Here is a 72,089-nt window from a genome sequence, read left to right as displayed (position 1 = left end):
AAAAAAAATCTTCTTGTTCTCTCTGCACCTGTCCCTGTCCATGACAATTTTAAAGGCAATGGTACAATGGTCACTGTCCCCCAAATGTTCACCCACCAATAGATCCTTCACCTGTCCCGGTTCATTTCCTAAAACTAGATCTAGCATGGCATTCCCTCTAGTCGGCCTGTCGACATAATGCGTCAGGAATCCCTCCTGGACGCATTTAACAAATTCCGTCCCATCTAAACCTTTGGCACTAAGCAGGTAGGATCAGCCTAGGATAAAGTCTCGGACTAGTTGGATTATCTCTGCCTGTCGTAACTTGAGACATTTCTATCAGATCGCCCTTTAGCCTCCAACAGTCCAGAGAAAACAATCCAACTTTGTTCACTGTCTGCTTGTCGATGGTACTCCCCAATTCAGGGAACATCTTGGCGACCGTCTTCCGGACCGTCTCTAAACCTGCAACGTCGTTGCTATAGTGTGACTACCAGAACTGCACTGTGCACTCCAAATGCGACACAACTGATGTCTTAAACAGTTGGAACATGACGTTCCAAAATTTCTACTCACCGCACCGACCGATGAAGGCAAGCATGATGTCGGCCTTCTTTGGCGCACTATCTGTATGCTTGGCCACGTACAGGAAACTATGCCCTTGAACCGCAATATTCCTCTCAACCTCCGTGCTGGTAAGGTTCTGGCCATTAACTGTGTACTTTTTCCTTGACCTTGACCTCCCAAAGTTCCAACACATCACACTTGTCCGGATCAAACTTGATTTGAAATTTCTCCGCCTATGTCTGTAACTGATTGGAAAACCACTGTACTTTTTGACAGCCGGCTACACTGCCCACAAAGCCACCAATTGTTGTGTCATCTGCAAGTTTCTTACCCACCCACCTACATTTTGATCCAAGTTCTTTAGATGCATGAAAAAAAAAGAGAGGACCGCTGACTGATCCCTGAGCAACACCACTTAACGTGCAGCGTCGGGTAAGGGAGATGGAAAGAAGTAGGTGGAAAGAGAGAAAGAGGGAGAGAGAGATTGAGGGAGGAGCGGGCTTGAGATGAACGGAATGCGGGATTCATGGAGTCACAGAACAATACAGCACAGAAACAGGTCCTTCGACCCTAATGTTCCATACCGATCACAGCACCCTGCCTGTTAGTACCAGTTGTCCACATTCGCTCTGTAACCCTGCAAGATCTTCCCGTGTCCAAATCGCTCTTAAATGTTGCAATTGTACCGGCCTCCACAACTTCTCGGGTAGCTCAATCCAGGTCACTACCCTCTGTGGAAAGAGGTGAACTCTCAGGTCTATTTTAAATCTCTCCCCTTTTATCTTGTTTCAGTGCCTTGTAGTTTTGGACTCCACAACTCCTCATGATTTCCTAAACTTCCATCAGTTCACTCCATATTTCCCTGCGCTCCAGTGAAGAAAGAGCCAGCGTGGCCAACCTCTCCCTGTGACTCAGGCCCCCTTGTCTTGGCAGCGTCCTCGTAAATCTCTTCCGCATCATCTCCAGCTTGACAGCGTCTTTCTTTTTATAGACTGAGGAAAACTGTAGACAATACTCCAAGTGCGACCTCACCAACGACTTATATAACAGGAACGTAATGTCCCTATTTCTGAACTTGATGCTCTGACTGAGGAAGACCAGCATGCTAAACATTTTCTTCATCACCCTGTCTACTTGTCCAGCCGCTTTCAGGGAACTGTGCACTTGTATTCCTAGGTCTCCATGTTTCACAATATTCGTCTGGGCCCTGCTGTACACTGTTTAAGTCATACCCTGGTTTGACTGCCCAAAATAATCACCTTACACTTACCTAAATTGAAATCCATTTGCCACCCCTCAGCCCATCTCCCTCTTATAAAGATCCCTTTGCAAATCATTGCAACGTGCGTCATTGTCAACAAGACGCCCGAATTAAGTATAATCAGCAAAGTGGCTAATCGTGCCATGTGCATTCACATCCAGATCATTTACATATATAAACATTGACAGAGTTCACAACAAAGAATCTTGGAGCACCCCACCGGTCACAGGCCTCCATTCGGAGAATCGAACTTTATCGATCACCCTCTGTTTCCGATGATAGAGCTAATTCTGGATCCACTTCTCCAGCTCTAACTTACTGCCATCCGACCTAACATTCCAGATCAAACTGCCGTGAAGAACATTCTCAACAGCCTTCCTGAAGTCCATATAGGCACCATCCACTGCCTTACCTTTCACTTTCCCCTCAGTTACCTCTTCGAAAAAGATTTGTGAGACGTCACCTCCCACGCACAATACCATGCTGACTGTTCCTGTTCAGGCATTCACTATCCAATTGATGGCAGATCTTGTCCCTCAGAATTTCCTCCAGTAAATTTCCTGCAGCTGAAATAAGGATCGCCGGCCTGTAGGTTGCTTGCCTGATCTTTCTACCCATCCTGAACAATGGAACAGCATTGACCACCGTCCAGTCTTCCTGAACTTCGCCAGTGACTAACGACTAAGCACGTATAGAATACATTGCATTACTTCACTGGACAGACACTTCGGCCTACGATGTTGAGTTGACATTTTATCCTGCTGTAACATCTGCCTAACACTTCCCCGCCACATAGCCCTCCATTTCTTTATTATTCGTGTGTTTACCTCAGAGCCTCTTAATTAGGGACATATGTATCTGCCCCAATAACTCTGCCGACAGTGCGTTCCACACACGCACCACTCTCTGTGTAAACAAATTATCTCTGACATCCCCTTATATCTTCCTCCAATCTTCCTAAAACTATTCCTACTCGTGACTGCCATTTGCGCCCTGCTAAAATGTCTCTGCCTGTCCAATCTATCTATGCCTTTTATCATTTTTTACACCTAGATCACGTCACCTCACATCCTCCTATCCAAAGAGAAAAGCCCTAGCCCACTCAAACTGTCCTCATAATACATGTTCTCCAATGCAGGCAGCAACCTGGTTAATCTCCACTGCACCCTCTATAAAGCTTTCACATCCTTTATATAATGTGGCGACCAGAACTGAACACAAAACCCCATGTTTGGTCAAACCAGAGTTCTATGGAGCTTCAACATTACGTCACGGCTCTTGAACTCAATACGCTGACTAATGAAGGCCAACGCACCATACGCCTTCTCAACAAACTCATCTACATGCGCGCCAACCTTGAGAGATCTATGGACGTGGACCCTAATATCTCTCTGTTCCTCCACACTAAAAAGAGTCCTGCCATTAAACTTGTGTTCTGATTTCAAATATGATCTCCCGAAGTGTATCACTTCAGACTTTTCCGGTGGAAATTCATCTGCAACTCTCTGCCCAGGTCTGCATTCTGTAAATATTCTGTTGTAAGCTGCAGCAACCTTATACACTGTCCACAACACCACCAACCTTTCGATCATCAGGAATCTTACTAACCCACTCTTCCACATTCTCATCCAAGTCATTTATAGAAATCACAAAGATCTGGGGTCCCAGAACAGATCCCCGCGGAAGTTCACCGGTCAACGAACTCAAGGAAGAATGCTCTCCATCTACCACCACTCTCTGTCTTCCATCAGCGAGACAATTCTGAATCCACACAGCCAATATTACCCTGGATCACATGCCTCATGACTTTCTGAATGAGCCTTCCACGAAGAGCCTCATGAAACACCTTACTAAAATCAATATACACCATATCCACTGCTCTCGCTTCATCAATGTGCTATGTCACATCCTCAGAGAATTCATTATGGGTTCTGCGGCACGACCCGCCCCTCACAAAGCCATGCTGACTGTCCCTCATCAGCCTATGCATCGCTAAATGCCCATGAATCTTGTCTCTAAGAATCTTCTCCAGTAATTTGCCCACCACTCAATTAAGACTCACTGGTCTGTAATTCGCAGCGTTATCCCTACTCTATTTCTTAAACAAAGGAACAATATTTGCCACCATCCAATCATCTGGCACTACTCCTCTGGGCAGTGAGGTCGCAAATATCGTCGCCAAAGCCTCAGCAATCTCTTCCCTAGCTTCCCGTTTCCACATTGGATATATCCCGTCCGGCCCCGGTGACTTACCTATCCTAATGTTTTTCAATAGTCCCAACACATCCTGTTTCCTGACGTCGACATGCCCTGCATATCAGTCTGTCGTACGTCATCCTCACAGACGTCAAGGTCTCTCTCACTGGTGAATACTGAAGTAAAGGACGTCCCCTACCTCTTCCGACTCCACGCACATGTTTTTTCTTTTATCTCTGATCGGTCCTACCCTCACTCTTGTCATCCTCTTATTCTTCACATATGTGTAGAGCCCTTGGGCTTTCCTTAATCCTACTCGCGAAGGACCTCTCATGCCACTTATAGCTCTGCAAAGGACATTCCTAAGCTCCCTCCTGGCAACCTTGTAACTCTCCAGACCTGTCTGATTCATCCTTTCTGAACCGCAGGTCAGCTTCTTTCTTCAACATGACAAGATATTCTACATCTTGTGTCAACCACGGTTTCTTCACTCTACCATCCTTGACCTACCTCAATGGGATAAACCTACCCAGAACCCCATGAAAGTATTCCTTAAACAACCTACACATTCCCGCTGTGAACTTCCCCAAGAACATCTGTTCCCAATGTACGCTTCCATGTTCCTGCCTAATAGCACCATAATTCCCCCTACCCTAACTAAATACTTTCCCATATCATCTGCTCCTATCCATCTCCAAGACTGTATAAAGGTCAAGTAGTTATGGTCAATGTCTCCAAAATGCTGTCCCACCGAGAGATCTGAAACCTACTTGGGATCATTGCCAAGTACCAAGTCCAGATTGGCCTCTGCTCAAGTTGGCCTGTCCACGTACTGTGTCAGGAATCTTTCCTGTACACAGCTAACAAACTCCGTCCCATCTATTCCCTTTACGGTAAGGAGGTGCCAATCAATATTAGGGAAGTTGAAATCACCCATGACAACTGTGTTATTTTTGCACGTCTCCAAAATCTGCCTCCCGATCTGCTCCTCAGCGTCTCTGCTGCTATTGAGGGGGTCTGTGGAATACTCCCAATAGAGTGATCGCTCCCTTCCTGTTTCTGACTTCCACCCACAGTGACTCAGTTGACGATTCCTCCAGGGTGTCCTTCCTTTCTACAGCTGTGACACTGTCCCTGATCAACAACGCCACTCCTCCTTCTCTTTTACCTCTATTCCTGTACCTTTTGAAACATCTAATCCTCGGAATATCCAGCAGCCATTCCTGCCCTTGCGACAGCCAAGTGTCTGTAATGACGTCACGTCATAGTTCCACGTATTTACCCATGATCTGAGTTCATTCACCTTATTTCTGATACTTCTCGCATTAAAGTAGACACACTTCAGCCACAACTGACAGCAATGTAGCCCTTTCAACGGCCTATCCTTCCTCACAGTCTTTCTACACTCTGCATCTACACGCTCACTAAATTAACTAAGCTCTGACCTGTCACTCTGGATCCCATCCTCCATGTAAACGAGTTTAAACCATCTCCTACAGTTCTAACAAACCTGATCGCAAGAGTATTGGTTCCCCTCCAGTTTTGGTGTAACCCATCCCTTTTGTACAGGTCGTATCTTCCCATAAGAGATCCCAAATATCAACAAATCTGAAACTCTGCTCCTGCACCATTTTATCAACCACACATTCGTCTTCCAAATCATTCTATTCTTCCCCTCACTGGCACGCAGCACAGGCAGCAATCCAGAGAATACCACTCTTGAGATCTTGCTTTTCAGCTTTTTACCTTACTCCCTATCTTCCCTGTCCAGGACCTCATCTCTTTTCCTACCTATGTCATTGGTACCAATACGTACCACGACCTCTAGCTGTTAACCCCCTCCTTCAGAATGCTCTGGACCCGACCAGAGACGTCTCTGATCCTGGCACCAGGGTGGCACATACCATCCGGGAGACTCTTTCACGTCCACAAAATCTCCTGACTGCAGACCCCCCCCCCCCCCGACGATGGACTCCCCTATCATTACCGCTCTCCTCTTCTCCCCCCTTCCCTTCTGCACCACACGACCAGGCTCAATGCCATAGATCTGGACACTGCGGCTTTCCCCTGGTAGGTAATTCCCCACCACCAACAGTATCCAAAGCGGTATATCTGTTATTGAGGGGAAAGTCCACGGGTTACTCTGCCCTATCTGCCAATTCTCCGTCCTTCTCCTGACTGTCACACAGTTACCTGCCTCCTTTAGCTTCGGAGTGACTGCCTCCCTGTAGCTCTTGTCTATGTATTCCTTGTTATTCCGTAGGAGCCATAGATCATCCATTTGCATCTCCAATTCCCTAACATGGTCTGTTAGGAGCTGCATCTGGATTCACCTCGTGCAGATGTAGTTAACAGGGTGAACACATGTCTCCCTGAACTGCCACACTAAACAAGCTGAACACACCACTGACCCTGGACCCATTCTCACTACTCTGCACTGAAGGGAACAGCAAATCGAAGAAAGACAGAAACTTACCAGAGACTTACCTTCGATGAAGCAAGTATCTCCGCAAGAGCCTCCGCCGTTTCTTCCCTGGCCTCCCAGAAGTTCCGTCTGTGCACTTGGTCGGGCCCCAGGTAATTTCGCACCCTCATGTGCTTCAATTCTGCAAATTCCTGATCATATGCATATGATCCAAGACGTCACTACTGATTACCCTCCTTCCTCTGGCATCCATGTTCTTCTCAGTTGTAAACACCGAGGAGAAACAGATATTGAAAATCTCGCCCACCTTCCGTGGCTTCACACATTGAAGGTCTTTCAGAGGACCTGGTCTCTCACTCGACACCCTTGTACTGTTCATATAACAGAAGATCATCTTGGGAATATCTTTCACCATGCCTGCCAAATGCATCTCATTCCCACTTTTTGCTCTCCTGATTTCGCTCATCAGCCTGGTCTTACAAGACAAATTTGTTCCAGACGTGGATTTTTGACCCTATATATCTCCCCATTGACGCTGCCCGACTGGTTCGTCTGCAACACAGCTCAACACATCACGGAGACCAACCTTCCCTCCACGGCCTCTGTCTGCACTTCCCGCTGCCTCAGTAAAGCAACCAACATATTCAAAGACCCCACCCACCACGGACATTCTCTCTTCTCCTCCCTGCCGTCCGACAGACGATACAAATCCTGGGAACACGCACAACCAGGCTCAAGGGCAGCTTCCATCCTGCTCTGATAAAACTCCTGAACCAACCTCTCATTCGTTAAAGATGAACTATTGATCTCACAATCTACCTCGTCCTGGCCCTACAACGTTGTTTTCTGCCCGCACTTCACCTTCCTTGGAAAAGTAACACTTTATTCCGCATTCTGTTATTTTTTTTTTGCCGTTGCGCATTCTCTAAATGTACTTATGTATGGAATGATCGGTCTGGATGGCACGCAAAACAAAAGCTGTTGATGGTATCCCGTAATATAGGACAATAACAATTACCAATAGTAAACTAATTACAAATTAGGAAAGTGGTTAAATACCAGGACAACACGGGGTGATGTCTGGATTACTTCCAGTACCATGCACATGTGAGGGCAGAAACATAAAGATGGGCCAGGTCAATGTGAGGCTGACGAGCTGGTGCTGTGGACAGGGATTCAGGTTCCTGGATCATTGGGATCTCTTCATGGGGCAGCGGTGACATGTATAAAAGTCAACGTCGAGTTTATTGTATTATGAACAAGTACATGAATGCACAGGTGCCATGAAAAGCTGGCTTGCAGCAGCATCACAGGCACAGAGAGCCACAGAGCAATACTGCATGTACACGGGCCCTTTGGCCCAACGAGTGCATGCCGACCACGTTGACATCCCACCTATTCCCAATACCTTGCATCATTTAAGCAACATTCACAAGACAATCATAACTTAAACACAAATTATGCACAACTATACACAAGTGTGACCAGTTGCACCTGAACTGCAGGAGGACAATTATCATGGGAGGGAGATTTGTTGGTGCTATTCGGGAATGTTTAATCTATATGGGGTGGGAAGTTAAGAAGGAAACAGGCTGGTGAGAGGTTGCCGGTAAATCCTGCAGTCAACGAGAGGAAGTTGAGCATCCAGGACAGGAGCAGAGCAGAGGGTGAGGAGAAACCGCTATGTTAAACCGATTGTGCTCAAGGCAAGAGGCCGAACGGGCCTGGCAGACGAAATAAGCATGTGTGTTGGCTCTGGAGACTGGGATATTATCGCCGTAACGGAAACACGGCTGAAGAAGGGCCGTTCCAGGATACAGGTGTTATAGGCGGGACAGGGGTACAGGTGGGACAGGAAGGGACGCGGGTGATACTGCAGATGCCGGTAGCTGGGGAGACACACACAAAGTGCTGGAGGAGCTCAGCAGATCAGGCGGAATCTCTGGAGGGAAATAAACACAGGCAGAATAAGAAGGTCGTGGGAGGGGGAATCACAGGCTGGAAGGTGATAGGTGAGTCCATGTGAGAGGCGGAAGGTAGGTAGTTGTGTGTGTGGGAGACACAGTGATAGCGAGTGATATAAGCAGCTATGGGTGATTAGTGGAAGAGGCAAAGAGCTCAAGAAGAAGTATGGGAATGGGATGTGGCATTGAAGTGGTTGGCCAATGCGAGTTCCCGTCTTCAACGGCGGACGGAGAGAAGTTGCTCGACGAGGCTGTCACCCTATCTGCGTAGGGTCTCACGGATGTAGAGGATACCGCACGGCGAGCACCAGATTCAACAAGTGAAACCCCCGGATTCACATGCGAGGCGCTTCCTCAGCTGGAAGGACTCTCTCGGGCACTGAATGGTGCTGAGGGAAGAGTTGCAGGGACAGGTTTTGACTCAGTGCGGTTAATGGGATAAATGACAGGAGGATCATCTGCAGGGAGGGACGAGTGCACAAGGGGGTCGCAGAGAGGGTGATCCCTGCGGAACGAGAATGTACCGGGAGGGAAGATTACCCGGCAGTGGGATCCCATTGGAAGTGGTGGAAGGTGCAGAGAACGATGTGTTGGATGCGGAGTTTCGTAGTGTAGTGGGTGAGGACAGTGGGAGCCCTGTCCTTTTTATGTCCGGGCTGGAGTGGACTGGGTGAGGGCTGATGTGCGGGAAATGTGGGAGATACGGGTGACGGCAACATTGATAGTGGTGGAAGGAATACCCCGTTTTCTGAACAAAAAGGACATCTCTGATATCCTGGAATGCAAAGCCTCTTCATGAGAACAGATGCGGAGGAACTGGGGGGAGAGATCAGAATCCTTGCAAGTAACTGGCTGGAAAGAGGTGTCGTCAAGGTACCTGTGGGAATCATGGGTTTGTAAAATATGTCTTTGTTAATCTGTCTCCGGAGATGGAGATAGGGAGATACAGAAAGAGGTGAGAGGTGTCGAAGATGGACTCTTGTGTCCGACCTCGGCCCCGGCCGCCTCCAGGCCGAGAACTCTCACATCGCCGGTGTGCGTCGGGCTAGACCCACTGTCCTCTGCTTCCAGGGGATACCGAGGAAGTTGGCGGGAACGGGAAGAGACGGACAGGGCATGCGACCAATAGGTGCGCATTTTACTCCTTTGGTTATTTGACAGACAGCTCGAGAGCCAATGAGGTATTGAGTAAGTTTCTATTTTGGTACCAACGGCATGGAAATAAAGGCAACTGGAGAATTGTGCAGAGGTCCCGTTAGAAAATAAGAAAATAAGAAAAATCGCACTGAAGGGGATGCAGTAAGGATTGGGGTGAGCAGTCACTGGAAAAGGTGTAGAGAGGATTAGGGGTGTGATTGGACTGGAGAGGGTGCAGATATTATTCATGGTTCCATGGCATTGGGGAGGGTGAAGAGAGCATTGGGGGGGGGGGGGTGATTGCAACAGGGAGGATACAGAGGAGATGGAATACAGCGTCAAGAATTGTATTCTGGGCTGAGGAGTTGGTGCAGGGGGCAGAGTTTCATGTTCTTGGACCACTGAGATTTCTTCTTGGGCAGAGGAGACCTGTACAAGGGGACAGTTTGCATAGAACCAGAAAGTAACCAATATCCTTGCAGGGAAATTCGCCAGTGCTACACGAAAGGTTGAAACCAGATTCACAGCGGGTGGATTCCGGGCAGGAACAAGTCTTGCGATAAAGCCAGCGAGAGCAAATGTGGATGTCAGGAATACTTAGTTAAACTGCATTTGTTTCAGTGCCGGAGGTTAAATAGGTGAGGCGGGAGAACTCAGAACATGGATTGGCTCTGAGGACCGGGATGCTCTTGATATAAAAGAAACACAGCTGAGAGAAGGGCAGGACTGGCAGTTCAATATTCCAGGATGCAGATTCAGAGGAACCGTGAAGGGGCGGAGACTTTATGAAAAGGGACGACGAAACAACGATGCTCAGGAATGACGTTCTGCGGGAATCGTCCAAGAAGACCACATGGGTAGAACATCGAAGCAAAAAAAGGAGGTTCACTCCAATGGGACTTATCAGGTTTGCCCTTCACCATAACAGGAACACGCTGCTCCCGGACACCTGTTATCACACACTTAAAAGCCGCCCACTTGCAATTCGTTCCTTTTGCTTCAAACATGCTCACCCAATAGAAGTCTTCCAGATCCTATCTTACTCCCTCCAAATTAGACCTTTTCCAGTTTAGGACTGGGGATCTCTGGGGAAATTAAAATCTCCCGTTAATACAACCCTATTGTTCTCACAACAATGAAGTCCCATGTAATCCCGTGAAAGTTGCTTATGTGTTTTGTTTGGCAATCACAAAGAAGGCACAACAAGCGTCTCAACTTCCATTGGACTTTGAGCAGATTTGGTATGTTATCGAAGGGTCTTGTAAATTTCTGCAGATGAACAGTGGAGAGTATTCCAACTATTTGCTGGTATTGAGTCTCTGATGCACAGGATCGAAAGATGATGCAAAGGGTTGCGGTGTCGTCCCGCTCCATCACTGGTAAAACACCTCCCCCCCCCCCCCCACCATAGAGAACATCTTCAAGAGGCGATGCCTCCGGAATGAGGTATCCAGGGAGTATGAAGACACTCACTCAACGATCCAGGAACGGCTTCTTCTCATAACCCTAACACGAATTCAACAATAAATTAAAGACATTCCGGAGGAGATCAGAAGGTGTCGGTACATCAATCAGGAACAATTTGAATACCTGACAGAGACACAAGCCCGGGCAAGAAAGTTCAACATTCTCTCCAAAATACCCAAGCACCCAGAAACTTGGACCATACCCGTAGAAGGACCTATGGGAACGCCCACCGCATCAGATTGCGGCAGTGAGTCCCACATGATAGCAGAATACATTGACTCCTTCCTCAATCCACTGTCACAGAAACACCCCGTTACATCAAAGACACGTACCACTTCGTCCAAATAGACAATTCCTTCCCAGTACATCCTGCCACCATATGTTTCACCATGGACATTGAAAGCCTGTACACAAATATAGAGACAGACAGGGGCAGACAGGAAGTCAGAGAGATCCTGCAGAAATACCCAGACACGGAGAGGGCAGACGAGGCCTTATTCAAACTCCTCTACCTGAGCTTGACAAAAAATGGCTTTGAATTCAATGATGAATTCAACCTCCAGGTCAAAGGCTCGGCAATTGGAATGATATTTGCCCCAGCCTATGCAGACATATACATAGAAAAGTGGGAAGAGACAGTCTTCCCGAAATGTCCCAAAAACCCGATGTGCCTCTCCAGATATCTAGATGACATCCGGGGTGGTTGGACGCATTCTGAGAGAGAGATAGAAGAACTCATCCAAATCCTGAACACACGTCACCGCTCCATAAAAGTGAAGGCCATAACAAGTAGAGAGAAAGTTGATCACCTGGACACCACCGTTTTCAAACTAGCAGCAGAAACTTCAAGACAACAAACACTCTACCCTCCTGCACACATCAAGCCATCAACTAAAACACACCTTCAGGGCCATCGTCAAATCACAACTGACCCTCTTCCACCGTCTTTGCATCGGGGAGGAGGATATCAACCAGATTACTGCTCTGCTCGTAACTTAGATGGAGAAGTTACAGTAAACGCAGACTCAGACACATCATATCAGATTTCTTGAGAGGCCTCACAAACCCCAGGCCACAGAACAGGGTAACATCCAAGCTACCGCTGATAACGGGGTACAGTAAGATGGCCATCAGTATCCAAACACTAATTAAGACCCACTTCCAACAACTGAAGGGGACAGTGAGCTCACTGAGCGAATAGTGTGAGCTTTTAAAAGGGCTCAGAATCTAAGAGACCTATGAGTTAGTACCAAGCTAAACACAACACCAAACTCTGGTGGGAGATGCTTCAGAACATGTAAACATTTAAAAATAACTGAAAGCAGAAACAACAGAGCGACAGGAAGACGGGCAGAGACAGAGCAGAGGAGAACCTGTGGCCAGCAGAATCTGGTCTGAGCAATTCAGTGCAAAGAATGCCACATCTTATACATAGGAGAAACAGGTAACAACCTTAGGGTTAGACTCACAGGACACCTCAGTACGAGCAAAGGGAAAAATCAGAGTAGACCTGTCAGCAGGCATTTCCAGCAGCACGGGATCCAGCCTTTTGAGATCCTGGGCCTGGAAACTAACCTGAACTGGTCAACATCCCAGGGAAACAGAGCAGAGAAGAAATGAATTGAGCTTTTACAAACCCACTCCTCAAACGTTCGAAACCAAGTCTAAACCAAGTCTAAAAAAACTAAAAAATCACAATCGGGCCAAGTAACTTCGGCTTAGAAAAATTAGGGTCACGCGTTCCATAGAACCATAGAACAGTACAGAACAATACAGGCCCTTCGGCCCACCATGTTGTTCCGACCTTCAAACCACTCCTAATACCGTCTAACGCCTTCCTCCCACATCTCCCTCTGTCTTAAATTCCTCCATATGCTTCTCTAAATAAGCATATGCTTAATTAATATTTTAACTCGGACTTGGGACCCAATCCCAAAGAGATTCTCCCTCATCCAAAATCCAGTCCCATACACTCCCACACACTCACACCATGACCCAGAGAGAACCCACCCCCCCTATACAAACTAACATGTATCAGAGCCCAATCCCACGGTCATCCCTGTATATTTATGCTGGGGTACCAGACACATTTTCTCCCCAACAAAGACCAGGCAAAACACATCCCATATGACCCCACATACACTCCCGTACAAACCCCCCAAACACTTACCCACGGGTCTCAGCTGCTCGCCCGACACAGCATAGTACACGTTCCAGCCTCCGCCATCCTACATACAACTCTATACATATATACTGGTGTCTCTGTCAGCTTCCTCACACAGGCCAGCCTACAGGCACACCTTCTGATCCCACATACACTTCGCTGCGTTCCCGTGTACACCTGCATCAAAGTCCCAGAGAGCTCCTCTCACACAGTTGGTTCCACCTACACACACTCCCCACCATCATACATACATCCCTTTACACTTAGACTGGGGTCCTGGACAGCTTCCCCCAACACAGGCGAAGCAACAGGCAACCCCCAATACCTGATATACTGCCATACAGGGCCACCGACACACTCAGCCAGGTCCCACTCAACTTGCCCAATGCAGATCGGTACACCACCAAACCCTTTCCCCACTTTCTTGCATATATCCTAATGCACACAAAGTGGTTATTCTGTACTCCTTCTGATCCCACATACACTCCCGTGTATTCGCCCTGTATACCTACACCCAGGTCCCAGGGTATAACATGTCCCAAAACCCACCACCCATTCATACATACATGTCCATATACCTAAACGGGTGCCTTGCTACACTCTCCCCTCACACAGTCCAGATTACCACCAAACCCAGGCGGCACCTTCACCAGCCAAAAGTACCTCCTCCACCTTCACACTACAAACACACCCACATGTCCAAAATTCATCACCAACACCACGAGAAAGCCTAGCCAACACTCTGAAAATCCCGAGCCGACTAGTTCTGGTCGCCTCAATACAGGAAGGATGTGGAAACCATAGAGAGGGTGTAGAGGAGATATCCAAGGATGTTGCCTGGATTGGGGAGCATGCCTTCTGTAAACATTTTGAATAAACTCGGCATTTTCTCCTTGGAGCGACGGAGCATGAGGGGTAAACTGATACATGCGTATAAGGTGATGAGAGGCATTGATCGTGTGGATCTTCAGATGCTTTTTTACAGGGCTGAAATCGTTGCCACAAGAGGACACAGGTTTAAGTTACTGGGGAGTAGGGACAGAGGAGATGGCACAGCTAAGTTTTTTACTCATAGAGTGGTGAGTGCGTGGAATGGGCTGCCGGCAACGGTGGTGGAAATGGATACGATAGGGTCTTTTAAGAGATTTTTGGATAGGTACACAGAGCATATAAAATAGAGGGCTTTGGGTAAGCCTAGTAATTTCTAGGGTAGGGCCATGTTCGGCACAACTGTGGGCCGAAAGGCCTGAATTGCGCTGTGAGTTTTCTATTTTTCTATGTTTATAACACCCAACAAGCCAAAATCCTCTACAAACCCAATAAATCCTCCCCACCTCACATACACGATACAATACCTGGGAGCCCCATCCCACCTTATTAAGAAATGGAATAAATAATAATAAGGCATAGATACCAATGGAGGCGAGTGGAGCGGGACACGGATAATGAAGGCGTGGGCAGGAACAAAGTGACAGGGTCCAGTGAGACTGAACCTACAGTAAAGAGATCAATGAACACAAGAGAGATTATTTTCCCACTGCTCCCTAACCAACAAACAAACGTAGATGGACATGTGGATGGGTGGGTTGCTGATATGGGCGAAGGTGGAATATAACCTGGCGAAATGATGGGTGTTGCCCTTTGGGAGATCAAACATAAAGTGACTGTACACTGTTAATGGCAAGCCCCTTCACGGTGTTGATGGACAGATGGATCTTGTGGTACAAATCCTCAGTCTCTGAAAATGGCTGCGCAGGCTGACAGGTCGGTGAAGAAGGCGTATGTCATGTTTGCCTCTCTGAGTCAAGGCACGGAGTTCAAGAGTCGGGAAGTTATGTCTCTGCTGTATCAAACTCTGGTTACGCCGCACCTGGAGTGTTGCCTTCAATTCTGGTTGCAACGTTATAGGAAGGATGTGGAGTATTTGAAGAGGGTGCCAAAGTACCAGGATGCTGCTTGGATTAGAGGGCATGTGCTTTTAGGAGTAGCTGGACAATCTTGGGTTGTTTTACCTGGAGCGTCGGAGGTTCAGGGGATAACTGATAGCAATTTATAAGATTACGAGAGGCACAAATACAGTTGACAGCCGGTATCTTTTTCCCAGGAACGAAGCGTCCAATACCAGACCACAAGCATTAAGCTGAGAGGCTCTAAGTTCAAAGGAGATGCGTGCGGCAGGTTTTTGACACAGTGTGGAATGCTTGGAATGTCAGGTGTGGCGGTGGAGGTTAACAGGACTGGGGGACATGGATGCACAGGCAATGCAGAGTTATGAATATTCTGTAGGCAAAAAAGATTAATTTAGTTAAGGATTGAAAAAGCTTGATTAATTAGTACGGCGAATCATCGTGGGCCGAAGGGCCTGTTCCTGCACTGTAATTTGCTTTCCTACCCGGGTCTCTGGATCTGTGACGTAAATCCTCAACCAGCGTGACGTAATTCTGCCGAGAAGAACCGACTTCAGATAATTCAAAGTCAAAGTCAAAGTCGAGTTTCTTGTCAGAAGCACAAGTACACGTACGCACTGGTGCAATGAAAAACGAACTTGCAGCGGTATCACAGGCACATCCCGGATATAAGCTACATTCTCAAGTAAAACAAAGCAAACATAAATTAAACACAACTTATGCAAGGAATAAAACTCATTTAGAACAAAGCAAAGTCGCAGAGCTGAGACGACATCCCTTCCAGTTCACAATTCCCGGCCCGATTCTGCCTGTTCCACCCCAGTGTGTTTGGAGCGGGAGAGCGGAGTTGATTCATGCGGAGGAGCGGCGCGGATTTCTCAGCTTCTCTCCGCGCTGAACTCATCTCACAATGAGAGTGAGGGGAGACTTCAGCACCTCCTTGAGCTGCTTCCTGACAGTCTGGGTCACCGCGTAAAGAGCCGTGTTTGTGCAGCGCCTCAGGAGCTGCAGCATGGGACCCAGTTCAGTTATATAATCAGGTGGTGACACAGCCTTAGAAGTAAAATACAATCGGAGCCACACATAATTCACTGTAAATAGCGCCCACAACAGGATGAAATTCCCCGACACAACCAAACGGGTCTCTGGGACTCTCCCCACTGCTGGGACCCCGAAGTCTTCTGCGGGCTGGTCTCGCCACCAAAACGTGTCTGATGGTCAAAACATTGAGCAGGAGAATGAGGACAAATGGGATCGCAGGCGTGAGGAGGTGATGGAGGAACTCGACTGCGCTCCTGACCACTGAGGACATAACACCTCGTCTTTCCCAGCAAAACCAAGGCATATTAATAAATTGGTAGTTTCCTAAGAGCATGAAATACCAGAAACTGTTCTTTAAACAGCTCAGCACAGTCAACGTCCCCAGAACCACAACCGCCGTTCTCTCGGTGCAATATTTCACTTTCAGCTTCTGACATCGCATGACCACAAACCGATCAAAGGTGAAAGCGACGGTGAACCAGACAGAACTGTCGGTAGCTGCGTGAAGCAGGACGGCGTGGATATTACATACGGGGATATGCTCCAGGAAATCAAACGCTTCCCAATAAAGGATCGGAATCTGCCTGAGTTTCAGGTTGAGGACAACGACCAGTAGATCCGCCGTTGCCATTGCCACCAGGTAGTGAGGGACGCCTTTGGAGAGACCGCACTTTCCCCGCGACAGGACCACAATCGTCAGCACGTTCACTGTGAGGAGGGAAATAAACACAAATATGACAGCGGGGTTTGGAGCAACGTCAGCAGATTCACAGAGAGGGAAATCAAATGTAGAAACCTGTCCTTGGATTCAGAGTTGGAGGTGCTTGTACCCGACACCGGCGTTGTCTGCTGGAAACGGGGATTATAGATCAGTGAAATCAACCAGAAACTGGAAAATAAGGGCATCACCTCGAGCAACAGACAGGTGACAAGTGGTGGTTCCGTGGTCCGGTGAAGATACCTGACGAGTGAACAATTCATTCCGTGTTCCAGTTCATAAGATCGAAGTTCTCACTATCTGAGCTTTGGTTGAGGGAGAGGTGATATATTGACCTGGTCAGTGTGCGGAATCAGCCGAGGCTCCTGATCCTGATCATTTCCCAGTTCTCTGTGACAGCGTCGCTGATCATTTTGGGTTTACCGGGGGTAAGTGTGGGTCGGAGACACCGTCACTCTTCCTGCTCTTTATGCAGAGACTATGTTAGTTGTGGGTGAATCAGCTCAGAGTTGTCCCTCTATTTATTACCCCCTGAGCCAGCGTCAGTGTATTGTGGCCGCCAACTACTACTGATTGGGAACACGACACAGCCACACTGGAGATTGTGGTGATATTTGCCCAGCTCCCCGGCGGAGCAGGCTGATTCAGCCGCATGTAGTGCCCGGCAGGGGGAGGAGGCGGTGGGAAACGACCAGAGGCTTCCGTTTGAAATTGGACCATGATTTATTCAACAGTATCAGTCTACTGTTTGCCGCAGATAGTTCCGACAGCTGGGATCACCAGACATAGTAACAGTGAGGAGAGCGTGAATTGCAGGAACGGCAGTGCGGAGCGCAGTGATCGAATAAATAAATGCAGTTGGGGACGTGTCAGCAATATGAGAAGATAGCATCGAGAATCGAAGGATAAATAACACGGAGATAAACGAGTTCAAGGCATTGATCCCCGCACACGGACCAGGTGTATGTCTGGAAGCTCTGTCAACAGGAGCTCAGTTGGCGAGGACGCTTGATGAACCGGCACACGTCATGAACAGTTCACCCACCAGACCTCTTTGCCGGACCCCGTGACCACTGCTTCTCACTTGTTTGTTGTTCGAGTCGTTGGACAGGAACTTACCTGGAACGGCAACAAGAGCGATGGTGGGATAATAGACGGGCTGAATAGTCAAGAGTAAATAATTGAGTAAATAAATCTACTGTTATCCAAGGGAAATCGAAAAAAATATTGTCAGCATATGGGAATACACCCCGCCCCATCGCTGTAACATCCAACTCTCCTGTTTCCAGATCCCGACCCATTCCTGTAACACCTCATCTCCGCTGTTCCACATTCCAAATGGTGCCCAGAACATCACATACTGCTATTTACAGATTCCATTCGGTCTTGTAACATCCCACATTATTATTCGCAGCTCCCCAATTATTTTATTCCTCTGTGGAGACGCTGCTTTCTGTCAGTGACTGAGGGGCTACTCCCACTGACAGTGTGAGACTCCATCGCAAGGAACATAGTTTAAAAACAGTGAAGAAAGCCACGGTGACACAATCGGGCTCCGTGCAGACGGATGTTAATTACACTCACTGAACAAACATCTGCGGTTAACCCCTTTGTATCCCAACGACTGGAGCAACACGAAAAACGACCGATACAAAAGTGTGTTCATGTCCAGGATTTATACCCACCCACCCGGGATATGCACTCTTCTCCTCCTCCCATCCGGCATAAATACAAATTCCTGAAAGCACGTCCCATCGGGCTCAAGGAAAGCTTTGTTCCCGCTGTTATAAAACTATTGAACAGTTTCTACGACGTTTGCATGTACTCTCTATCTCGGAATCGACCTCGTAATGACCTTCCACCACTTTGTCTGCCTGAACTGCAGTTTCTCTGCAATTGTAACACTTTGTTCTGCATAAAGTTATTGTTTTTCCCGATACTACATCAAAGTACCTGTGGTAATGAATTGATCTGAATGAACTGTGTGGAAGACAAGTCTTTTCACTGTACCTTGGCACATGTGACAATAATAATCCAAATTAGTACTGCTCAGTGAGATGGACCAATAGGGTCTGGGATCTCTCTGAAGTGCCAATGGAATGGCGGACGTTTGATGCGGAATTCTGTGGACTTTGAACAGTTCCCTCAAAGTCAAAGATCCAGATGAATCCTTTCTCAGGATGAGAGGATGGAGATAGAAACCCGGGACCTTTGATTTATTGAATCTGACGTTAGTGCGAGGGCGATGGCTGGAATGGATGATTCAGTCTCTGGTGACAGACATTTTGGGAATGAGGCTTGGTCAAATTGTTTTATTTATGGCATGGATTTGGGACGAATTCTATGTAAAGTTCCGTCCCTGACAGAACCCGTTTAACAACCCTTCCAATCACCATAAACGAATGACATATTGATTTATAACACGCCTGCACTGGAACAAAGATTTTCGACATCTATCTTCTCTGTACCTCTCACAATCTGTTAGATTTATTTCAGATCACCTCGGACGGAAACCAAGCCCAGCCCATCCAATATCTCCACAGGACCTCCAATCCAGAGAAAATCCTAGCAGTCTTCCTTTGCTCTCTTCCCAGAAGAATCTATCCCTCCTGCACTGTGGTGACCAGAATTACACAGGTTGTTCTGATTGCGGGTTGCACTTTCACGTTCCATCTTCTATTCCGCGTCCAGACCCAGGAAGGCTGGCATGCCGCATGCCTTCCTCACCACCCTATCAACTTCTGCAGCTACATCAAGGAGGGCTGAACTTGCATCTCAAGATCATCTGTCCTTCAACACTGTTAAAGGTCTTGCCATTCACAAAGTTTTGTCTCTTTGCATTTGATCTCCCGAAGTACAGCACTTCACATTTGGCAGCATTAAACTCCATCAGCCATTTTCCCGCCCATATCTGCAACTGATCGGATCCCGCTGTACCCTTTGCCAATCTTCGACACTATCCACAGCACCACCAATCTTTGTATCGTCTGCGAACTTCTGAACTCGTCGATCCGCATTTTCATCGCGGAAATTTTGATATATCACAAACAGAATCGGTCCCTCTACTTTTCCCTGTGGAACACCATTTGGCAAGGACCTCAAGGCAGAATGAGTCCCATCGACTACTACCCTCTATCTTCGATGGGCAAGCCAATTTTTAGTCCAAATAGCCAGGTCACCGTGAATGGCACGCATCGTAATCTTCTGGATGAGCCTACCAGGAGTGACCGTGGAAAACTTCTTCATAAAATCTATGACGGCAACATCCATATCCCTACCTTTATCAACGAAATTTATCACCTCCTTCAAGAACTCAATAAACTTTGTAGACACGTCTTGCTCCGCATAAAGCTACGCTGTCTGTCCCTAATTCAGCCACGGTTTTACAAATGCTCATCAATCCCATCCCAAAGAACCCTCTCCAATGACTTCCCTACCTCTGACGTGAGATATACGGGACAAAAGTGTCCAGGAATATCTCTATATCACTTCTTGACTGACGGAACAACATTAGCTCCTCGCTATTCCTCGTGCACCTCGTCAATGGCTGGTGTGGACCCGAAGCTCTTGAACAAAGTCTCTTAAATATCACCTCTTGCCTCCCTCAATGACATGGGGTTTATCTCATCAGGCTCTGGGACTTTATATTTTCAACCTTGGGTAAAGACTCTAACTGTCTGGATTATCTGTCCTCTCATAACTTGAGACATTTCTATCAGATCGCCCTTCAGCCTCCAAACCTCTAGAGAAAACAATCCAGGTCTGTTCACCCTCTTCCTGTCGGTATTTCTCTCTAATCCACGCAACATCGTGGTGAACAACTTCTGCACCATCTCGAAAGCTTCCACATGGATCCGATAGTGTGACCACCAGAACTGCACAAGATACTCGAAGTGAGACACAACTGAGGTCTTAAATAGCTGCGATATGACTTTCCAATATTTTCACTCACTGACCCGCCGGATGAAGATAAACATTTCGTCTGCCTTCTTTAGCTCTCTATCTGCTCGTATGTCTACTTTCAGGCAACTATGCACTTGAACCCCAATATCCTTCTGTACGCCAGTGATGTTAAGGTACTTGCCGTGAACTGTGTACTTTCCCCTTGCATTTGATGTTCCCAAAGTGCAACACTTCACACTTATACGGATTAAACTTAATATGCAAGTTGTCCGCCGATAATTCTAACTGATCTGTGTCTCGCTGTATTCTTTGACAGCCGTATCCACTGCCCACAATGCCGCCAACCTTTGCGTCATATCCAAACTTACTATGCCACCTACCTAAATTTTCATCAAAGTTCTTTAGATGTATGAAAAAAGAACAGAGGACAATCCACTGGTCACTGAGTAACACCACTGATCGCAGAGCATCGGAGGAGGAAAGGAGGGAAGGTGGAAACAGAGAGGGGGAGGGTGAGAGACTGAGGGAGGAGAGGGGGTGAGATGAACGGAATGCAGGAGTGAGAGAGTCACAAAATAAAACAGCACGGAAACAGGTCTTACAAACCAAATGTTCAACACCGATAACTGTACTAGGCCTGCTGGTACCAGTTGTCCGCGTTCGCCCCATAACCCAGCAAGCCCTTCCCGTGTCCAAATCGCTGTTAAATTATGCAATTGTACCCACCTACGCTACTTCCTCTGGCAGCTCATTCCAAGTACTCACTGCCCTCTGTGTCAATAACTTAACTCTCAGGTCTCTTTCAAATCTTTCCCAATATATCTTGTTTCTGTGCCCTCCAGTTTTGGATTCCCCAACCATGGAGGAAAAGACTACGACCGCCCACCTTATCCATTCCTCTCATGATTTTATCAACTTCCATGAGGTCACACCTCATTCTCCTGCGCTCCAGTGAAGAAAGAGCCAGCGCGGCCAACCTCTCCCTGTGACTCAAGCCCTCTGTTCCAGGCAGTGTCCTCGGAAATCTCTTCTGCACCATGTCCAGCTTGACAGTGTCTTTCCTGTAACAGGGTGATGACAACTGTACACAATACTCCAAGTGTGGACTCACCAGCGACTTACACAACTGGAACAAAACGTCCCTATTCCTAAACTCGATTCGCTGAACGAGGAAGGCCAGCATGCTAAACGGCTTCTTCATCACTCTGTCTACTTGCGCAGCCGCTTTCAGCGAACTGTACACTTGTATTCCCCAAACCCTCTGTTGTACCACATCCGTCTGGGCCTTGCCATTCACTGTTTAAGTCCCACTCTGGTTTGACTGTCGAAAAATAATCAGCTTACACTTATCTACGTTGAAATCAATTTCCCACTCCTCAGCCCATCTCGCAAACTGATCAATATCCCTTTGGAAATCATTGCAACCTGCTTCACTATCAATAATACGCCCAAAGTTAGTTTCATCACCAAAGTTGCTGATCCTCCCATGTATATTCACATCCAAATAATTTGCATATATAATGACTGAGGGACGTCCCAACACAGACGCATGGGGCACCCCACTGGTCACAGACCTCCATTCGGAGAATCGAACTTCATCCATCGCTCTCTTCTCCCTATCGCCGATCTAATTCTGAATCCACCTCGCAAACTCCCCCTGAATCCCATACGATCCTGTCGGGCCCTCTCTCTCCCCTCTCTCTCTCCCCGTCTCTCTACCCCTCTCTATCCCCGCCTCTCTCTCCCTCTCTCTCCCCCTCTTCACTCCCCCGATCACCATGTTGAACTGTGAACCCCCTCCTCTCACCCCATCCAGGGCCACTGGGCTGACGTGCTCGTGGTCTGAGCAGTCGCAGTGAGGATCCCGTCAGTGGACCCAGCGGAGACTGCAGGGGCGAGGGGACCATCCACGGATCGGGCCGAGAACTTGGGGGGTGGGTGGAGTTAAGGGGTGGGGACGGTCTGGGGGAATGGCGGTGGACAGAAGGGGTGGCTGGCTGGGGAGGTGGGGGAGATGGGCACGGTGAGGGAGGTTACGGCACCTGCCGACTCCAGTGGCCATGGGGGCATGTGAAGGAGTGTCCGGCGGAGGGATTCAGGGTCCCACAGCGGGGGGGGGGGTTCCAGCGGCGGGGGGGGGGGGTGTGTCCCGCGACGAGGGGGGGGCGTCTCCTTGTGGGAGTTCGGTGAGGGCTCTCACGTTGGGAGAAGTGTCTCCGGTTACATAGAACATAGAACATAAAACAATTACAGCACAATTCAGGCCTTCGGCCCACAAAGCGGTGCAGAACATGTCTCTACCCTAGAAATTACTAAGCTTACCCATATCCCTCTATTTACTCAGCTCCATGTCCCTATCTAACAGTCCCTTGAGAGACCCAATCGTATCAGCACCACAGTTTCCGGAAGCCAATTCCACGCACTCACCACTCTCTGAGTTAAAAGCTTACCCCTGACATCTCCTCTATATCTGCTCCCCAGCACCTTAAACCTATGTCATCTTGTGGCCACCAATCCAGTCCTGGGGTAAAGCCTCTGACTATCTACACTATCAATACCTCTCATCATCTTATACACCTCAATCAGGTCCCCCCTTCATCCTCCGTCTCTCCAAGGAGAAAAGGCTGAGTTCCCTCAACCTGCTTTCATAAGGCATGCTCCGCATTCCAGGAAGCATCCTTGTCAATCTCCTCTACACCTTCGCGATGGCTTCCACATCTTTCCTGTAGTGAGGCGACCAGAACTGAGCACAATACAAGTGGGGTCTGACCAGGTACATAAATAGCTGCAACAATACCTCATAGCTCCTAAATTCAAATACCGTTGGGTGAAGGGTCTCCCGTTGGGTTAGGAGTCTTCCACTGGGTGAGCGGTGGGGCCTCGCAGGACAGACACTCGTGGAGTGAGTGTTGAGGGAGCGGGCGCCTTCATTCCTCCACGCCGGAGGTACTGAAATAAACAAGAGTGTGTCAGGAACGCCGGATTCGCGACCTTCTCTGTTGTAGGTTGGGATCGGGGGGAGTCCTCGGGGGCGAGATCCCTACGTCGGTCCCGGTGCCCATCCCCATGGCGTCCCTGTTCCAAACTCAACGGGACCTCACACCTTGTCGCCGGGACGACCTCCCTCCCCTACATCCACCCCGTCTCCGGGTCACCTTCCCTCCCCTACACCTCTCCCCGTCCCCGCTACCTCTCCATACCCTACATCGTTCTCGACTCCGTCACCCCCTCCCTCCCTTGCATTGCTCCCCGTTTCCGTCACGATCTCCATCCCCGACACTCCTCCCCGTCCCTGGGATCCCCTCCATCCCCAACATCTCTCCCTGTCCCCGGGACCCCCTCCCTGTCTCCGGGATCCCCTCCGTCCACCAGACTGCTCGCCGTCGCTAGAAGCAGCTCTCATTTGTGGGCAACACTCCCACCCGGTGTTGTTCTCCCACAATCGCTGGCACTCCTGATTTTTGGACAATACTGACACCCAGTGGTGTTCCACCGCATTGACAGTGAGCGCAAGAAATGCGCAGAGAAAACTCACAAAAAGACATCACAGGAACAGGCCCTTCATCCCACAGTGTATGTGCTGACTCGGTGCTGAATTGCACTAAACACAGTCTGCCTACATAATGGCCATCTCCCTCCATTGTCGGCACATCTACGTTTTTGTCTAAGAGCATCGTAAACCCCTCCATCGTACCTGCCTCGAGCCGCACCCCTGGCAGCACATCCAGGCACCCACAGCTCTCTGTGTAAAATATCTTGCCCAACACATCTACTTTGAACTCCCCTCACCTGGACCTTAAATGCCCGCCCTCTGGTATTAGGCATTTCCACCTTGGGGTGGAGAAAGCTACCAGCTGTCTCTGAAATCTGTGGCTCTCGTGAACTTATAAACCTCTCCCCTCAGTCTCTACCGCTCCTGAGAAAACGACCCAAGTTTGTCCGAACTGTTCTTGTAGCTCCTGCAGGATCCAGGCAGGGTCCCGGTGAACCTCTACTGCCCCGTCTCCAAACGACCCGCACCCTCCCTAACCAGAACTGTACACGTGCGGCCCGTGAGAGTTTTATACAGCTGCAATGTGACTTCGAGACACTCGTACTCGACGCCCCGACCGATGAAGGCAAGCGCGCCATGCGCCTTCTTTACCGCCCTGTCGACCTGTGCGGCCACATTCAGGGGAGCTGTGGACTCGGATCCCAGGGTCCCCTCTGTACACCGACAACGTTCAGTGTCCTTCCATTAACTGTGTCCTGTACCCTCACATCTGACCTCCTGACGTGCAAGCCGTCACACTCGCAAGGATTAAACTGCATCTGCTGCTTCTCCCCCCAACAGATCGATATCCAGCTGTGCCCTTTTGCGACCTTCTACACCGTCTATAGCTCCACCGATCGTTGTTTGTCTGCGAACTTAGTGACGCACCCATCCAGGACATTTCTATACATCACAGATATCGGGGTCCCAGTATGGATCCCTGTTGGACATCAGCAGTCACCGACCTCCTGACAGAGTAAAAAAGACTTCATATCAGAGATCACGGGGCCGCCCCGAATGGGGCCCCCCAGGGTGAGTTTTAGACCCCGGAGAGACTGGGCTGAGCTGTGTGAACCGGGGAGGGCTGCGGTCTCGGTGGGTGGGGTTGTTTGGATGAGAGGAGGGGAGTCGTATGGGAGGGGGAGGTGGGAGCGGATAGGATGGAGAGGAAGCGATTGGGAAGGGAGAGCGTGTAGAGGAGGGGAGTGGGAGGAGAGTGGAGTGGGAAGGGAGAGCATAGGAGAGGGGACTGGGAAGGGAGGGGGAGGTGGAAGGGGGAGCGGAGGATGATATGGAGGGCAGGGAATTGGGGTGTTTTGGGGAGGAGAAGTGGTAGGGATAGGGGTTTCGTGAATGGGGAAGTGTGAGGGGGAGTGGTTGGGGGTTGAGGGGAGTGATAGGGCTGTAAATTAATAGTAGGGATGTGTTCAACAGATTGGAAAAGTATGGATAAAATGAAGGGGAAGGAGAGTGCAGGAGAGGTTACTGAGTCTCCAGAGTAATGAATAAGATAGAAAGTTTAGAAATGGATAGAATTTAACTTCAGGCAACATGGAGACAAATTTGAGAAGAAGGATGGTGAATACAGCACTGAAGGTGTTATATCTGAATGCACGCAATATACGAAATGAGCTTGTAGCGCAGTTAGAAATTGGCATGTAAACGTTGTGAGCATCACAAAGCCGTGGTTGACAGAAGATCACAGCTGGGAGCGAAACATCCAAGGATTCACATCCTATCAAAGCACAGGCAGATGGGCAGAGGCTGTGAGGTGGCTCTGTTGGTAAAAAGTGAAATGAAATCTCAGAAAGAAATGGCAAAGGATCAGAATATGTAGAATCCTTGTGGGCAGAGTTAAGAAACTGCAAGGGTAAAAAGACCTTGATGAGAAGTATATACAGGCCTCTGAATAGCAGCCAGGATGTGGGGTACAAATTACAACAGAAGGTAAAATAGGCCAGCAGAAAGAGCAATGTTACCGTGGTCATGGGGCATTTATGAATGCAGATAGTTTGGGAAAATCCGGTTGGCACTGGATCCCAATAGAAGGAATTTGTAGAATGCCTACCAGATGGCATTTTGGAACAGCTGGTGGTCGAATTCACGAGGAAAATGTCATTTCTCGATTTGATGTTGTGCAGTGGACCGGATGTGACGAGGGAGCTTAATCTAGAGGAACCCTGAGGAGGCAGTGATCATAATATGATGGAATTCACCCTGCAGTTTGAGAGGGAGAAGCTAAAATCAGATATATTAGTATTACAGTTGAGTAAAGATAACTACAGATGCATGAGAGAGGAGCCGGCTGGACCTATTACTTTATATTTCTAATCGGGAGGAATCTATCCCCGCAGTACTATCACTACTAAATCAGTTTAGTGTTTTTTTTTTCTGGCTATAGATTAAATCTTAATAATAGCGAACTTTTTCCATGAAACCCCAATTTATAGCCAATTACCTTTTAGATTGGCAACTGACTATTTTATGTATTTAGGTGTTAAAATTACGAAGAACCAAAGGACTTATTTAAAGCTAATCTATTGCCTTTAATTGACCATGTTAACGATAGAACCATAGAACCATATAGCACAAAACAAGCCCTTCGGCCCACCGTGTCGTGCCGTCCATCAGACCACCCTCACACTACCTAACCCCTTCCTCCCGCATATCCCTCTATCTCACGTTCCTCCATATGCCGATCCAACAAGCTGTGGAACCTGTTCAATGTATCTGCCTCCACCACCAAACCAGGCAGTGCATTCCATGCACCAACCACTCTCTGGGTGCAAAACCTCCCTCTGACATCTCCCCTGAACCTCCCACCCATAACCTTAAAGCCATGACCTCTCGTCGTGAGCACTGGTGCCCTGGGAAGGAGGCGCTGACTGTTTACTCTATCTACTCCTCTCAATATTTTATATACCTCTATCATATCTCCTCTCATCCTCCTCCTTTCCAGTGAATAAAGCCCTAGCACCTTAAGCCTCTCCTCACATTCAATACCCTCCAATACAGGCAGCATCCTGGGAAATCTCCTCTGCATCCTCTCCAATGCCTCCACATCCTTCCTATAATGAGGCGACTAGAACTGAACACAGTTCTCTAAATGTGGCCTAACTAGAGTTTTGTAAAGCTGCATCATAACCTCGCGGCTCTTAAACTCAATCCCGCGACTTATGAAAGCCAACATCCCATTGGCCTTCTTAACTGCTCTTTCCACCTGTGAGGCAACTTTCAACGAACTGTGAATATGAAACCCCAGATCCCTCTGCTCCTCCACACTGCCAAGTACCTTGCCATTTACCCAGTACTCTGCCCTGGAGTTTGTTCTTCCAAAGTGTACCACCTTACACTTCTCCGGATTGAATTCCATCTGCCAATTGTCAGCCCAGCTCTGCATCCTATCAATATCCCTCTGTAAGCTTCGACAGCCCTCCACACTATCCACAACACCGCCTATCTTAGTGTCGTCCGCCCTCCACCCCCTCATCTAAGTCATCTATAAATATCACAAAAAGTAGAGGTCCCAGAACCGATCCCTGCGGGACACCACTAGTCTCTGCCTTCCAATCCGAGGGCACTCCTTCCACCACAACACTCTGCTTTCTACATGCAAGCCAATTCCTAATCCACACAGCCAAGCTTCCTTGGGTCCCTCGGCCTCTGACCTTCTGAAGAAGCCTACCATGAGGAACCTTATCAAAAGCCTTACAAAAATCCATGTAAACCACATCCACCACACTGCCCTCATCAATCTTCCTGGTCACCTCCTCAAAGAACACTATCAGGCTTGTGAGGCAAGATCTTTCCTTCACAAAGCCATGCTGGCTGTCCCTAATCAGTCCATGATTATCTAGGTGTTCATAAATCCTATCCCTTAGAATCCTTTCTAACGGCTTACCCACCACAGACGTGAGACTCACCGGTCTATAATTACCTGGCCTATCCCTATTACCTTTTTTGAATTCTAGTTAAACAATTATTTACTAAGTGGTCCCCACTCTCTTTATCATTGGCGGGACGAATGAATGCGATTAAGATGAATATTTTAGCAAAAATTTTATATTTATTTCAAACGATTCCAACTTTTTTCCCGAAATCTTTTTTTGACACTATTGATTCTAAAATTCTTTGATATATTTGGCAGAATAAAAACCCAAGGTTAAGTAAGAAATATTTACCAAAACTAAAAATGGATGGTGGTATGGCCTTGCCTAACATTAGATTATATTATTGGGCAATTAATATCAGATATTTATTTTTTTGGATACAAGATTCAATGTCCCAAATGGGTATACCTTGAGCACCAATCAGTACTTGAATTTTCTTTAGTTTCAATTTTAGGAGCTTCACTCCCTTTTGCACTTACCAAATTAAGTAAACATAGAACTCGCCCAATTGTTAAACATACAATACGAATATGGTTTAAATTTCGTAATATTCTGCATTGAATAGATTTAATTTGTCAAGTCCCATTCAATCTATTTTTCTTTCATCCATCCAGCGTTGATTCAGCTTCTTCCATATGGGAAAGGAAGGGAATATTATTTCTTCGTGATTTATTCATTGAGAACTGTTTTTCATCTTTTGAACAATTGTCTAACAAATACAATTTGCCTAGATCATATTTTTTTGATATTTGCAGATAAGTAATTTTTTAAAAACTACTATACCCTCTTTTCCGACAACTTACAAAACTGAAACTGCGGAATAAAATTTTAGGTCTTCATCCTTATCAGAAGGGCTTGACAGCCATCATCTATGATTTAATTATGAACATACGTCCAGAATCATTGGACAAAATTAAGAATGAATGGGAAAGAGAACTCCAGACATCTTTACCTACAGAGACATGGAAGAAATTTCTTCATTTAGTTAATGAAAATTCAATGTGTGCCAGACACTCGATGATGCAGTTTAAGGTCGTTCACTGGACCCATATGTCCAAAGATAAGCTACCTCGTTTTTATAACCATATAGATCCTATAGATGATAGACGTAAATCGAATGTGGCTTCTTTGACACATATGTTTTGGTCCTGCTCTCCTTTGGAAAAAAATATTGGAAAGACATATTAAACATTATTTGAAATGTATTGAAAATTTATTTGCAACCTCACCCTATCACTGCAATTTTTGGATTAACAAGGAGAGAGTCTGGCCATTTATCTGCTTCCGCTCACCGTATGATTGCCCTTGTCACAACAATGGCCAAATGATCCAATTTGCTTAAATGGAGGATCCAATACCTTTTACTACTTTTCAATGGTTCTCTCAAATTATATCATGTTTAAACTTGGAAAAAATAGGAGTGGTGCTGTCGATCCTTCGCTTAACTTTGAAGATATTTGGAGTTCATTTATTCAATATTTTCACATGATGTAGATCCCCTTTCAATAACTTTCCAACTTAGAGGAACGGAGTTGACAACAAAATATTGCTTTGCTTCTACTGAGAAAGTTTAGCCCAGTCTTTTTTTTATTGCTTGTTTTTTGTTGAATTTTTTTCTGTTTAGTTTAGTTTATATTGTTTATAATTTTTCTTATTTATTTGGGTTTTTTTTCTTCCTTTTTTAATTTATATAATAAATCTATTTCTTCCTTTTTTTCATTACTAAGAGATCGCTGGATCTACAGTTTTTTATATATATTTTATTGTTCTTTATGATTATCTCTGCCATGATTGTTATCCTGATCTCTTTGCATTACATGTATAAACATTGATGTTATATATCAATCTGTATTAATTTGAACACTAATAAAAAGATTGAAGAACAAAGAAAGAAAGAGAGAGGATCTGGCCAAAGCTGATTGTAAGCAGACCCCGGCAGGGATGGCGGGAGATCAGCAGTGGCAGGAGGTTCTGGTACTGATTTGGAATTGCAGGATCACTTCATCCCAAAGAAGAAGAATCATTCTAAAGGGAGGATGAGGCAACCGTGGCTGACAAGGGAAGTCAAAGACAGCATAAAAGCAAAAGAGAGGTCATACAATATTGAAAATATTAGCGGGAAGCTGGAGGATTGGGAACCTTTAAAACCAACAGGAGGCAACTGAAAAAGCAATAAGGGGAGAAAAGATGAAATGTGAACGTAAGCTAGCCAATGATATAACAGAGGACCCCAGAAGTTTATTCAGATACATGGAGGAAAAGAGAGGAAAGAGTAGCCATGGGAACACTGGAAAAGGATGCTGGAGAGGTGGTAATGAGGAAAAAAGAAATGGTGGACGAACTGTATAAGTATCTTGCATCAGTCGTCTCTGTGGAAACCACCAGCAACGTGCCAGAAAGTCGAGAGAGTCGGGGGTAGAAGTGAGTGTAGGCGCTATTACTCAGGAGAAGGTGCTTGGCAAGCTGAAATGTCTGAAGTTGGATCAGTCACCTGGACCGGATGGACCACACCCCAGGGTTCTCAAACAGGTAGCTGAAGACACTGTGGAGGCATTAGTAGTGATCTTTCAAAAATCTATAGAGTCACGAATGGTTCTGGAGGGCTGTAAAATCGCAAATGTCACTGCACTCTTTAAGAAGGGAAGGAGGGAAGAGACAGGAAATTATAGGATGGTTAGCCTGACTTCAGTGGTTGGTAAGACGTTAGAGACCTTTATTAAGGATGAGATTTCGGGGTACTTGGAAGCACTTGGAAGCACATGATAAAATAGGCCGAAGTCAGCAAGGTTTCCTCAAGGTGAGATCTTGCCTGACAAATCTGCTGGAATTCTTTGAGGAAGTAACAAGGAGGATCGACAAAGGAGAGTCAGTGGATGTTGCTTCCCTGACTTTTCAGAAGGTCTTTGACAAGGTGCCCCGCACATGCGGCTGCTAAACAAGATAGGAGCCCATGGTATTACACGAAAGGTATCAGCATGGATAGAAGATTGGCTGACTGGCAGAAGGCAACGAATGTGAATAAAGGGGTCTTTTTCTGGTTGGCTGCCGGTGACCAATGGTGTTCCGAAGGGGTCTGTGTTGGGTCCTGTGCTTTTCAAGTAAGATGTTAATGATCTGGATGATGAATTGACAGCTTTGTGGCCACGTTTGCAGGTGATACAGAGATAGGTGGAGGGGCAAAGACTGTTGAGGAGGCAGGAAGTCCGCATAAGGATTTGGACAGATTGGGAGAATTGGCAAAGAGGTGGCAGATGTAATACAGCGCAGGGAAGTGCACGGACATGCACGTTGGTAGAAGGAATAAAGGCGTCGACTATTTTCTAAACCGGGAGCGAATTCAGAAATCGGAGGTGCAAATGGACTTGGGAGTCCCATTGAAGGATTCCCTGAAGGTTAACGCGCAGGTTGAGTCGGTGGTGAGGAAAGCAAATGTAATGTCAGCATTCATTTCGAGAGGACTAGTATAATAAAGCAAGGATGTATTGCGGAGGCTTTATAAGGCGTTGTACTGACCACATTTGGAGTATTGTGAGCAGTTCTGGGCTCAATATCAAAGGAAGGATGTGCTGGAGTTAGAGAGAGTCCAGATGACGTTCACGAGAACCATTCCCAGGGTGAAAGCGTTAACGTACGTGTCTCTGGGCCTGTTCACGCTGGACCTTAGAAGGATGAAGCTGCATATTATTGAAACATACCGAATATTGAAAGACCTGGATAGAGTAGACGTGGGGAGGTTGTTTCCATCAGTGGGAGAGTCTGTGACCAAAGGGAACAGCCAGAGGGCGATGAATCTGTGGCATGTGGAGGCCAAGTAATTGGGTGTGTTGAAAGCGGAGGCGTATAGGTTCTTGATCAGCAAGGGCGTCAAAGGTTACGGGGAGAAGGCAGGAAAAACGAGTTTGAGAGGGAGAAAGGAATCAGCCACGATCGAATGGGGAAGCAGATTGGATGGGTTGAATGGACTAATTCTGCACCTATATCTCATGGTCTTCTGCACCATTCACAAATCCAGCGAATCGTGTATCATCTGCGAACTTACTGACACTCCCATCCAGGACATGTCTATACATCACCGACAGCAGGGATCCTAGTACGGATCCCTGCGGTTACCACCGGTGAGCAACCTCCAGCAGATTAAGTCCCATCGACCAACACCCTCTGTCTCGGATGGACAAGCCCATTCTGAAACCAAACGGCCAAGTTACCGTGTATCCCACACACCTCAACCTTGTGGATCAGGCTCCCTTGAGGAACATTGTCAAGCACCTCACTGACGTCAATGTAGACAACATCCACAGCTCTCCCTTCATCCATCACCCTCGTCACCAGATGCTCATCAGTCCCATCCCCGACAATCCTCTCCAGTAACCTGCCCGCCACTAACATGATTCTCACCGGTCTCCAGGTACGACGATTATCCCTGTTTCCCTTCTTGAATAACGGAACAACATGAGCTACTGCCCAGTCCTCCGAGACCCTGCCTGTCGCCAGAGAGGACACGAAGATCTGGATCAAAGCTCCAGCAATTTCATCTCCTGCCTCTCTCAACAACCTGGGGTATATCTCATCTGGTCCTGAATACTTATCCATCCCAATGCTCTTTAAGAGACCCAACGCCATGCTCATTTATCCCGAAATGCCCCAGCATATTAATATGCTCCGCACCGATATCTCCATCCTCCACATCCTTCACCTTGGGAAATAGTGAGGCAAAGTATTCATTAAGGACCTCACTCTCCTCCTCCGTCTCCAAGCACATGGTCCCTCCTTTATGACTCTCTGATCACTCAAAGATGGAGTCACAGAACACTAAAGCACAGAAGCAGGACCCTCGGCCCATCTAGTCCATACCGACCTGGTTATCAGCCTAGTCCTATCTACCTGCACCCGGACCATATGCCTCCAAACCCCTACCATCCATGTACCTATCCAAACTTCTCGAAATGTTACAATTGAACTGATATCAACACTTCCGCTGGCAGCTCGTTCCACACACGCGCCACCCTCTGAGTGAAGTAGTTACCCCTCAGATTCCCCTTAAATATTTCACCGTTCACCCTAAACCTATGACCTCTATTTCTGGGATCACCCAAGCAGTCGGGGAAAAGCCTGCGTATATTCATCCCATCTATACCCCTCAATTATGTATCCCACCATCAGGTCTCCTGCGCTCCAGGGAATAAAGTCTTAACCTATTCAATCTTCCCCTGTTGCTCAGGTCCTCAAGTCCCGACAACATCCTTGTAAATTTTCTCTGCACTCTTTCAAGCTTATTGATAACTTCCCTGTAGATAGATGACCATATATGCAGGAAATGATCTAAATTGCTCCTCATCATTGTCCTTGTGGCGCATCGCTACTCACAGGCCTCCAGTCAGAGAAACAACCACCTGCTACCACTCTCTGGTTTCTCCCATAAGCCAACGTTGAATACAATTGACTACTTCATCCTGAATGCAAAGCGACGTAACCTTCTGGGGCAATCTCCCATGTGGGACTTTGTCGTAGACCTTGCTGAAGTCCATGTAGACAACGTCCACCGCCATTCGTTTATCGATCTTCCCGGTAACCTCCTGGAACAGCTCTACAAGATTGGTTGGATATCACGTACCACGCACAAAACCATGTTGACTCTCCAGCAACTCCCCTTCCATAATCGGGATACAATCCATGACATCACTACTTTTTTGTCTATAGTCTCTGAGTCTGTGTTCAGAGTAAATACAGATGCAGAAAATTCATTTAAGGTCTCCCTCATCTCTTTTGGCTCCATGCGTAGATAACCATGCTGATCTTCAAGGGGACAGATTTTGTCCCTTGGTATCCGTCCAGCCCCGTGACTCTGCTCCCCTCCCGCCCTATAACTCTGACACATACACCCCGTGTTGGTAACAGTCGTCCACTCCTCGCCCAGATTCTCTCACTCGCTCTCGCACGCACACCGAACACTTCCCATATCGACAGGGAATGAGACTGAATGAGAAATGTTTCCAGGATATACATCAACAGTACTTTATTAAATATATTACTAACATTCCCTGAATAACCTGGACCCGGCAGTAAAGGGAATAAAAATGCAATAATTATCAGATTCCTGAAGTGCTTCCTGCAATATCCGAGTTGTACCCTGTTGCATCGGACTCGAGGTTTGTATCAGTTTGTTTCTCGATCTATCTCTTTGTGTTCAGACTTGGGAGCAATGACCTGGGAGATTTGGGAGTGAAGCAGGTGTCTGCAGCTCTGAGGAAGACGGAGTGTAAAACACAGACACTGGGTTATGTTTCAGACTGTGAGAGATTGTGTTTGCAGTCACTGGGTGTCTGACATTGAACATTAATACGATAAGTGGTTCTGTTACTGATAAAAACTGGGGTTCTGCGCCATCTCCTGTGTCCTTCACCCTCATTCTCTCATCTCCGGACTGTACAGGACCGGTATCACAGATTATTGCGCCGAGGATCTCACCTCCCCTCTCTGTGCAAATCGTTCACTGAAGGTGATGGACCTGGGATCCAACTTTCACAGATCGATCTATCCTCGCTCTCCACAGCCTTATACTGACCGTTCGGAGTTTGCAGTGAATCGAGTGCGGTTTTGTGTTGATGTTTAATGTAAGAAAGTATCAGTGGACCTGTGGCATTTTCTGGTGATATGTGTCCACAAGTGTTTTGAAGCATTAACCCCAGTCCCCTGTTAGTGACACTATTTGTTTCCTCTTTATTCTTCAATATGCTTCAGGCTGGGGGACAATGAGTTCAGTCGGAGCGGGAAGAAGGAATTGAGGTCTCTGTGGGAACCCAAGACCAGAATGAGAGTCATTGTGAAAACATCTGAATGTACGGACACTCGGGATGGAAACACTTTTTGGCCGCTTTCCCGTCTCCTCTTTAACGGACACTCTGCATGTTTAAATCTAAACACTTCAAAAGGATCACAGCTCCATCTGAGTGCTTTGTGACGTCAGAGACGGACCTGCAGCCAGGTTACTCAGCCGCCTGTCCACCGGCGCTGCTTCTTCCGGATGTCCGGGGCCGGGTGCCCCCAGTGCGACTCTACGGAATTATACAGACAGGATGAACCCGGGGTGGGTCTCACTCTGGGTCACCAATGATGGTATTCTGTGTCGCCGGGGTGGGATTATCTGGGGAGAGAATCCTCTAGGTCTTTCTGCTGAGGACAGTGCAGTTGGAAGTTTTACTCCAGTTCATTCTGCAGCCTGGAGATATAATGCTGATAAATTGACAAATACATCACTATTTGACTCTGCGGGTCCTCATGATGGGTCTCGACCCGGAGCGTCGACTGTTTATTTCCCTCCATAGATGCTTCTAGACCTGTTGAGTTTCTCAAGCACGTTGTGTGTGTGTTGCTCCAGATACCAGCATCTGCAGAAACTCTTGTGTCTCCATTTTTACAGATGGTTATTTTGCTCAAATGAGACTGATGAACGAGCAAGACGGACAAATGTTGAGCAATCTGTTCTGCATTTTATTGGGCAATGGTGGCTGAACTTTTTTGGAAATTCTTGGGAATGTAACGATATCATTGCAGGGTCCGCTAATATCCCGAATGCTGCTGCCGGGCACGTCCTCCCACGCCCTTTATTACACCGGGGTTAATTTCCCCGACGCACAGTAATGGCAGAATGAGTGTTTATACAGGCATGAGTTTACAGATTACGGCGGTCTAAACTTACACTGCCATTTATGGACTAGATGGGTGCCCAGTTTTGATCTGTGCATTGTGTTTTGACTCCATCCCATGCAGCCCGACTGTGTTTCCACATAACGTGATCAAGAGTGTCCTCGGTGTGACGAGGCCTTATCGCGGCAACGACTCTGCGGTGCCCCCTTCTACCAATGCTGTCGTGGGCCATGGGCAGTTTGGTGAGGATGAGGTCAAGCAAGTTCATCATGTTGACTCTGTCACTGCGTGCTATACTTTCAATCTGGTCGCCTGATCCTTCAGGATTCGGCTAGTCCTTGTTATGGCCGGCCACTGTTGGTGATTCACAGTGAAATGTCCCACCCAGGGCGATATCCTGTGTACTTGCTTCTTTCAATATTTCTTCCATCTCTTTCACTGTAGAGAAGCATTGATTCCTCAGCGGATTTATAACCGACTGCAGATGGTAATCTGGTGAAGGTTTCCGTGCCAATAATTGACCTGGATCACGTGACTTCATCGTGATCTGGAGTCAATGTTGAGGACACCAAGGCATTTCGTTCACACCTTTTATGCCGCTGCCTCTGGGGTTCTGATAGAAGTGTCTAGCCCAGAGTCTGTGAGTTTGATTCTGAGTACTACTATCAAACGGTTGTTTTTATGGTCTGTGGGACAGATGTCCCAATTTACACAGCAGCCCCCTCATGCCAGTGTGAAGGACTTTGGAACAGCGACTAGGGCAGCGCACTGCAAGTAATAGAGATCCAGTATTGCAGAGCCAGCAATCTGTGTCCTACCTCTTGACACTTCTCTCTCCTTCCTCGATCTTTCGGTGTCCATTTCAGTAAATTCCTTGTACAGTAACATTTTCCACAAACGCACTGACGCCCATAGCTGCGTACCTCGCTTACAGCTCCTCCCACCGTCTCTTGCAAGGATGCGATCCTTTTTTCTCGATTTCTCCACCTCCGCCGCTTCTGCTCCCATGATATGGCTTTCCACTCCAGGACATCCGAGATGTCCAATTTCTTTTCTAACCGGGATTTCCCTCTGACTGGGGTCGTTCAGAGAGCTCGCACCCGTATCTCTGCTATTTCCCGCACCTCCGCTCGCACCCGCACCCCTCCCAGACCCAACAGGGATAGGGTTCCCCTTTTCCTCACATTTCATCTCAGCAGCCTATGTATCGAACACATCGTTCTCCCCTACTTCCTCCATCTCCAACGGAACCCCACCATCAAGCTTATCTTCCGACCCCTTTCTGCCTTTCGCCGGGACCGCTCTCCCCAGTTCACTTCTCGTCCCCCCCACCCGTCACCGTTTCCGCTCCCACCCAGGGAACTTCCCACTGCCCCCGCCATAGGTACAACACCTGTCCCTACACCACCTCCATCACCTCCATCCAAGGACCCAAACAGTCCTATCAGGTGATACAGAGATTCACCTGCACCTCCTACTGCATTCGGTGCTCCAAGTGTGGACTCCGCTGCATTAGTGAGACCAAACACAGACTAGGTGACTGTTTCGCAAAACACCTGCACTCTGTCCGTAACCACGATCTGCATCTCCCCATTGTCGGTCACTTCAACTTCCCCTCCCACACTATCACTGATATGTCAGTCCTCGGCCTCCTCCCAGGAGAATTCCAAGCGCAAACTGATGGAACAACTCCTCATTTTCCGTCTTGGAACCTTGCAGCCGAACGGCATGGACATTGAATTCTCCCACTTTAAGTTATTCCTACCCCCTTCCCCATAACAACCTCACCATGCTTCTTCTTCCCTTTCCAAACCTAGCTCTCTTTTTTCTACATCTTTTTCATCTTTCTCTCCTTACCTTTGATCCATCCCGACGTAGATCGACTCTCGCCTTCTCCCGCGCACCTGCCTATCACTACCTCTTACTTGCATTAACATATCGCCACCTGGTTCCCACCTCGCCTCCCCTCTTTTGTCAACCTATCACTGCTCTGCTTTTCCCTCCGAAATATTGGGCTTCTCCTTTTTTCCTATCTTCAGCCCTGAAGAAGAGTCCTGTTTCGTAACTTTGACGGCCTGCTTTTCTCCACGAATGCTGCCAGGCCTGCTGTTCCTTCAGCATCACAGTGTTTTTCATCTATATTTTTATACTCCTTGCGTTTGTTATGAACACCGCTATTCCATATGTATTACTAGCGGCAGATTCAATGTTAGCGAGCACTGTAATGCTCACATCAAGACAGATCCCTTTGTCCTTTAGTGGAGGCCAACTCTCTTCAATCTACCAGTTCGATTCAACTTCGCCGGCGTTTCCTAAAAACTGAGACCCGACATTGTTCTCACTTCTGAGAAAAGCAGATTATTTCTTCTCCCTGTTATCTTTATAAATCCATATTTGACACATTTTGGAAAGCGGATGCCAGGAACAAATTGCACCATACCGATTCTGTTTTACATTGTCCCAGAACTGAACCTGTATGCATCAGGCGGGGGATATAAGTCTGGGCCAATCTTCTAACGCTCATTCTTTTTATTTCCGCTCTCTGCTGCTTTGGTTGCGAATAACCCGAGTGAGGGTGCGGCCATATAGTAACAGCACCACCGTCGCTTGTCGGTCAAAGGCAGCAATGATGTTATAATGGAATATAGACGAACCACGTGAATGTTGTGGCGTTGCCGTGGGTGTTACAGCTTGGTTATTAGAACGGTTAACTGGCAGAGGTACCGGAGTGGGGACTCCACCCGCATTGGTAGAATGGAACCACGACTCAGCATATGAACACAAAACAACAATACAGCACCATTAATGTCATGACTTCAAGAAAGATTCGAGCCACAATATCATTATGAGAGTTAATCTGGAATGTTGACCGAGAGAACATTGTTTCTCTATTGGGAGTCAATGTGCAGTGAAGGAGAAAAGTTCGGCTTGTTTATTAATTAACGACATTTAACACACGTTATTGTGCAGTTTGTTTTCAACATCATGTATCCAATGGTTCTGTAAAGCAGGAACATCTCAGGTCTGAACTACATTTCAGGCTTAACCTTTAATACGTCAGAACTCTCAACAACGTTTCAATAAAGGAAACGGTGGATTGTGCAACTGTTGAGTTCGGTGGAACTCATAAAAGATTTTTCACTCTGATTGATTGCATTTATTTCCTGGTGAAACTCGTTTGAATGAGAATTATTTGCAATAATTTGCAGATTTCTATGATGGCTGCCAATTGCATCCTTGGATAGTAATGAAGCCTCCAAGAGAAGAATATAATGATAAATTTCAGGAAAGTATTCTACCGGTTATTGCAGTCGTTGGAGTCCCGGACAGCATTTTCTGCAACTGGTTAATGTTGGGAGTTTGCGGTGTCAGACTGTTACTGGTGATCAGAATTCCATTACTTTCACTCTTAACTTGTTTTTAAAATTCAGTCCATTCACGGCAGCCTCTGCGTTCGCTGGGAGTTCCGCTGCCTATTTCAGCGATTTATGGCATACAGAATTACTTCACAATGCACTAGGTCCCATTTCTAAATGACGAACAGGAGCAGCTGCTGACATCTAATCTGAACTTTGCGTCAAGAAGTTTCATGCTGAGAACAACGGCAGTTATTGGAGGATTCCACCTGAATCTGGACCAGTTCCAATGTTATCGCATGTTTCAATGGTGACATTTCATCCTAATGATTCGAAACCTCTCGCAACTGTTGAGAATCTTCGAAATGCAACGAGTCAGCTCCAAAAGTCCATGTCCGTTGCAGTGTTCGCCGTTATCGGGACGGATAAACGGTTTTTGTCAAGATTAAGCATTTTTAGGTTCACAAGATCACAAGATCACAAGATAAGGGAGCAGAAGCAGGCCATTCGGCCCATCGAGTCTGCTCCAAGGAAAAGGGAAAAAGAAATGGGGTGGGAAAAAAAGAGAGAGAAAAAAAAAACTATTCTAATCCCATTTGCCAGCCTTATCCCCATATCCCTTGATACCCTGACTATTTAGATATCTGTCTATCTCCTCCTTGAATACCCCCACTGATCTGGCCTCCACTGCTGTGCGTGGCAAGGAGTTCCACAATTTCACCACCCTCTGGGTAAAGAAACTTCTCCTCATCTCTCTCTTGAAACTGTACCCTCTAATTCTAAGATTGTGCCCTCTGGTCCTGGACACGCCCACCAAGGGAAACAGCCTATCCACATCTACTCTATCCTTACCTGTCAACATTTTAAATGTCGCTACGAGGTCCCCTCTCATCCTTCTGTACTCCAGCGAGTACAGTCCAAGAGCCGACAAACGCTCATCATGCTTAAGCCCTTTCATTCCTGGAATCATTCTCGTAAATCTCCTCTGAACCCTCTCCAACGTCAGCACATCCTTCCTAAGATGCGGGGCCCAAAACCGCGCACAGTATTCCAAATGAGGCCTCACTAGCGCCCCGTAGAGCCTCATCAACACTTCCTTACTTTTATACACTATACCTCTCGAGATGAATGCCAACATAGCATTCGCTTTCTTAACCACCGATCCAACCTGGTGGTTAACTTTTAAGGTATCTTGTATGAGTACCCCCAAGTCCCTTTGTACTACCGCACTATCAATCTTCTCTCCTTCTAGATAATAATCTACCCGCTTATTTCTACTTCCAAAGTGTACAACTGCACATTTCTCAACATTGAATCTCATTTGCCATTTCCTTGCCCATTCTCCTAAACTGTCTAGGTCCCTCTGCATTCTTTCTATTTCCTCTATGCTCCCTACTCCTCCACTTATCTTGGTGTCATCCGCAAACTTAGCCACACAACCATTTATTCCATCATCCAAATCATTGATGTACAAGGTAAAAAGGAGAGGCCCCAAGACCGACCCCTGCGGCACACCACTAGTAACCGGTAACCAACCAGAACGAGATCCTTTTATTTCCACCCTTTGCTTCCTGCCAACCAGCCAATTCTCCACCCATTTTGCTACCCTGCCCATAATTCCATGACCTCTCATCTTATTAATCAGTCTCTTGTGAGGCACCTTATCGAAGGCCTTTTGAAAGTCTAAATACACAACATCTACCGCCTCTCCCTTATCCACCCTACCTGTGATTTCTTCAAAAAACTGCAATAGGTTGGTCAGACAGGACCTCCCCTTCACAAAACCATGTTGACTAGGTCCTATCTTGCCTTGCGCCTCTAGGTATTCGGTAACCTCCTCCTTGAGGATAGACTCCAATAATTTTCCCACCACTGACGTCAGACTAATAGGTCTGTAATTGCCTTTGTGCTGCCTCCCACCTTTCTTATACAACGGAACTACATTCGCTACCCTCCAGTCCTCCGGAACCATGCCAGAATCTATCGATTCCTGAAAAATAATCGCCAACGCCTCCGCTATCTCCACAGCCACCTCCTTCAGAACCCGGGGATGCACCTCATCCGGTCCGGGAGACTTATCAGCCTTAAGCCCCTTTAGTTTTCCTAGCACCTTCTCCCTATTAATCTCAATTGAACTCAGCTCCAATTCGTGAGACTCCTGACTAATGGGCACATTGCTTATGTCCTCCACGGTGAAGACCGATGCCAAATATTCATTCAATTCCCTTGCCATCTCACTATCATCCATTATAATACCTCCTGCACCGTTATCAATTGGTCCTATGTCAACCCGTGTCAACCCGTGTCTCTCTTTTATTCCTTATGTATTTAAAAAAACTCTTAGAATCCTTCCGAATGTTGTCCGCCAGCTTCCTTTCGTAACTCATCTTTGCTTTCCTAATGACCTTCTTAGTTTCTCTCTGCAGATTTTTAAAATCGTTCCAATCTTCTGTTTTCCCACTAATTTTTGCTACTTTGTACGCCGCCCCTTTTGCTTTTATTTTATCCTTCACCTCCCTCGTTATCCACATCTGTGCCTTTTTTCCATTCAAAACCTTCTTTTTTCTTGGAATATATCTGTCCTGCATTGTCCTTATTTCCTGTAGAAATTTCTTCCATTTTTCCTCTGCCGTCCCTCCAGCTAACTTACTCCTCCAATCAATTTGGGCCAACTCATCTCTCATACCTTTGTAATTTCCCTTATTCATGTGAAACGCTTTTAATTTTACACGGCATATCCGGCAGCTCACGCGAGCTTGGAATTCAAATCCCATTACCCGATTCTTGAATTTATTCCCAAGAAATGGATGTGCCTGAGAGTACCGACATTTATTGTCAATCCCGGCGTGTACATGAACTGAGAAGACAGTAAAGAGCCCCACTTTTCTGTGCGTGTGGAACCATAATGGTAAAGATGTCGGATTTCCTTCGCTGAGGAACACAAGTGAAACAATTGCATTTTCCTCACAAACCGGTAGTTTCATGGTCACCGCTAATGGGAGGAGATGCATGTAATCAGTTTAGTTTAGAGGTGATTCTAACTCAAATACCTGGATCAATAACACACTACCGCTGCTATGTTCTATTCCTGCGGGTAGAACACACTGATAAATGTTAAAATGTGAAAATATCCATTGTAGTTGGACAGGTAATTTCATACTTGATCTTTCTTCCAACTGCTTATTGTTCCTCATTGTTAGGGGTGAATTGAATTGTCCATTTTATTTTCCATTCAACTTCCTTTTAGTTTTCCTTGTTTTTCTGCTGACGTTTCGGGATAGTGGAGATAGACTGCGCAGGCGCGTGACGTCAGTCGGTAGCGCGCGAACAGTTCAAAAAGAAGACCGCCATATCCAGCGGGCAGCTTTCGGAGCGGGCAGTGGAGTGAGAGGGAGCAGAGTGATTGGGCTTTGGCTCGACGGGCTTAGGCGGGAACGGGGCGGGGAGAGGTAGGTGCTAATTGAGGTAAGGAAGTAGTATGAGTGCGGCTTCCTGTGCTCAGCGTCAGATCTGGGAGGTTCTGGTGTCTCCCACCCTCCCGAACAGCCCATCTGCACACGGTGTGTCGAGCTGCAGCTCCTAAGGAACTGTGTTAGGGAGCTGGAGATGCAGCTCGATGACCTTCGTCTGATCAGGGAGAGTGAGGAGGTGATAGAAAGGAATTATCGGCAGGTGGTCATCCCGGGGCCAGGGGAGACAGGCAAGTGGATCAGAGACAGGAAAGGAAAGAGTCAGGTACGAAAGAGGTACCCTATGGCTGTACCCCCTGACGATAAGTTCTCCTGCTTGACTACCGTTGGGGGAGACAGCCAACCTGGGGGAAGAAACAGTAGCAGTGCCTCTGGCACAGAGTCCGGCCCTGTGGATCAGAAGGGTAGGGAAAGAGAGAGGAGGACAGTAGTGATAGGGGACTGTATAGTCAAGGGGTCAGACAGCCGATTCTGTGGACGCAGGAAGGAAACTCGGTTGGTAGATTTTGCCCTCCAGGTGCCAGGGTCCGGGATGTTTCAGATCGCGTCCAAGATATCCTGCAGAAAAAGGGAGAACAGCCAGAGGTTGTGGCACATGTTGGTACCAATAACATAGGTAGGAAAAGGGATGAGGTCCTGAAAAAAGTATGGTATACAGTCAGTATAGGAATAGTGTTACGAACCAGCAACAAAAACACTAATTTATTAATAACTAGTTATAATGAGAAGAAAAGTAAAAGTAAAAATGTTATAATGTTAGGTAAAAATGTTAGATCTTAAAGATTACCCCCAAAAACTAAACTCGAAGTGTGTGTGTGTGTGTGTGTGTGTGTGTGTGTGCGTGTGTGCGTGCGTGCATGCGTGCGTGTGTGTGTGTGTGTGTGGCAATTCGCAAACTCCAAGTCCAGGAATGGTTCTTAATGTTCAGTTCTGCAAGCCATAAGGTGAATCATGAGCAAAGGCTTCTTCAACACCCACCGTTGTCTGAAGAGGAAATGTAAGATAAAAAAAATAGAGAGTAATTACCAAATCCAGATGTTCCAGGATGGAACTCATACGAAACCATAATCACTGATGTTCAATTCCTTTGTTCAGAAGTATATGCCACCCCGAAAGCTCCAGAATCGTGTCTGTCCACGCAAATACCTGTTTCCTTCTACAGGTCAAGAACAAAGTGGACCTCACCGGATTACTCCAAAAATCCATATGTGGATTGCAGTGACAGACACATTTATTGCTTCTCATCCATCGATAGAGAAACGAGCAGGCAGGTCCCTCTCTCTCTTTCTCTCTCTCTCTCTCTCTCTCTCTCTCTCTCTTTTCTCTCTCTTTCTCTCTCTTTCTACTCACTGACACCGACACTCTGCTCCACCAACGTCATTACGTCCTTATCTACTGTTGAAGTCATCACGCCGAGCGCGAGCACACACACACACACACACACACACACACACACACACACACACACACACACACACACACACACACACACACACACACACACACACACATTACTCTATCTTAAAGGGACATTCACGAAGATTAATGAGTCCTTATTACAATCACCAAGATCTTTGTCCATAGTGAATACTGATGTGAAGCATTCATTAAGCTCCTCTGCTATTTCTTCCGGATCCATACACACTTTCCCACAGTTGCACTTGATAGGTCCTATTCTTTCGCGTCGTATCCTCTTGCTCTTCACACACTTGCAGAATGTCTTGTGTTTTCCTTAATCCTGCCCGCCAAGGCATTCTCATGTCCCCTTCTTGCTCTCCTAATTTCCTTCTTAACCTCCTTCCTGTTAGCCTTATATTCTTCCAGATCTCTAAAATTACTTAGTTCTCTGAACATCTTGTAAGCTTTTGTTTTCGACTAGATTTATTACAGCCTTTGTACACCACCGTTCTTGTATCCTATGATAACCTCCCTGTCTCATTGGAACATGCCTATGCAAAACTCCACACCTGGATATTTGCCACAATTATTCTGTACTTTTCCCTTAAAACATCTGTTCCTAATTTAAGCTCCCAATATCCTGCCTGAGAGTCTCAAATCCCTTTATTACAACTAAACACCTTTCTAATCTGACTGTTCCAATCTCTCTCCAGTGCTATTATAAAGGAGATAGAATTATGATCACTATCTCCAAAATACTCTGCAGTGAGAGATGTGACAACTGACCAGGTTCATTTCCTGATACCACATCAAGCACAGCCTCTCTTCTTGTAGGATTATCTACATATTGTGTCATGAAACCTTCATGAACACACTTAACAAACTCCACCCCATCCAAACCTCTTGCTGTATGGATATGCCAATCGATATTAAGGAATTTAAACTCTCACATCACAACAATTCTGTTATTATCACAGATTTCTAGGATATGTTTCCCTATCTGCTCCTTGACGTCCTTGTTACGATTGGGTGGCCTATAAAAAACACCCAGTAGAGTTATTGACCCCTCTTGTTCCTAACCTCCACCCACAGAAACTCCGTATACAGTCCCTCCATGACTTCCAACTTTTCTGCAGCCGTGACACTATCTCTGATCAACAGTGCCACTCCCCCACCTCTTTTGCCTCCCTCCCTGTCCTTTCTGAAACATATAAAACCCGGCACTTCAAGTAACCATGCCTGTCCCTGAGCCACCCATGTCTCTATATAATAGCCACCACATCATAGATCCAAGTATTTATCCAAGCTCTAAGCTCATTTGCCTCGATCACAATACTCCTTGCGTTAAAATAGGCACATCTCGAACCGTCGGTCTGAGCGCGTCCTTTCTCTATCACCTGCTTGTCCTCCCTCTCGTACTGTCTACAAGTTTTATCTATTTGACAGCCAAACGCCTCTTCCCCAGTATCTCCAGTTCTGATCTCACCTCCCGTCAATTCTAGTTTAAGCTCTCCCCGGCAGATTTAGCAAAACTTCCCGCAATGATATTGGTCCCCCTGGGATTCAAGTGCAACCGTCCTTTTTGTACATGTCATACCTGCCCCAAAAGAGGCTCCAATGATACAGAAATCTGAATCTGTGCCCCCTGCTCCAATCCCTCAGACACGCACTTATCCTCCACCTCATTCTATTGTTACGGATTAGGTTACTATTGGTGAATGTCCCTTCTGTGATAAAGTTGTGTGTGTGTGTGTGTGTGTGTGTGTGTGTGTGTGTGTGTGTCCGCGCGCGCGGCGTGATGACTTCAACAGAAGATAAGGACGTAATGACGGTGGAGAAGACAGTAGGATTCAGTGAGTAGAGAGAGAGAAAGAGAGAGAGAGAGACCGTTCTGCTAGTTTCTCTATCGATGGATGAGAAGCAATAACAGTGTCTGTTACTAAAATCCACGTATGTATTTTTGGAGCGGAGACGAGATCCTCGGCGCAAGAATCCGTGAGACCGCCATTGCTCAGCTGGAGATCAGAGAGAGTGAGGGTTAGGGCCACAGGGAGACAGGAGACAGTGTAAATTCCCAGCGTGTATCAGTAACACAATTTCTAATTATATTAAGATTCAGTGTCAGGGAACCAGTGACTGTAAACACAATCTGTCACAGTCTGGTACTTGCCAGTTTCCTCAGAGACGAATACACCAGTTTCACTCCGGAATCTCCCAGTTTATTAACACGCAGTTTAAACATAAACTGACAGAATGACAAACAAATTAATTGAAACTCTGGGTCTAATATAAATTGTATGACTCGGACGTTTATGGAAATCCTTCAGGAAATTAAAAGTAAACACATATCCCCTCACTGTCAATGACATCACTGCTCAGCTCCCGTTTATTCACGGGATGACAAAAAATCTATTGTGAAACCCTTAAATGCTCATGCATTCTCATTTCCAACTGACAGAATTAGCCTCCCAGTGTGAGAGAATGTTTGTCTTGGGTGGTGATGGAGTGCCACGCAGAGACCGTAACGCGAGGAATTGAGCGCCGCAGAGAGTGGGAGAGCGGGGTAAAAAGTAAATACAGACAGAAGGAGTGGGGAAAGAATTCCAGATAGAGTAAATGAGGGAACAGAGTGCAAAACAGGGAGCCATACTGAGAAATGGAGGCTGGCTAACGATTCGAGCACATACACGGGTAGGGGGGAAATCCCCTGCAGAGAGAGAGAGGAGGGAAAATGATTTCCATACATACAAGTCGAGGGGGAAAGATTCTTATGCATACAGAGTGAGGGTGAAAGGTTCCCACACAGACAGGGGGACGGGGAAAGATTCCACAGCAAGAGACAGAGTGGGAGGAACCACAATCTCCGCAACACTCACAACAACATGGAAATATGAGCAGGAGGAGGTTATTCAGCAGTGTTGTTACTCGTCATCGAAATTCTGTCTCCTCTACCATATTCCTCCCCAGATTGCGTCCTGTCCGGCCCCAAAGAACAGTTTCCCTTCAATACATTTATTCATTTATCCATCAACCACCAATCAACAGTCGTCCCATTTTCCAACAATTGAGCATTTGGCCCGCAGATTTCATCTTGCAGGAGTATCTGCCTCCACCCCACCACAAGGCAACATCCACACAACTTCCCTAGGTGTGTGATCCATATTTCATCCGCTCGCTGGGAGAAATAATTCTTCCTAAAATCTCATGGAAGATCTCCAGCCCTTACCTTAAATTTCGCTTTCTGTTTATAGATACCTATGCTGATGGGATTTTGTTTCTTTTTCTGCCCACCCATTCCATGACCGTCATAATTCTTCGCACCTCTATCAGGTCACCCTCAGTCTCCTCTACTCCAACGGAAGCAAACCCATTCCGACCCATTCTCTCTTCATAGGTGAAATTCTCCATTCCAGTTGACATCCTGGTGATTCTCCTCTGCGCACGTTCTGTTGCAATGAATTCCATCCTGTAGTGTGGCGACCGGAGCTAAAAACATTAACCAGGTATGACCCAAGTGATCTTTCATATAATTGTACCATCACCTCGCTGCTCTGGTATTTTGTTCCAGCTAATTCATACAAACATGCTGTATACCTCCTTAATCATTTCATCTGCCGGCGCTGCTGACTTCAGGGATACTGGGAATGCAAACCAAGGTCAAAGAATCACTGCCTAGAACCAGGGCCTTCAGCAACCACGTCTGTAACGACCATCAAACACGGATTTCCAACAACAAACTGTCTGCTGGAGAAAGTCATCGGGTTGTACAGCATCTGTGGGAGGAAAGGAATTATTGTCGTTTATGGCCTAAACTCTGCATCAGCAATGAAAGTGGAGAGGAGATGGCCAGTATAACAAGGAGAAGGGGAGTGGTGAAACAGGATCACGAGATGATTGGTGGACTGAGGAGGGGTGCTAGAATGCAGGCAGGTTGCGCCAGGTCGGAGAGGGGAGCGGCGGCCGAGTTGGGAGACAGTGACAGGTAAATGAGAGATGGGGAAGAAAAGACAGAAAGAGAAAAAAATAGTGAGAGGCAGACGGAGCAAGGTGTGGGAGGGAAGTGTGGAGACAGCTGCCGGAAGGAGTTATAGAACAGAAAGGACTACCAGTGCTGGATTCTGCTTAGTAAAGGAAGTGATAATCGGAACCATTTTGGAGAGAGGTGAATGGAGGATGGAAATAGAACCAAACAGGGGGGATGTGTTAACATTGTGCAGAAAGTGGAGGGAACAAAGAGGAGAGACTGGGAAGAAAATCGGTGATAGGAGCGGAGGAGCCTTCAAGGGAAGGGGACAAAAATTGGAAAAGCGGAGGAGGATCGGAAGGAGAGACATGGGTGAAAGAAGGAAGAGCAATCCACCGGAAAGAAGCGTTACCTAAAATTAGAAAACTTCATGTTCCTACTGTTGGGTTGTCGATTGTTTAAACGACATAAGATGTGTTATTTCTCTAGTTCGCGTCAGGCCTCACACTGGAAGTGGAAAAGGCCGAGGATGGACAGGTAGATGTGACAATGCGAAGGGGAATTGAACTGACATATAACTGGGTGCTCGGGGTGAACATTGCAGATCGAAAGTTGCTGCTGTGCGAAACGGGCGCCCAATCTGCACTTGGTCTTTTCCATGCAAAGGAGGCCAGATCAGGAGCACCGCAATGCAGGAGATGAAATGGTGCAGGTGAATAGTCATGAATTTCCTTCCTCCCACAGATGCTGGTCGACCCGCTGAGTTCCTCCACCAAGTTGTTTGTTGCTCTAGATTCCAGTGTCTGCGGTATTTTGTGTCTCCATGTATTCACATCGATGAAATTTTATTCTCCCTACATTCCTATCAACTTTCCTAGATTCTATCACACACCAACACACCAGGACAATATACAGCGCTAATTCTGCTACCTCGCTGTACGATGTGTTAGGAAATCAGAAAACCCATAGAGATACCCGGAAGTCACAGGGAGAAACTCGGCACAGACAGAACCAGTGGTCAGGGTCGAACCCGGGTCACTGGAGATGTGAGGCAGATGAGCCATCGTTCCTGTCGTCAATACTTCCCAAGGTAGTATCCAAATATTATTGGACCTCGGAATTCCTCAAGATTAAATTATATCTGTAACGAATCCGACAGATGGGGGATTTTCAGTTCACTCCCCGACGCGTCCTCACACACAGGGGACGTATTACAAAGCATTTCTGGGTTCGCACACCAGCAGATACCACTATATGTGAGGCCCGACACCTGGCGGGTGTCTCTGCTCTCGGGATAAGCCACATGCTCCGATACTTTGGAACCATTTACTAACAGACTTCAGTTTCCAATTATCACAATGTCGGCCTGGATTATGAACGTAGGCCTGACTTCACGACTGTTTCAACCAGAGGGATGTGAACTACTCTCTAGGTGAATGGACGGTGGGTGGATTAGATAATATGAAGCGCCGGGTCATTTCGGTGTGAAGATAACATCTAACCTCCTATGGGGAAAGGTCGGTTCGCCCGTTGACGGCTGACTGCCCAGAACTGTGCTCAGCCATTTGTCACGGAGTGCTTGGTGTTTTTCTTCCCTCTCCTGTTCACATTGACAGTGCGGTGACTATCACTTGCCCCTCCTCTCTGATAAGAAGGTGGGAAGCTCCGATGCACAGACTACGTCAGACAGTGTCGGCCTGGGTGTCAATAACCGTGTGGTGCAACCTTGTCAATCGACCTGTCGCATGCAGTGAAAAACACAACAATAAATGTGAATTAAAGTTAAATCAATAGCGGTTATTTACTGATCGACCAAAGAATTCACAATCCCCTGAAAAAAGCCGGTTTAGGTCCACCATAGGAACACAAACACCAGAGGAATAGGCCAAAAGGACACTCAATTCTGCCCCGCTATTCAATGTCATCACATCTGATCGATGTCGGGCTGAACTGACACACACACACCCACCCACCCACCTACCCAATGCCTCAAACTCACACGTCCTTCGGTAATTACTGACCAAGTCTCTTATTTGTTGTCACAGTTCTGTTGAACCTGCTTTCTTACAGCATGAACCAAAGGTTATTTTCCTTCGTATAGATTCAACATAAAATGTGAAACTTTTACGTTTAGAGAAAGAGACAAATTAAGATTTAGCTCAACTCCTGGCACTTGTGCAGCCCGAATTCCACCTGCTGGAGTCATTCACAATGAATGCGGCCGCGCTCCAGATGGAGGGGTTTTGTTGTATCAGAGAGCCCAAAGACATGAGACAGGAAGGCGCAGTCAATCGGGGCAGTGGTAATCCACTCAATGAAAGTGCTTCCACAGATCCCAGTGCGGCTTGAGCTAGTCCACGGTTCTGAGACTCAAACAGGTAGTGAAATGTGTTCAGGAGGCTCCTTTTACCAGCTACAGTCAATTTCTCTCTCTCTCTCTCTCTCTCTCTCCTCTTTTCCTCATTTAACGTCACTGTTCAACCAGTGAGGGGGCTGCTGTGATTACAGAGATCTGCTGACTCCACTGGCCTTGTTCTAAACTTTCACTGATGCCACTCCCCAACTCTTTCCCCACCACTTTGGCGACTACATTGGTACTGCTTTTGCACCCGTAATGGAGTCATCAATTCTGTCAGTTTCTCTCCTAACTTGTACCCCGCTGTCATATTCACTTGGACCTTTTCCGTCACTTTTCTGGATCTCCCTTTCTCCATCTGAGGAGACAAACTTTCCACTGCAAACGCACTGACTCCAACAACGACGTAGAAAACACCTCCCCCCACCCCGTTTCTACATAGGATGACAACCCTTTCTTCCAATTTCTCCGTCACCACCGCATACACTCTCAACATAACGCCTTCCATTCCAGGATATCTCCATTGTCAGAAAACCGGCTTCCATTCTCTTGTGATTACTGGAGCCCTCCCTCGCATTGTGTCCGTTTTTCGGACATTTTCTCTTCCCGCACTTACCTCTAAACGAAACAGAGATAGAGTTTTCCCAGTCCCCATGTTTCGTATTACTTGCCTCCGCTTTTTCATGTGGCCAGAGATTCACTTGCACCTCCTTCAGCTCTGTCTGTTACATTCGGTGCTCTCGATGTGTTCTCTCATAGGTCACAGCAAGCGAAGACTGGGCGACTGCTTTGCCGAGCACCCGCGCTCCGTCCAGCAGGACCGTCTGGAATTCCCCGGTTGTCGGCCATTTTAACTCCGCTCCCCATTCCCACTTCGACCTGTCTGACCTCCCCCTCCTCCACTGACAAGGTGAGGACAAACGCAAACTATAAGATTTCACTTGGGTATTCTACAACTCGATGGAAGGAAAATTGAATTTTCCAAATTTAGGTAACTTTCTGCACCACCCATTCCCCGGTCCTGTCTTTCTCCTCCGATCCACTCAGTCCCACCTATACAACCCGCAGCACACTATCACTTAGTTTGTTTCCCAACCCCAGATACTACCTCTGCGCATCATCTACGCACCCCTCTCACTGGGTACACTCCCACTACTGTTCCCATCTGCCCATTCCATCTCATTTATTTGGCTCCATGCTCCACCTTCCTCTCCAGAGTCCATCATATGAAGTTCCAACTACCACCTCCCAGTTTCTTTCACTGTCTCCACTCTTCTTATTTGTCTATCATCCCTCACCTGCATCCACCGCTCGCTTGTCAACTCTTGGCCCACAACTCCTCACTTTGTACTGTCCATCGCCCTCGACTCTTTCATTCCAGATGAAGGGTCGCGGCCCGAAACGTCGACAGTCCATAGAATCGGCCTGACCAGCTGAGTTGTTCTCGCTGCTCGGTTTTGGTAGCTTCAGTGAGGGGCTCTCTGGACACAATTGCACTGCACTATAGAGTGCAACCAGAGCGGCCGCTCTGCAGCTGCTGTGCCAGCGTCAGCGCTCTGAGCCGCTGATGCAAAGCATGGGACTGTTCCTCCAGAACAGGACGTTCTGTGTCGCTGTCTCTGTGGCCAGTCACTCATTCTTCTCAAATCAAACACAAGTCAAACACCACAAAGGAACTGACAATTGTTTATTGCACGGCAATCGAAAAGTAAACACTGAGTAACTTCACAACGTGTGCAAAAATAAGCTGCAGACAGTTCAGTTCCATGCACACACAATTAACAGACATGCGACAATGAGTGACAAGTGGAATCATCAACCCATTTATCAGCGTCATTCCGCATCAGAAGGAGTTGCAGGATGTTCTCACTCTTCACATAAATGAACAACGCGCTGATTACAAAATCACACTTCAGGGTCGTGTCCAAGGTCGCTGCAGGTTCGGAGTAAATTTTAGAGGGATGTTACAAAATATCATTGTTTCGACAGGCTTTTCAATCCATTTCGTAAAAATTCTAGCTTTGTCATGCTCAGCAAAGTGACGAAAAGGATTCTCTCCTCGGATAATCCGATCCGCGGACACTGAATGGCATGACTGTTCTGAGACCCACCCTGAGATACTGAATGCAATGACTGATGTCCAGACCGAGCCCCACCCCGGAGCACTGAAGGCTATGACTGGTTTCCTAGACTGAACCCCAGTCAGTGACACTGAATTCCAGCACTGGTGTCCCAGACTGAGACCCACCCCTGGGATACTGAATGCCATTACTGATGTCCCAGACCGAGCCACACCCCGGGACCCTGAATGTCATTACTGGTGTCCCAGACAAGTGCCACCCGAGCACAGTCTGTCAGTGCAATCCCACATGGATACACTGGGGGCACACGCCACAGGATATCCGACAAAAGCAGAGCCGGTTTGACAGACGGCTGAGTCACGTGGCTGCAGGACAGCCTCTGAAGTCACAAAACGCTCATCCCGAGCGGCGATCCGTTAGAACTGTTAAGATTCAAACTAAGAGCGTGGCCGTTAAAGGGGAGGGCGGAAAATCAGCTAAAGATTTCTCCAGCCCGCGGACGGGAATATTCACACATTCAGATGTTCACAGGCACACACTTAGTCCGGGTCTGGGTTCCTGCAGAGACCTCAATTCCTTCTCCCCGGTACGACTGAACTGATTCCCACCCAGCCTGAAACAGATTGAAGAATAAAGAGAAAATATACAGATTACACAGCAGTGTCAACAACAGGGGACTGGGAATAATGTTTCAAAAACACTGGAAAATATCACCAGAAAATCCCGCGGATCCACTGATACTTTATCACATTGAACATCAACACAAATACTAACTCGATCCGCTCCAGACGTGAGGGAGTCAGTATGAGGCGGCGGAGAGTGGGAACAGATCGGTCTGTCAAGGAGTTTGATACCATGTGCAGCTCCGACAGTGAGCGGTTTGAACTGAAAGCAGAGACGAGATCCTCGACACCAGAATCTGTGAGACCGACATTCCACATCCTGAAGATTAGAGAGAGTGAGGGTGAGGGACACAGAGAAACAGGAGACAGTGCAAATCCACAGTCTTCATCTGTAATACAATTACTGATCACATTAATATTCCGTATCAGACACCCAGTGACTGTAAACACAATCTCGGACTCACAAGAAATTCTGCAGATGCTGAAATCTGGAGCAATACACAAAAAGTGCTGGGGGAACTCAGCAGGTCAAGCAGCATCTACGGGGAGAAATGAACGTTTCTGGCCGAGACCCTTCATCAGGACTGGAATGGAAGAGGGCAGAAGCCAGAATAAGAAGGTGGGGGATGCACCGGATAGGTGAGTTAAGGTGATATGTGAGTCCAGGTGAGAAGGTGATTGTAGGGTGTTGGGGGAAAGGGAAGATGTAATAAGTTGGGAGATGATGGTCAGAAGAGGCTGAAGAAAAATGAATCCGGTAGAAAAGGGCACGACCTTGGAATGCAGGATTGGCGAGGGGAAGATAGGAGATGGGCAGGTCATCAAGGCCAGCGAAGGGAGCCACAGGAATAAAAGGGAAGACAAAGTAGCGTGGGGGGGGGGGGCGGTGGCGACAAGGGGTGGGGTTATCAGAAGTTAGAGAAATCGATGTTGAGGCCATCACTTGAAGACTCCCAAGGCTGGATATGAGCTGCCGTTCCTCCAACCTACGCCTGGCCTCTAAGTGGCAGTAGACTAGGCCATGGATGGACATGTCAGTATGGCAGTGGGATGTGGAATTGAAGTGGATGGCAACCGGGAGGTCCTGGCTGTGCGGCGGATGGAACGAAGGTGCTCGACGAAGCCGTCACCCAATTTGCATCTGGTGTAAGCGATGTCCAAGAGGCCGCTCCTGGAGCACAGGATGCAATAAATGACACCCTAGGACTCACAGCTGAAGCGCCGCTTCACCTGGAAGGGTTGTCTTGGACACTGAATGGTGGGTAGGGAAGAGGTGTAAGGACAGGTGTCTCACTTGGTGTGGTTGCAGATAAACACAATCTCTCCCAGTCTGGTACTTACCACAGTTTCTGTATTTTACACTCTGGGTTCCTCAGAGCTGCAGACACTAGTTTCACTCCCGAATCTTCCAGTTTATTATTACTCAGGTCCAGCACCTTCAGTGAGCGGTTTGTACTGAGGGCGGAGACGAGATACTTGGCACCAGAATCTGTGAGACCGTTTTTGTTCAGCCTTGAGATAATAGAGATTGAGGGTGATGGACACAGAGAGACAGTACACGGTGCAAATACCCAGGGTTTATCATTAACACAATTACTGTACACATTAATGTTCAATGTCAGACACCCAGTGATTGTAAACAAAATCTCTCACAATCTGGTACTTACTGCAATTTCCGTATTTTACACTGCGGGTTCCTCAGAGCCGCAGACACCTGCTTCAGTCCTGAATCTCCCAAGTCATTGCTCCCTAGTCTGAAAACAGACAGGCAGAGTGAGAAACAAACGGAACCAAATTTCCATGTCCAATATAACAGGGTACAACTCGTATATTACAGAAAACATTACAGGATATCAATAATTAACACAAAATTATTTCCTCCACTGCCCACCTCCCGGTAATTCACGGAATATCAGTAATTTATTCAATGAAGTGCTGTCGGCGTGACGCCTGTAATCTCTCCTTATCCAGTCCTATACCCTGTCGATTAGAAAATGTTCCGTGTGCGTGCGAGAGCGACAGAGACGGGGCAGAGGGTGGGGAGGCGGAGTAATCCTCTCATGGGTAGAGACAGGTGACTGTCACAAACAGACCGATGGGAGATAGGGAGGAGTCGATAACCTCAATGCGCGGTGCGGGTGTGTCGAAATATACAAGTGGGGGACGGGGATCAGTCACGTGACGGGGGAAGGAACAGAGTCGGGGCCGTGGGCAGTAGAGTCACAAGGAGGGGAAGCAGAGTCACGGGGCGGGAGGGGGAGCAGAGTCACTGGGGAAAGGGGGGGCGCTGAATCACAAAGAAAAGAAATTGGGACAATTATACAATTTCGAGACAGAGACAAATCAACAGTTACCTCAACATCTGGCATTTGTGCAGCCCGGGTACCAGCCGCTGGAGCCCTTCACACTGAATGTGGCAGCCCCGTAGATCGAGGTGTTTTATTGTATCACAGAACCCAATGGCATGAGACAGGACGGCGCAGTCAATCGGGGTCAGTCGCAATTCATGGAATGAAAGAGCTTCCACAGATCCCAGTGTCGCCTGAGCCAGTCCTCTATTCTGAGACTCATACAGGTAGTGAAATGTGTTCAGGAGGCTCCGTTTACCAGATTCACTCCCTGTGTTTCCCATCTGGTACTTAACCACCTCCTTCACCCAGTCAATCACTCGGCAGGTTGTTTGATGAAGTAATGGACCCAGAAACTCTTCCAGGGCCCGAGCTGACCCTGGGGAGGAGAGACCAGTAACAAAACGGAGAAATATCTCATATCGCCCATCTGTAGTGATATGGGCTTCAGTGAGGAGTTTTCGGATATCTCCGGGATCTGGAGTCAGGAATTGTGCGAGTGCAGCTACAAACTCTTGGATGGTGAGGTGTGGGAATGTGTGCACCACGCTCCGGGCAGAATCTCCTCTCTCCAAAAGTTCCAGCAGGAACCCGGACAGGAACTGAGAAGGCTGCAGATTGTACTTGATCAAATCTCCATCTGTAAACACAATACTCTTCTCGGACACTCCAGTGAAGGCCATCTGACCAACCCTCAGTAACACATCACGGGGGCTTTCAATCTCACGACCGTGGTTTTTCAGGATGTTGTAAATATAATAGGAATATAGTTGGGTGATTGTCTTGGGTGCTCTCTGCGGGTCCCTGTCTCTTTGTGTGAAGAAGGGGCCCAATGCCAGACTGAGGATCCAGCAGTAGGAGGGGTTGTAGCTCATGGTGTACAGGATCTCGTTCTCCTCCACGTGTTTGAAAACAGCTGCTGCCACCGTCTGATCTTCAAAAAACCTGTGGAAATATTCCTTCCGTTTCTCACCAACAAATCCCAGGATTTCAGCCCAGACACTGATCTCCGCCTTTTCCAATAAATGTAACGCAGTGGGACGAGTGGTCACGAGCACTGAACACCCTGGGAGCAGCTTGTGTTGGATTAACCTACATACCATATCAGACACTTCAGAACGCCACTCGGGATCTGAGCACATGTGCTGAGGTTCTGTGTCTCTCCGACTGTCAGCAAAATCGATTCTGTGCTTGAATTCATCCAAACCATCGAATATAAACAGTAATACCTCGGGGTTCTTCCAGACCTCTCCTAGATTATTCCCAAAGTAAGGATACTGATCCAGAATCAGTTCCCTCAGGTTTATTCTACAGTTAATGCTGTTCAACTCCCGGAATTTGAAACTGAAGACAAATTGGAAGTGTTGGTATATTTTCCCTGTGGCCCAGTCATGAACAAGCTTTTGCACCATTGTTGTTTTCCCGATTCCTGGCACTCCGGCCACTGCTGCCGATCTCCCGGATTTCTTCCCAAAGAAAGATCTCTTCAACTTCTTCACAAAACTGTTTTTGAAAATTTGATCTGTGCGGATTTTTTCAAGCTCTCCCCGGAGATGTTTCTCTCTCCACTCCTCATGGTCCCGGCCTCTTGCCAACAGCTCATGTTCCACAAGTCTTCGATCTCGAATAGTAGAAATAATCGTGAGCTCAGCGTATCGATCAACCAGCTGGAAAAACTTAACCTTCTCCCTCATCAGGACCGTATTCACTCTCAGTGTTTCAGTTTGTGCCCGCAGAGTCTCCTTGTGTTTCCGCTGAACATCTTCGGACATACAGAAAGAGGTCGTCAATATCTGTTCTGATAGACATGGAACAGCCAGCATACTTTCTTCAATAAAACTCTTGTTAAGATTAAGGTATTGTTTGACTGAAATAGAGAGCTCAGAGTTACAATGCCTAACAATGCACAATGGCGCAGAAACATTTCCAAAATTCCTCATACTAATTCTTTGCTGTAGGCTCCATACTCCTCCCTGTTTATACTTTGAAGCTTACCCAGAACTCCAGTAGGCAGCATGTTCACACATGATTATGGAGAGGTGACGGCTGTGGTTCTGCAGGGCAGGTGATGGACATTGCCTTTCCTGCTCGACTTCTGCTGAAATGGGGAACACTGCAGTGGATACCAGTGGGAAACAGGGAATTGCAAATTGTCAGGTGTCTCATGGCTGCAGTATTCGATCGGTGACATTCCCTGGGATTTTGTCAGCACTGGGAGAGGGGCAGTTTTTGAATAGACAGTTTTTGACATCTCCCTGGACCTTAAACATAGAATCCCATCCCATTACCTGGAATATCAGGGCATTGGGCGGGACTGGACACTTGCTTCCCATGAACGTTCTTACACGCACTCCACATCACACCCGCCCTCTCCCCGACCCACTTGGAACACTTTTCCGTTTTTCAGACAGATATAATTCCATATTCTTCTCGCAAAACTTGTTCGGGCCACTCTACAGTACCATCAGGTAAAGATGGGAAATCCCAACCATTCGATTCCATTTACTTTCTTCATATTTGTCTGGTACCCTTGACACTCCCTTCAGGTTTAAGCTCTCAGTACTGAGCCATAGTCAACGAACACAGTTTCTGTTTCCTTCTAAATGGTGAGTCAATCGCTGTCTGACACGTCCCCAGCACACCTCCACAGTCTCTTCTGCTCCGATAAACTGGAACATGAACTCAGGCAATTCCCCAGTGCAGTGCTGAGGAATATCAGCAAATCTGGGCTCCACAGTTGGACTCTGAGGTGTGAGACGTTCTGGGCTGGAGTTGGCGGTTCGAACTGGAACCGTCTGGCTTCAGCTGTTGAAGTTTTGGCAAATCTCCAGATTTTCTACCGGCGCAGGGGAGCGCAGAACTCGCAGACTTGCTGACAGAGAGATGGGGCGTCTTTGTCTAAAGCACGTGGAGGCATACAATACGGCTTTCTATTTGCTGGCTCCAGCAAGAAAATCCTGTCTCCCAGATTCTGACAGACTCTAAACGGGCGGCTAAAGGTAGGCATTCACATTTTCAGAGTGAAATAAAGCTTTTGGGATTTCCATTGTATTGTTTACCTTTCAGGCGAGTGGGCATTTCACATAAACCCCGCTCTGTGTCCATGTATTCGAACTGGTCATATCCTGTTCAAATAGAATAACTTACATGAACTTAGTTCTGTGCAGCATTGTAAAATCAGCAGCCTTTACACCTGAAATGTAACACACAGTGTATTGTTCACCGTACCACATTCCCGTATTTCTTTTAATATTCTGCTCAGCTTCGGTAACGTGTGACGCACTTTCACAAAGGATTCCCACATCACCCTTCGGGCCCCGGAGCCCTTCTCCATCACCAGATCCAGGAGGAGTTTGGAAGCCGCCGCCCGGTTTCCCTTCTCCACGAGCTCAGTCACACTCTGTAATAAACAATGGTGAATGTACTGAGGAGCGCAGGGAGGACAAGCAGCGAGCAGGAGGAACGATCCGGCACATGATGCCCAGAGGCACTGAGCACAGCGTGGAGTCACTGAGTGGGTTGTGACCAACCATGAACACGAACATGGACTGACACAGCACCTGGTCTAAACATTACAGGGTCAGTGTCGAGATTCCCCAGGGTACCTGCAGGTGAACTGTAGCATGCTCACTGTTCACTGCTGGGATCCATGAAGTGTCCAATGTCAAACTACAACCGGGGATCCGGCAGCGAGGAGCAGCCGGCAATTTCCGGACTTCTCCGCATGTGACCGAGTCGAAGGCCAACTGGTAGTAACACAGAGGTATGTGTACCAGAAACACAAGACCATGAAAAGCTGTCTCGACTTAATTCTGTGTTAACTGCGTATATTTATTGATACTAATTCTGCAAGTCTCAGTGTGAAAATTATACACGGTACTAATTACAAACTGTGAATGGAACAGTCATCAGGAACAGATAGTAACGGGACCATGAGGCATAATGGGATGCGTGATCAAATACAAGATGGTCAGTAGTTCAAAGGAGAGGTACCAGTCAAGTAGTGTCTGCTCAATTAATGCAGGGTCTCATCCATGATGTGTGAAGGTAGACTCGAGAGATGGGATGAAACACAAGTACAAGATATATGAAGTGTGGGAACCAGGGGTCACCAACAGAACACAGACTGTGCCGTGGCCGTTAAGGCCAAGGGTCGGGAACATGATAGGAAGACAAACAGAGTGTATGGAATGATTCCCTATCCACTCGCAATCCCCAGCAATTCTCACATCACCAGCAGACACCTGTGAATCATTGCTTATATCCTAATCTGTCTAAATGAATGTGTTCAGATAATTGGGGAGATTCCTGTCAGAGTTTATGTCTGTCGAATAAAGGCTCAGCGTGGCGGAATCCCTGGACTCCTTTGTGGCCTTTGATCTTAAAGGACCTCTGCCTTTTCATTGCCCAGCCGTTCCTTTGCACTGGTGCTGAAGTCGGTGATAAATTTAGAAGAATCTTCACTTAATCTGCGTTCTTTCCACTTACGTGATACTCCCGCCCAGTGAAGTGTTCCGCACCCGTTAACATGAGGCCGAGTCCCTCCACACCCTCTTCAATCGCCTGCTCCAGTCGGTCTCGGTAGAATTCCGTCAACTGGAACAGTTGGTGATCCTCACAATTTGACAAGAAGGCGGAGATTGCGGAGTTCAGATCTGTGAACAGTCAGAGAACCGAGAACAGTACAGCACAGGAATAGATACTTCGGCCCACCATGTGTGCGCCGACTGTGATGCCAATTTAAACCAATCCTGTCTGCATGCACCTGGTCAATATCCCTCTATTCCCTGCCTGATCATATGTCTAAATACCCCTTCAACTCTGCTATTGTATCTGCTTCCAGTGACTCCCTTGGCAGCACGTTATAGGCACCAATCACTCTCCGTGAAAAAAAACTGCATCGCAAATCTCCTTTAAGATGTTTTCCCCTTTCATCTTCCACCCGTGTCCTCCAGTAGTTCACATTTCCTTCCTGGGCAAAAGACGCAGAATATTTACCTTATCTGTCACTTCCATAATTTTATGTACTTCTTTGAGGTCTCCATTCAGCTACCGAGGCTCTAGTAAAGCAATCCATGTTTGTCCAGTATCACTGAAATCTAGTACCCTCTAATAAGTAAACCTCTTCTGCTCCCTCTCCAAAGCTTCCACATCATTCCTGCAATGTAGCAACCAGAACTGCACAGTGGTGGCCGAAACAAACTTACATACACCTGCAACATGACTTCCCAACCAATGAAGGAATGTATGCCGGACGCCTCCTTTACCAACTTATCTCCCTGTTATATCGCTTTCAGGGAGCAATAGACTTGCACCCTTGCACCCCAAGATCCCCCTGTGTTTGAATGCTCTTAAGGGCCCTGCCATTTACTACAGACTTTCTTCTTGTATTTGACCTCCCAAAGTGAAATTCCTCACACTTGCCCGGATTGAACTCAACCTGCAAACACTCTGATAATAATTCTGCTAAATATTTTGCTTTACCCTTTGACAACCGTCCCCACGTTCCACAACTCCGCCAATATTTGTGTCATCTGTAATTTTGCGAATCAACCCACTTAGAGGTTCGTCCACATCATTTATATGTTTCACACAACTGAAGTCTCAACACTGATCCTTGTGGAAAACCACTTGTCACGGACCTCCGGTCAGAAGAACATCCCTCCACCACTATCTCTTGCCAAAGCAATTTTGAATTCCATCTACCAAGTCTTCATGAATCCATTGAGCCTTAATCTTCTGGATCAGCCTACCACAAGGGGCCTTGTCGAAAACTTTACTGAAGTCCACAAAAGCAACATGCACTGCTCTACCCTCGTCAATCCTCCATCTAAAGCTCAATCGTTTACAAGACATGATCCTCCTCTCAGGAACCCAGCTGACTATCTCTGAGTCTATACTTTTGAAGAAAATGGAACCTATCCAAAATAATTCTCTCCAATAAATTCCCTACCACTGCCTATAATTTCTTGGAATATCTCTATTGCACTTCTCAATATGAGGAATAGCACGGGCTATTCTCCAATCCTCTGGGACGTCAGCTGTGGTGAAAGAGGATGTAAATATGTCTGTCAATGTGCTAGCAATCTCCTCTCTTGCGTCTGGAAATAACCAGAGATAGATCAGATCAGGCCGTGGGGACTGACCGAATATACTGTTCTTCAAGAGCCCCAACACATGCCCTGGAATATCAACATTTACTTCCCTGATATCTGTATCCTCCATATTCTTCTCTTTGGTGAATGACGATCTGAAGTATTCATTGGGACCTCGTCAACTTCCTCTGGGTCCAGGAATACATTGCCTCATTTGTAATTGAGTGGTTCTGCACTGTCGCCAGTTCCAAGGACATTTCATGTCTCCTGTTTGCCCTCTTTGATTACCGGTTTAATAGTCTTCCGCTTTTTTTATATTCCTCAAAGGCCCTGTCCGATTTCAGCTTCGAAGGACTTCAAACATGTTTGACAAACCCATGTTTACCATTAGTCCTCAGCCCAGACATTCATTCGTGCATTAAAACGTTAGAACAGACCACAAATTTGCTGAGCACCGCTTATCTACAATGAGCTGTTTTCTGCTCCCAGACCATTACTCACACTGCAAACGTTTTCTTGTTCGACCACAGAAAACAAATTCCAGGAAGAGCCCCTCATCTCCACTGCCCAACGGCCCGGATAACCAATCGGAACTTGACTCTTGCGCTTCCAAAACCTGAACTATACTCATAGAACACCATCCCTAAAATCCCGGAAATGCTCCAATCATCTGTATTACCTTTCAAAATGAAAACAACATCTGTTCTTCCTATTAGCTGTTGGGAGGTGTCTTCCACATCGCTGCCTGCCAAGAGGTGAAACGGACCCTGCCTATTACCTGGATTGTTACATCTCCCACGACAATCGCTGTCGTATTCCGGTCTATGTTTCACCCATCCCACCTTACGCGGGAACCTAATGTTTCTCTTGCTCGGAAGAAGATTTGCATGGTGAGCAGAATTATTCGAAAGGTCCTCCTGCCAGGTCCCTCTTCTGGAACTGTTGGATCTTTTCAGTACTCAAGGTCTTTGCACCAGTGAGATCGCCGACCGCATATGATGGCATATTTCTATGTCCCCTTAACGCCCGTGTAATGTTCTTCCTCTGAACTACTAACCACCTCGCTACATGTGCACTTTTAGGACAGAAGTTTAATTAGGTGAAGGTCAGTGAACATACCTGCGTCCATCCTGATTCCGACGGACGATGGTCGATTTTCTTCTTCTTGTTTACACTTTGGACCCGGTGGAGGAAAGCTCCTCCTGCAGTCAAAGCTGTGAATTACATACAACAAGCAGAGTATGAGTAATAGACAATATGCCTACTTTGCAAATGTGATAGCATTTGCCTTGCATCAGAGAAGTACTTGTTAGCTCAGGGACCAAAATTTTTTCCCGGGTGTTACCATCAACTGTCCACATCATGCCTGCCCAATGATATCTGGCGCGATCCCATTTACCTCTGAAGCTGGCCCCTAGGTATGCTACTGATGACCTGATCTCTTGATCGGTTGTGTCTACTGTCTGTGATTACAAACAGTTCACAACAACGTCAGCATTACCCCTTAGAACGTTCAGGGAAGCAAGGAGCTATTATTCTGGAGCTCAAGATCCTGCGGGTGAGTACTGATGCAACAAAATACTTTCCCCTTTTTTATTCTACTGGACGAACCTGATTTTGCAGGCAACTGTCAGAAGTACCACGTGAAAATGCGAGTGAAATCAGGATTTACGCGCTTCCAAATGCAAATACAGAGACAATAGTTCGGCGTAACGAAACGCCAAAATACCGCATAGTATGTTATGTGTCCTTAGCTTGGGCTGTGGCAGCCGATTCTAGTGCCTATGGCTCCAAGTGATTCAGTATCTTGGTCCTGATGGTGAGTAAACACACCCTGGTGAAGTTCAGTTCCACACGGTCATAAATTGTATCTGAACTCTGCCCAGGATCATCCCTCCACCTGATCCCTGACGCTCGCATGTTCTGAATCACATGCAGCCTCGCTCGAATTGGAGTGCTCCAAAACTTGATTAATTTTAAACAACATTAATCTGCGTACACTTCGTGTGGGACAGATGATAATAGAAATACTGAATTTATTTTCAGTTTAACTGATTTATTTCAACCCACGACCAGCATCTTACAACAAACCTAAACGAACTAAGGCATGAACTGACTGGAAAATTTGGAAACTACAAGCAAAAGTTAATATTTAAAGTATATATGGCAGCATTAATGCACAGAAACGTTTCCACCATTGTTAATCAGAGGAGTTAAATAATATTAGGTCAAAGGCGAGGAAAAATATCATATTATATCAACCTTCTGTAATTCTTCTGATTAACCCTTGGATCATATCAGATAGTCCCCAGCAGTTTTTAATCAAGATGACTTCATGTTCTCCAAACCGCCTAAAATTTCTGTATTGAAGATTGGAATTGTGGCGTTTGATCCGTTCAAAGCTAAAGAATAAGTGCTTTACACGAACAAGGTGCAGTTTCACAATAATGGATTCCTCATTTAAAACAGATGAGAGGGAATTTATTTCTGAGTGTCTTGACTCTTTGGAATTCTGTCTTCCAGAGAGCTGTGGAGGTGGAGGCAGACAAGACAGATGCCAGACATTGGAACTGCAAACGAATAAAGGGTAGATGCGGGAAAGTGGTGTCGAGCCCCAGATTTATCAACTATGAAATTATTAAATGGCAGAGCAAGTTCAAAGTACCATCCGGTCTATTCCTATTCCTGTTTATGTTCACCATGAATCTCCATGCAGTTCCTGGCAGCTGTAAAGTGAATTTCAATTACTTGCCAGGCTTATTCTACCAGCAACTTTGAAATTCACAAACTTTGTCATCAAGGAAGACAGTGGAGCAGTTGCAAAGGAACACCGCGACCGGTAGGTACCGGCCAGGTCACAAATCATCTAGACTTTGAAATATACTACCGTTCCTACCGCATCTTACAGCCTAAATCATGATCACCTTCCAAAACAGTACCTTTATCTAGTGGTGTGTCCTGATGGAGTTCACAGCTCACAACACCCGCGCATAGACAATAAACGCCGGCCTTGCCAGCGAACTACACACCTCAGAACATTACGGGATAACTGCACTCAGAAAAAAAATGCAAGGCTAGAACGGCTTGAAATGTATACTTTTTGACTGTTCAAATGATAAACACTGTAACTACGAAGAAAGATTGAATGAGCAGGAACATTTTCATTGGAACTGAGGAAGGAGTCTTAATTGAAATGTACAAATTCCGAGATGGCTAGAGGGAGTAAATAGGAAGGGCAAACTTCAGTCAGCATTCGGGTCAAACACCATGGGTCACAGGTTAAAAGTAATTAGTGGGGAAGTAGACATAAAAGTATGAATCATGTGTTCCCACCGAATGGGTAGTACAGCTCCAGGTTCATCGCTCAAATGGCTACAGAGGCAGATAAACATACACCCGGATCTGTAAAGAGCTGTGACACGAGGGTTGGATAAGGCTCTTGCATTGTTTCTCGATTGAAACCAACACAATGGGCCGAATGGCCGTCTACTTTGTCTTGAAACAAAAATGCAACGTCCCCATCCCGAATACCTGGGGAAGGGGAACCTGGTGGACAGGTTGGTGAAGACAGAAACCCTGAAATCATTTCGACAAGCAGGAGCTGGGTACATCGAATCATCCCCCTTCCCCAGTCACTGGTCCTCCGGTCCTTGCACCCAGAAACTGCAAACTATTCATCGGCTCTTATCTTCTTATTTCTGTATCAACCAGCATATGCACTGGTAGTAATCCGGAGATAACTCGATTTGTGGTCTTTCTTTTAATGTCTTTCCAAGTTCCATGAACTTCGCCTGCAGAACATCATCTCTCTTTGCACTTACATCATGAGTACCGATAGTGACCGCGATTCCGCCCCCACCCCCCCCCCCCCCACCACGTCTTTCTTCAATGTCCTGCCGCGCTCTGTGTCGTTAGAACCCCCAATCAGGGAAGTAACATGGTCTCCTGCAGTGGTAACTGTGTCTTCAGAAATGCCTGTTCTGTCGCCAAAATATTGCTGTCACCAGCACCATTGCTCTCACTATCCTCTACCCCGCCCGCAACACCTCACTGTCCATCGGATCCATCTGCGGTGTTCTGTACCAAATCGTGTGTACTTCCAGGAGGAGCCAGCACCCCCACCCACACTCAGCACCGAGTACTGGTTGGTGCACACAGTGGGCTCAAGGGCGTCAGAGGCCAGCATATTGCTGCCTGGTGCTGTTATTCTGTATTAAGGTCACCCATTTCCTCTCCGGTGGTCCATTGGTAAGGTGGGGGGTGGACACCTTGCTGCCTGCTGTTCATGTCGCTCTCAACCTTGCCTTACGGAGCAGCTACTGGAACATCCCCTCGGAACTCCATAGCCCGGCGCTATCGTTGCTGCTGTTGGTGATAGATCCTGCAAATCTGGGTATCCAGACCACGGGTGGAGTCTGGGTCTTCCCACACTTCACTCCAGGAGACTGCACTGTCCTGCAGTACCTCTGCTCACCAATTCTGAGAAAGCCCAGAGTAAACTATTGTCAGATATTCACCACTCAGCTTCCCTCTCTTGTGCTAACATCAGTTTTGGACTTGTAACATGACTTTCAAAGCTCCACTGACACCGGACACTTCAATCAGGCCCACTAACGAAATGCTGCCATGGCCCGTCGCACTGTCACATTCTCATCAAAACCTGTACCCCCGAGAGTTATGAACAAACCAGCATCATTGCTCGCGGCACTGGGAGGTTAACGGGAAGCACAGCAGAGGTTTTCAAAATCTAGAATTTCTGGTCAAGGAAATAGCCCGCGGGAACGAGCTGTGGGAGGAACCAGTAATCTCAGTGAGCAGATTTTCTTACTGTCCGCAGGGAACTAGGAGGCTTAATTTGTCCACATATAGGGATTCTAGGGTCTAGAAAGTCAGAAGTTTATATGAAGCGAATTGCATGAGAAGTTTCAAATACTAACTGCTGTATGTTTGATTCTCAATGTTATGGGATATTTTATTTGACAGATACTTCATGGAGTAGACGTGAAAACAATGGTGCAAATAGTTTCGATCTGTGCTCTAAACCTGTGAATTTAAGAGGTATTCCTAATTATTTCAGATGTAGTACGATGGTTATGCTTATGAATGAACACTGTGATGCATTAGTTGAAATAGAATCACGGCACACCGGTATTTGTCCAATTAATGGGCTACAAGAGCCAGTGAAAGGCAGAGATCACCTAGACACGTGACTCACGTCCTGATATACCAGCACCCTTTAGCTGCCTACAAATCACAAGTAAAGGCTTGCCTGAATGAGTGCACTACCAACTCTCAAGAAGTCATAGAGTTATCGAGTTATACTGCACTGAAACAGGGCCTTCGGCCCAATTGGTCCATACGAACCAAGATGCCCATCTAAGCCAGTCCTATTTACCCGCCTTGGGCCCATATCCCTCTAAACCTTTCCTATTCATGTACAGATACAAGATTATTTTAAATGTTATTGCACCTGCCTCAACCCCTTCCTCTGAAAGCTCATTCCATGGACGGACCACTACCTGGGTGAAAAAGTTGTCCTTCAATTTCCTATTAAATCTTCCCATGCTCAACTTAGGTGGACACCAACCAGGACAAAACATTCCGTTGAATTGGCACCAAACCTGCATCTGAACATTCATTCCCTCCTCCACCGGCACATAGTGCCTTGGTATTCACTAGCTACAAAGTTAATCTGCCCGCTACTCCGGCAGAAACTCCGCCCTAAACAACAACAGAGAACAAGGGGTTTAGTCTGAAAAAGCCGCCACCACATTCAGGGTCCGTCCAAGTTGAACACTATCCCGATTCGTAATATATGTTCACGCCCTTGTCATTGACGGGTCGAAATCCTGGAAATCCCCGCACTACAGCAAGACGGGAACATCTTCATTAGAACGTTTGTTTCAGGTCAAGGTGGATTATTTCACACGCACTGTTAGAAGTGATCTAACTGAAACATCTCGGACTTCCTGCCGACTTTATTTACATTGCTGATGTTCAAATAGTCTTTCCTTCACGAAGGATTTACGGACAATGGAACATCTATTCACAATATTGAGTTCACATTTAATCCTGAGATGGAGAGGAAGATCTTTCAGCGGGTGGTGAATCGGTAGATTTCCTGCCCTCCGGAGAGCTATGTATCTCACTTATTGAGTATATTCACTTTTCGGGTTTGTGGGGATCGGAGAGTTGTGGGGATCAGGAAGGAAGGTGGAGCTGAGGCTACGAATAGAGCCGCTATGATACGACTAAATGACGAAACAGACTTGAGGGGATGAATCTCCAATTTGGCATTGTGTTGTGTTCTTTTACCTTCTCGAGGATGATTATAATTGAACAATGATTGTGAATCAATCATTTGATTGTGAAACAATAACTGTGTTTTCGTAAATTACATTGTGACAAAGGCCGCCGTCGATATTGGTGATAAGGAAGTTACCGATCTGTGGATAAAAATAATACCCTCGCTGTTGAGCTTTCAGGAAGGGTATTTTCTCCAATATCTGTGGCCCTATATCCACCGGGTTTCCCCCAGTAATGAGTTTAGTTTATTATATCGTCCACGAAATGCCTTCGGTATCCAGTCAAATCGAGGGCAGTTCAGATGAGGAAATGAGGCCGATCATGCAAGCAAAGCCCACGTCCCGTGAACGATTAAACGAAACGAAGGTCCGGGTGACACCGTGCGGTGTCCTTGACCCCACGGTCTGAGATCAGTGTGGTAGACGGATCAGCCTCGACTGATCTGTCTGTCATCTTCTCCCCTCATTCATATAAATGCCAGCGGTTAAAATTAAGTTCTCCCTCAGTCGTCCAATGGCAGAGCATAAGATCAATTCACCTCTAATTCTTCTAAATCAGCGAAAACAAGCCAAGGTTGACATACATTTCCTCACAAGACAACTCACACATCCAGGTATCTCTCTACTAAACTTTCTTTGAACTGCTACAGACCCATTCACATCCTTTCTGACAAAAAGAAAGCGATGCTGCACGCATTGATCCACAACAGATCTCACAAACAGTCCATATGCAGGAAACATCACATCCCTATGTTTCCCCTCACTATAAACGGCTACGTGGGTAGTTTTCCAAATTACGTCCTGTACCTACAACTGAAAGGGATGGGAATATGGTGTCGATGTCGCCAGCGAAAGAATAAATAGACCAAAACTTCAGTTGCTTCTGTCCGGGATCAGTAAATTCCAGAGTGTGAGATCAGTGCGGGTGGAAGTCTCAGCGTCCTGCTGCTGGAAGTACTGAAGTGTGGAGATGGTAGGGACTGCGCGCTGCTCAGATATCGCTGGCTCTGGCTCTATGTTCATAACTGCGCAGAAATGGGACTTCTTCAGTAATATTTCCAACAGCACTTAGTAAGGGGTGGATTTGCTCTTGAGTAATTTTATTATTTTAAACAATAGAAGAAAATTGCTAATTCCTTCAAGAAACAACATGCTACAGATCCAGTATCAGTACAATAATTCAGCAGTTTATGAGCCTTATTGGACAGTTTCTTGAAAGTTTGAAGTGATTGTGATTCAGTTTAACACTCTATAGAATTTTCTTAGAGTATCCTACCTTGTGTGGAGACCCTTGATTCTGATCCCAGTGAATCAGCGTTGTTGGTTCTGTTGGTAAATGAACAGACTCTGGGTAAAGTTCAAATACGTTTGATACTCAGTCTCAAGTTCACATGTTTATGAGTGATGCCTCCGCCCCCTACTCCCCGATGCAGGATCCCGCGCAATTCGGATTTTTCGAACAAATTGCTCGGTTTCCTCTCTTTTACTAATTCCCTGTCTGATTACAGTGATTGTGCTTCCCTCAGCCCTTCTAACGGTGTTTCATAAGAAACAACATCAGCTGTGGTCCGATGTGATATTATGCCTCAGTTTGATTATATTGCTCGCCACGTTACTCGTTCATTGACCAACAACAAACTCTATAGGTGAGGGACAGAGATCACCGCAATATCACTGTCCTTCAGGCACCAATGAAAGGTGCAGTTGGGGCAGTGATCGCTATTTGAAAGACTTTTCCCCCTCTTGCGCACTGCCTGTTAGTTTCCCCAGACCTTGACTGTACACATTCAGATTGTAGCTGTGCTAATCTTGGCATCAAGAGCTTTAAAAGTGTAATCTAATCTCAGTGTCTTGACTGGATTGTTGCAGTTAAGAAATAGTGTGCAGCAGGTCCATGAATATAACCACCTGGAGATAAGGCCCTGGTCAATGATTACAATTCTAGGCTGAGATAAGTTTGTCCTGGAGTTAGTGATTGCAACGTTCAAGTTTCACATCATCAGAGGAAAAGCGAAGTTATACTTTGTATATCTCATAGCTTGTTGTTTCTTTCCTTTGACGCATTTATCCATTTAATTTAGGAATGTTTTAACCAATCTGTCAACTTCTAACCATTGTTGAAAAAAACGAGAAGCTCCAATAATTAAAACGATTGGATTCTCTTTGTAATCGATGCTCAAGATAAATGAATACTGTAATGCTAAACACATGAGCTTCATCACCCCACAAAACATTAACTCTGAAAAGGCAAACTGAACTTTTTGTGTTTTATCCTGTTCGAATGTAGTTGCTCATCGCCATTAATGTGCATGTGTTATTACATTGCAATTCATTTCAACTATTGTTCTTAACCGCAGTCTCTCTCTAGATTGCCCAACACCCATATTGACCGTTCTTCGTCCACGGCCTTGTTTGTGATGTCCTGTTGCTGGAAATAGGGGAATCGGCCATAATTAGGCCCGTGTTATACAGCTTGAAATTTCTCGAGATCTCACCCTTGTTCATATCTGGCGGGGGACGGGGGGGGGGGGGGGGTTGGTGGTGAGGGGGAGGGGGAGCGGAAGGGTTTGCTGTCTAAATGGTTAATAGACATCAGCATTATCGTCAACAGCCGGTGATATTACATCAGGAAGTTTAATTTTAAATTTCGCTGCCAGAAGTATCCACTTTGCGCAAAGCAGCACGTCTTCTTGCAGATCGATAAAACGATACAACTTAATGATAACATTGAACTGCTAGAAACGCTGCCGTGACAAATTTGCTTGGTAAAACGCCATGATGTTGCCCAGTACAGTATGTGACCTCACCTTATGCTGAGCTCCTGAATCTTATTGGTCCTAATAATCAGTGAACACACCCTGGGTAAATTTCAGTTGATAACACACTCATAAACCTGGACTTCAGCCTCATCAGCAAAGACCTCCACACCCTGTTCTCTCACACTTGTATTGAACCAAACAAAGGTTCATTCAAGCAAATAGTTGTGACATGTTCGATCCAAATTTACTGGTTCAGTGCACGGTGACATTGATTACGTTTCCCTCAGCAATTCGATCTGCTCCAGAGGGGAGTCAAGACCCGCATCCTGGTTCTGTTTGGTTGGTGCCGTCGCTTTGACTTATTGTTCACCTTGGAGCCAGTTTATTGTCAGACTATAAACCACAGCGACAGATGAGCACAAAGATCGATGGGGATTTCTTGGGCAGAGACATCAGAAGAAAGGGCACCGTGAAGTCTGGTGAAAAGTTATGCATTTCGTTCGAACACCGGACATTCCTTTCTCCAGATTTAACTGCTTGAGGCTGCATTAATCACGGCGTCAGACCGTTTATAAAGTTATCTTCAACAGTTGTCCCTAATTGGACCATTACAGTAATGGGAAATGCAGCAACTGTGCCGAGATTATCATCTCCTGGAGATAACCACGTGTAAAGGTTACAGTAAGATAAGAAAGTCCTTCACCTTCAGTTATGTGTTCACTGACTAGAAATGTTACCATATCACTGCAGTAATCAAATAAATTTATGACGATTGACTTTCTTCCTTTGGCGTCTTTCCTTCACATCACATTTATTTCACAGATACATCAAATGTTTCTCCTCAGTGAGTTATCGAAAAGTTCTGTATATTAAAGTCACTAGGATTATTTTTTGTCAGAAGTTGCTGCTGGAAAATTGAATTAGGAGCAGGATATTCGGCGCCACAATCCTGCTCCATCATTCACTATGATCACGTTTGATCTCAGTTCCTCATTGACATAAATAACAGCAGTTAAAATCAAGTGCTCCCTCATTCATCCAATGGCAGCGCGTAAGAACAATTCGCCTCTAATTCTTCATTAATCAGTGAAAATAAGCCAAGTTTGACACACATTTCCTCACAGAACAACTCACACAGTCCGGGTATCTCTCTACTAAACCTTCTTTGAACTACTACCGACCCATTCACGTCCTTTCTGACAAAAAGAAAGCGATGCTGCATGCATTGATCCACAACTGGTCTCACAAACAGCCCATATACTGGAAACATCACATCCCTATGTTTCCCTTCACTATAAACGGCTACCTGGGTAGTTTTCGAAATCGGACATGAGAAGATGGTGTTGATGTCGCCAGCAAAAGAATAAATAGACCGAAATCTCTATTCCCTCTGTCTTGATCAGTAAACCGCAGTGCGGGTGGAAATGTCTGCGTCCTGCCGCTGGAAGCACTGGAGTGGGGACGATTCGGCGCTGCGGAATCTCCCACCGCACCAACGTTTGCGCTTTATTCATAAGTGGGCGTAAAGTGCGGCATTTT

This window comes from Pristis pectinata, chromosome 42, assembly GCF_009764475.1.
Source record: "Pristis pectinata isolate sPriPec2 chromosome 42, sPriPec2.1.pri, whole genome shotgun sequence".
Taxonomy (NCBI): Eukaryota; Metazoa; Chordata; class Chondrichthyes; order Rhinopristiformes; family Pristidae; genus Pristis; species Pristis pectinata.
The sequence above is the reverse complement of the archived record's forward strand: the minus strand, read 5'-3'. Positions refer to the sequence as shown.